The sequence below is a fragment of the Papio anubis genome, chromosome 13 (genome assembly GCF_008728515.1).
Source record: "Papio anubis isolate 15944 chromosome 13, Panubis1.0, whole genome shotgun sequence".
NCBI classification, from domain to species: domain Eukaryota; kingdom Metazoa; phylum Chordata; class Mammalia; order Primates; family Cercopithecidae; genus Papio; species Papio anubis.
Genome location: NC_044988.1, coordinates 103,860,422 through 103,930,114, shown reverse-complemented (window position 1 = coordinate 103,930,114; position 69,693 = coordinate 103,860,422). Strand labels below are relative to the sequence as shown.

Here is a 69,693-nt window from a genome sequence, read left to right as displayed (position 1 = left end):
TGCACCAGTCATGCTGACACCAACCCCCAACCTTTCCCCAAAGCCACCTACTCTCACCCTCAGACCTCTGCATGGGATACTCTTCCCCACTTCATGGGCCATCTTCCCCAAAATCCTCCCCGAGTGACTCTGGGCCCAGCATCCTATTCATTAGGCTCACACTACTCAATGATGGCCGACATTTACCAAATTCTTCTATCTGCTTGCTTGTTTGTTTTCTGTCTGTCCCTGCAGTTGGCTGAGTAACAGCCCTCCAAGATCTCCATGTTCTCATCTGTGGAGCTGGACATGAAGCTTGATGGGCCTTTATTCAGAAGAAGTGGGCTGCAGATGTGGCCAAGTCCAGAGTCTTCCGATCCTCCTGGCTCCTCCCTGTGGGTACTAAATTCAAGTGTCCTTATAAGAGGCAGAAGAAGACACATGTGGTCAGAGGGAGACACATGCAGGGGGGAGACACATGCAGTTGGGGGGACACATGCGGGAGGAGAGGCACATGTTTGGGGAGACACAGTGGGGAGAGACACATGTGGCAGGGAGACACATGCTGGAGGGAGAAGACACATGTAGGAGGGGAGACAACATGCAGTGGGGGGAGACACATGCAGGACACATGCAGTGGGGACACATGGTGGAGACATGTGAAGGGACACATGGGAGACACATGGAAAGGGGACATGGGACACATGGTGGGGGGAGACATGCAGGGGGGACATGGGGAGGACACAGGTGGGGAGACATGGGGGGAGACCCGCGGTGGATGACCACCAGCATCATCAATGCAATCAGTATTATCAAGTGGCCACGCATGATGTGACATCACCACGGCAAAGACTGACACGCAAGGGGGAAGCACCACGCAGAACACGGAGGACAATCAACACGAGTGGACACGCAGTGGACATGCAGTGGACAACTGGGAGGACAAATGGTGGACAATGGAGGACACAGGGGGACAACACGCAAATGGACACACGGACAGAATCGTGACATCACCGCGCGTATCATCACTGTGACATCACGCTATGCATTAATCACGCCACGGGGACATCACGCTAACCGTATTATCACGGCGCATATCACGCAGCCGTGACACGCGTAGACCACGCAGCGGACATATGTAGAATCACCTGCGTAGACAACGATGTGACATCACCACGCAGCGGGGACATCACGTGATGTGCATACCGCGACCAACACGCCGGTGACATCACCACGCGGGGACATCACGCGCGGGGATACCAATCAGTATTAATACTACGCAGCGGACACAACCGGGGACATCAAACGCAGCAAAAGACATCAACACGTTGTTCTGGGTGACATCACACTTGCTGGTGTATTATCAATAATGCAATGCAGTGACATCATCACTAACTGCATCATCACGCAGCGTGACACGCAGCTGTATATCAATACGCATGGGGGGAGACACACAGCCGGGGAGAATAATACGCAGTGGGAATACTACGCAGTGGGGAGACAATGCAGAAGGGAGACAATACGCAGTGGGGAGACACACGCGGAGGAGACACATGCAGTGGGGAGACACATGCAGTGGGGGGAGACACATGCAGGGGGGAGACATGCGGTGGGGACACATGCAGAGGGGGACACATGCAGGGTGGGGAGACACATGCGGAGGAGCAGGGGACATGGAGATGCAGCAGAGACAGCTTGAAGATGCTGGCCTAGAAGACTGGAGCAGCCACAGGCCAAGGAACCCCCGGAGCCTCCAGAAGCTGCAGGAGAAGGAAGGATCCTCCCCTAGAGCCTCTGGAGGGAGGACAGCCTTGCCAACACCTTCATCTTGGACTTCTCGCCTCCAGAACTTGGAGAGAATGAATCTCCGTTGCCTTAAGTTTCTCGAGTTGGGGTATCTTCTTATCATCAGCCCTGTTTGATGTAATAACACTTTCTTTCCCTCACTAGGGCTCCTTGTGCCTTCAGGGAGCTCTGGTGAGGGAGAGAGCCTTACTCCATTCGACAGTCAGAAGAGCTAAGAAAACAAAGCAGCATCCAGGGCCTGAATGAAGCCAGGATTCGCATGGTGTCAGGGACCACAGGCTCCTGGCAGGAACACAGGCATGTCCCCAAGCAGCCTCAGGGCAGGGCAGGGCACTGCAGCGGGACAGGACTGAGCAAGGGGAGGGAAAAGGGGCGGGATACGAGAGGTGGGGACCTCGTGACGGAGGACGGAGGGCTGTCCGGCCTGTGGGAAGCCTCTGCAGGGTTGGGACCTCAGGGAAGCTTCTGTAAATCCACTCTGGCCGCAGGGTTAGGGAAGCAGCAGGGAGACTGGAGGATGCAGTTGAGTGGTTGATGACTGTGTGGGGCGGTGCTGGATAATTCAGGAGGTGGCCCGAAAGACTTGCGGGTGAGTTGGATGTGACGTTTAAAAGAAAGCGGGTTGCCCAGCCTAGCTCCTGGAATTTGGGCCTGGGCAACAGTAAGGGCAGAACTACTGTTCCCTAGACTAGGAAGGTGGGGCAGGAACTGGCTGGGTCTGGGGTAGGCTGCAGAGAGCTATGCTGCAGACTTGCCAGGTGCACGAGTGTGTTAGATACCAAGGGATGCTGTCAGGCGGTGTGGTACGAGTTAGGAATTCAGAGAAGAGGCTATGCTGAGATGTAGGTGAGGGGAGCACAGCAATGGGAGTTCCTGTCCTACACTGGAGGAGGCACCTGGCGGGGGGCCATCGAGGACGGAGTCCTGCAACACCCAACCTTTAGAAGGTGGGAAGGTGCCAGGCTGGTCAACATGGTGAAACCCTGTCTCTACTAAAAATACAAAAATTATCCGGGCGTGGTGGCGGGCACCTGTAATCCCAGCTACTCGGGAGGCTGAGGCAGGAGAATCACTTGAATCTGGGAGGCGGAGGTTGCAGTGAGCCAAGATCGTGCCATTGCACTCCAGCCTGGTGACAGACTGAGACTCCATCTAAAAAAAAGTATATATATATATATATAGTGGAAAGGTGGTGAGGCCCCCACAGAGCCTGGGGAGGAGCAGCCAGGCAGGGATGAGGCTGTGCAAGGCAGGGGCATGCACTGTTCAGAGGAAGTGAGGCTTCCAAGGCAGAGGGAGGAGAGCCTGTGCCGGGTGCTGCTGGTTCCCTCAGGTCAGATGAAGGCTGGCATTCCCACCGTTGGGTGTGATGACGAGGAAGTCGCTGGTGAGCTTGCCCGGAGCTGCGTGGAGGAGCAGCCTGGAGAGATGGGATGTGGACATTCATCTCTGCAAAGGGGGACAGAGAGGTGGGGCATGGCTGCAGGGGATGAAAGGAAAGGCATTTCTTTGGTGAAGATGGGCAAAAATAGCAACATGTTTTCGAAGAGAGGACAGGTGTGGGGAGACAGAGCAGGGAGGGGGTGAGCTCCCGGGCCCATGGGACGGTGGTCCTGCATGGGGGCAGAGACGATTCACATCCTGCAAGGAGCCAGGCAGGCCAGGCAGGGGTCTGGGTGGTGGATCTTGTGATGGGAGCTGAGAGTTGGGCTGGGCCTTCCTCAGTGCAGTGAGAATCATGTCATCTGCGGGGGGAGAGGTGTGAGGAGGAGGGCCGAGGGGCAGGGGAGAAAGAGTTAGCGCTCCTCCAAGGGAGTTGGGGCTGTGGGCAGGGGGAGGCAGAGGCAGGATTTCAGGACTCCCTTGAACGGGAGGTCATGGATTCAAACAGGGACCAGTCCACAGGGCGGTGTGATTTCCCCAGCCCTGCTCAGCTGTCAGGGAGCAGGGAGGGGTGGACGGGGAGTCGGGTGTCGCCAGGAAGACGGGAGGATGGGCAACGCCAGGGAACTGAGAGCATAGGAGTGACTTCTGGGGGAATTCCAGCTGGACAAACAGGGAAGTGACAAGGGGGAGACCACGGAGCAGGGCTTGGTGCTGCCCGCCCTGGCTGAACATCTGCAAGCGCAGGAATGACTCCCGTGAACATCAAATGTGCTCCTAGGCTGCGAGGATTTAGTGAGAGAATGACATAAGCTCAGCATGTGCCCAACACACGGTCGGGCTGAGAACTCCAAACCACCCAGGTGGTCCCAGAGGCAGAGCTGGCCACCCTTTCCTCGCTTGACGGCTTCCAGACAGAAGCAGCTGGTTGCTGTGCACACGTCCAGGGAGCTGATAAGGAGGGGCAGCCTGGGTCCTCTGTGAACCTGTTCACCATCGCACCCCACCCAGGCTAGTGTCCCCAGGGGCCAGGGAGGCCATCTGGGTGCTCACTCGGCTCAGCTGGGTTTGGAGAGGGTGAAGCCAGCAGCCTGAAGGTTCAGGGCACAGGCAGCCGATGGCGTGGGTTTTGAGTCCCGTTTGCTAGGAAATTCGCAGAGAGGAGGGGAGAGTTAGTGCCGTTGCCTTGGCAACGCTCTGTCACATTCTAATGGGGCTCAGCAGTAGAAGGAGGCTTGTCTTAGAGGAGCACAAAGCAGATCGATTTCCTGGTGTCCTGAGGCAGCTCAGCGGGAAAGCGGCTGCTTCCCGGGTGCCTGCTGCCCGAGCTCCATCGGGAAGGCAGTGGGAGAGGGGCGGGTGGGGGTGTCCCGGGACCCACGGTACCCACCAAAGAGTGAGGCGGGGCTGATGCTGGGTACCCACCTGGCCTCATCCCAAGGCAGCTCGGGATCTCAGAGCTGGGGTGGAGGAGGTGGGCGGCTGCCCCAGACCGACTGGAGCTTTGGGACCCAGGCCCCACACCCACCTCTACATAAAACCTCTGCTCTAGGGACCTTCCTGATTTTGCAGACAGGAACGCCATGGGATGAGGAAAAAGACAAGACTCTAAATCTGTCAGCAGTGAGGTGTGTTGGTGTCACGGGCTGCGGCCACCCTGCACCTGAACTTCAGCCAACCCTGAAGGGGTGGACCCAACGAAGAACTTAGAGCAACCTCCTCGAGGGGCCCGAGTGGACGCCAGATCCCCCAAAATCCAGAACTAGAGCCAAAGACCTAGGAGCTTGGGTTGCAGGAGCAAATATAAATATTAAAAGCACAGACGAGATGCAAATAATACAAGCAATACGGATTGAGAGGAGGGACAGGGTGGTCAGAGAAAGAGCAGCTGAATGTTACCCAGCCTTTCAAAAGAGGAAGTGGGCGATACTGTCAAAAACGGAACCATGGGATAGAGAATGTCTAATTCCAAACAGTTAATGGTCTTCATAGACTTTTTCTTCTCAATCTTAGAAGGTTCTTCTAGGAAACAAGGCCTCACGTGGTGAAGATAAATGCGCTTGAAGTCAACAGCGTCTTCCGCTTGACTTTGTTCCCCTTCCTTCTTTACATTGCAGTCCAATCTAATATTTCTAGCCTGCAAAGCCTGGGAAGGATAATGTCATCTTTTACACCAGCATTTGCTCATCCTTCCTATTTCTTTCTAGCCATTGCCATGTGCCAGGCATGGTTCTAGGTATCTGGCATGGCTGTGGCTCCCTGACGCCCCTCAGCTGGATGCTGAGGTGCAGCTGCTACCATCAATCCACCCTCAAGGAGATAAATGGGGCCCAGAGAGGGTGACTGGCCCAGGGCCTCAACAGCTCCCAAGAGGCAGGCTCTGGCTTGGAATCCAGACCATTTGGTCTTAGAGGCCACCCTCTTACATTTGCACACTTTGCATTCTCTAACCACATGCACAGAGGAATGTCTGCAGAGCAGTCCCATTGTCTACACTGGCTATTCTGGGTAGGGGCCTTTTGTTACTTTTATGTTCTTCTTTGTATTTTATCTTTTTAAAGAAATGCAATAATAAGTCTGCATTTTAAAAAAAACAGCTTTATTAAGATATAGTTTACAGGATGGGTGCGGTGGCTCACACCTGTAATCCCAGCACTTTGAGAGGCCAAGGCATTCAGATCATGAGGTCAGGAGATCAAGACCATCCTGGCTAACATGGTGTAACCCCCTCTCTACTAAAAATACAAAAAAATTAGCCGGGCGTGGTGGCGGGGGCCTGTAGTCCCAGCTACTTGGGAGGCTGAGGCAGGAGAATGGCATGAACCCGGGAGGTGGAGGTTGCAGTGAGCTGAGATCATGCCACTGCACTCCAGCCTGGGTGACAGAGCGAGATTCCGTCTCAAAAAAAAAAAAAAAAGATACAGTTTACACACCATACAATTCACTCATTTGAGGTGTAGAATTCAATGGTTTTTGGTATATTATATTACTATATTTTTAAAACTGTGGTTACATATGCGTAACATAAAATTTACTGTTTTAACCGTTAAGTGAACAAGTTAGTGGCACTGATGACATTCACCATATTGTGCAACCATCAATACTGTCAACTTCCAAAACTTTGCCATCACTCCAGGCTTAAACTTGTACCCATTAACTAATCATGTCCCATCCTCCCTCCCCTTAGCCCCTGGTAACCACTAATCTACTTCCTGTCTCTGTGAATTTGACTACTCTAGGGACCTCATAAAAGCAGAATCCTGTGGTACTTGTCCGTCAGTGACCAGCTTATTTCGCTGAGGATAATGTCTTCAAGCTTCACCCGTGTTGTAGCATGTGTTGGAATTTCCCTTCTCTTCATGGCTGGTAACAGTTCATTGGATGCATGGAGCACATTTATCTGTTGATGCATCTATTGATGGACATGGGAGTGGTTCCCACTTTTTTGATTGTTTGCTTGTTTGTTTTATCAAGACGGAGTCTCATTCTGTCCCCCAGGCCGGAGTGCAATGGCACGATCTCAGCTCACTGCAAACTCCGCCTCCCAGGTTCAAGCGATTCTCCTGCTTCAGCCTCCTGACTAGGTGGGACTACAGGTGCCCATCACCATGCCTGGCTAATTTTCATATTTTTAGTAGAGACCGGGTTTCACCATGTTGGCCAGGCTGGTCTTGAACTACTGACTTCAGGTGATCCACCCACCTTGGCCTCCCAAAGTGCTGGGATTACAGGCGTGAGCCACCGTGCCCGGTCTGTTCCCACTTTTTAGCTCTTATGAATAATGCTGCCATGAACGTAGGCGTGCACATATCCGCTCCAGTCCCTGCTTTCTCTTCCTTTGGGTGTGTACTCAGAAGTGGAATTGCTGGGTCACATGTTGTGTAACTTTAAAAATAAAAACAATCCTTGCTAAAACTGGATCTGAGGTCTCAGTCCACCCAAGGAAATCAATGCAGCCTTCCTCCCCGACCCACAGGAACAAAACCCCAAAGACGGGGGTCACATTCCAGCTCTATGGCTATGTCACCTGTCTCCCCGAGCCCAGACATTTATTAGCGGCTACCCGGAGCATCAGTGTGAAGGCTGAAGGAGAAACTTGGGTTGAGGCCCGGTGTGCTGTGCGTGCCCCATGCACAGAGTTCTCATGCACATAAAGTGTGTTTATTCCCGCACTGGATCGCCTCAGTAGCCCCTGAGACCCACAGTATGCTCACCATTCATTCCCACTGGACAGATGTGCGGACTGAGGTTCAGACAGCCACTACCCAGAGAGTCCTTCAGCTCTAAATGCAGGGTCTTCTCTGGTCCCTGGCTGCTTCTCTCAATGATCCCCAAGGGGCTTACAAACAACTTCCCTCCATTCTAGGACAACAAAGACACTGAGAGTAGTAACGCAAGGGGGGCAGAGAGAAAAGAAGCCTCAACAGCTGCACCCCTGCTTTTTTCCCAGCACCACCTCCTCACAGAGTCTTGGGGGCCACCCTGCCTAAGGGGCTGTGGCATATCACCGGGAATGCCACTGCTTAAACTCCTCCGAGGCTGGGAAGCCCACCCAGACCAACAAGCTGGCCCACCCTGGCTTCCCTGGAGAGAGCTCTGTCCCCAGGGCTCAGAGGACAGAGTCCCTGCAGCAAAGGCCCTCAGAGTGCAAGGGCCAAGTGGGAGGGCCCCTTCTCATCTTCTCTTCTTCAGCACATGTGCCCAGCTCCCGCACCCAATGCCCAGGGGATGCCTCCTAGATGTCGGCAGCTCGGTGACAGGGGCAGGAGGTGGCATCGCCCTTGTTCGGAATATCACTGGGTGACCCCGGGACATTACTCCCCCGAACTCCAGTAACCTCATCTGTGACACAGGGGGCCAGGCCACATCATCCTGGGCAGTGCTGCTCTCTGCAATTATTGGGTCTGGCATCTCTTCTTGTCAGAGATTCTCTTTAGGGAATTTATTTTCCATAGATTAAAGACTAAACAACAGAGAACAGAGACAGGCTTCTAGATACCTGCTGCAACCTTAGCTTCTCAGAAAATACAGGTGCTTGGGACTCCTCTCACAAAATGGGGAATGTAAATGGAAAACGTGGCTGCAAGACAGTTTCTTTAGTCAAAGGGTCTGAGTACACATTAAAGGAGGGTGGAGGGAGAGGGGACATCAAAAGGGAGGAAAGGGGAGGAGGGCACCAGGACAGGCAGAGCCAAGAGAGTCCTGGGGGAGGATCCGCACCTACCTGTAAGGGGCCCTGTGGACCTGGCACGTGCCTATAAGGAGCCCTGTTGTTGTGTGTTAGGTTGTGACACAGCTCTGCCCACCCCAGGTGCCTTTTCGGAACCAGGAATCTGAGAGGGGCTCTCCCACCAGGGTCAGGGGCTTCCAGAACCCCTTTGGCTCTGCCTGTCCTGGTGCCCTCCGTCCCCAGCCCTGGTGGGGGAGCTCCTCTCTTAGGTTCCTAGTTCAGAAAAGGCACCTGGGGTGGGCAGAGCTGTGTCACAACCTAACACACAACGACAGGGCCCCTTACAGGCATGTGTGCATCCACCCCCAGGAGCACACAGACAGACCCTCCTCCACATGCCCTGTCTGGGGACAGGAGCCCAGCACCCAGTGCTTGCTCCCGCTTCCACCCCTTTGCTGACCTCCCCACGCATCAGGGCTGCATGCCAGGTGACCAGGGTTCTAAGCCTGGCTTCCTCCCTGAACTGTCCTCCTGGAAACATCCTTCCTGACCCAGCTTCACCTCATTGAAGAGTGACTTCTAAGGACCCATTCAGCTTTTATCTCCTGTCACTCCGTAGACATCAAGACTTAACATCCCATCCCTCCCACCCCCAGTTGTCACTCCCCCTCCCCAGTCTTCGGCCCACTCCCTGTCCAGGGGCCCAGGTCCCCAGCGCGGGCAACCCCTCTGTCCCCATTCCGGGACCTGGAGCCTGCGAGGGATCAGGCCGGCCAGGATGGAGTTCTCTATCCCAGTTCAATTTCCCCCGCCTTTTTGATGTCACATCCTGTCCCAGCCTGCTTCCCCGCCGGCCGCCGCCCTCCCTCCTTCCCGGGAGAGAGCAAGGCGCGCGGGTCCCTCTGCGCCACCCCCGCCCCCGCCCCTTCCGAGCAAACTTTTGGCACCCGCCGCAGCCCAGCGCGCGTTCGTGCTCCGCAGGGCGCGCCTCTCTCCGCCAATGCCAGGCGCGCGGGGGAGCCATTAGGAGGCGAGGAGAGAGGAGGGCGCAGCTCCCGCCCAGCCCAGCCCTGCCCAGCCCTGCCCGGAGGCAGACGCGCCGGAACCGGGACGCGATAAATATGCAGAGCGGAGGCTTCGCGCAGCAGAGCCCGCGCGCCGCCCGCTCCGGGTGCTGAATCCAGGCGCGGGGACACGAGCCAGGCGCCGCCGCCGGAGCCCGCGGAGCCGGGGCCAGAGCCGGAGCGCGTCCGCGTCCACGCAGCCGCCGGCCGGCCAGCACCCAGGGCCCTGCATGCCAGGTCGTTGGAGGTGGCAGCCAGACATGCACCCGGCCCGGAAGCTCCTCAGCCTCCTCTTCCTCATCCTGATGGGCACTGAACTCACTCAAGTACGTGCATCCAACGCCATTTTCCTCCCTGCCAGGCGACCGGCCCGGGCCCCCCAGGGAGCCCCACAAAGTCCGGGAACGGTTCCGGCTCCACGCCGCCCCGCGCCCCGGGCCTGGGCGCCCGAAGCGCCGGGGTTGGGGAGGGGCCAGGGTGCTGGGCCAGACCTGGGTGGGAGGGAGGGGTGCAGGCTGACCCGAGACGGTGCTCCTCCAGTCCCGGCCCAGCAGGGCTGACAGCTGCCCCCTTTTTCCTAGGACTCCGCTGCCCCCTGCTCCCTGCTGAGAAGTTCAAAGGGCAGCACGAGGGGGTGTTTGGCTGCTATTGTCATCTGGAGGGGGAAGAGTGAGAGCCGGATAGCCAAGTCCCCAGGCATTTTTGGAGGTGGCAGGACCTTAGTCCTACCCCCAACACACACCCCTGAGCGGCACATCCTCCCTTTGGGCATAACGCTGCCCTTGGGGGCTCCGGAAAGAGGCGGTGGGGATTGTGCCGCTGAGACCGGGAAGGGCAGCCAGCGTACCGGCCAGCTGGGTGCATTGTTGGCTTACTGTGTAGGGCTTGGGGGGCTGTGGCCACATGCCCGGCAGGAGGTGAGTGAAGAGCCCTGTGGTGTGCCGGTGTGGGGATCCTCGGCATTTCAAACGGGCTCGTTGTGCCCTGAACAATGTATCAATAGAGAAAGATCTCTGTTTGGTATTCTCCATTTTAAAGATGCATCTTGGAGCTCACAAGTCTTGGGGGAGGAGAAGGGCTGTCTGTGAGCGCCGAACTGGGAGGGCTGCTTTGGCACCATGGTGCTGGGAAGAGCCTGCCAGCCTCCGGAGCCGGGCTACTCGGGAGTGACATTAAAATGCCCTTTCAATGATACCACTGTGCCATGCTCTGAACTGGGAGACTCTGGCCCTTTGGAGTGGCAAGACCAGGAAGTGATGGGCAGCTAGCACCTTGGCCCCAAGCCCCAGCTGCCCCTGACCCTCCTTTCCTTCCTCCCTGCCTCCCTCTCCCTCAGAATAAAAGAGGAAACAAAGGAGAGAAGATGGGAGGGCCAGAGAGCGAGAGGAAGACCACAGGAGAGGAGATACTGAATGAGCTTCCCTTGTTTTGCCTGGAAGCCCTCACTGGCTCCCTGGCTCTGCCCAGAACGTGCAGTCCAAATCCCAATCCAGCAGTGGGGTTACGTCGTCCCGTTTACCCTCAGAGTCCCTCTCCTGGTGCTGCCCAGACGATCGGCCGGTCCCCCCTGGAGAGAGGTTCGGTGTGGCCTCTAGGAGAGAAGTTTTCTTGGCCACAGGAAGGCCTGGTGGAGGCGTGGTGGTTGTCCACTGTGGCCGGACAGATGCATTCATTCACGTGCACACACACACACACACACGCACACACAGGGGAGCAGATACCTGCAGAGAAAAGCAACCAGGTCCCGATAAGTGGCAAGCTGCCCTACAAAGAGCTGTGCTTGTGTCTTATCAAGACACCTTGGCAAAGAGATGGCTGGTTCTGGGTGGTCCTGGACAAGGCCGCACCCAAGGGCCCTCCAAGCCTTAATGGCACCCTTAAGCCTCCATGCCCAGGCCAAAAGATGCTTTTTCTCCGTAAGTTCTCCTCTTTGTGTCTTTGTAAAGATTCTCTGTTCTGGGGAGAAACTTTTGGTTCAACTTCAATTAGAAGCTTTATCTTAGTGGGGAAAGTATTTGTCCATCCACGCAAAGGGTCCTGGACATCGGAACCCCAGCCAGCCCCTGTGCACACCCCTGTATCCTCAGACCTTGGTGTCAGGGCCCAGTCAGCCACCTTCAGGACCCTGGTCAGCTCCGCCAGCAGGCAGCCTCCCGGGTCAGGAAGGGAAACACCGTTGTTTTCTTTGCTGGCCTGGCAGGTTCCTTTCTCTGAAGCTGAGCCACAGGCCGTCTCAGGGGAATGTGTCCCTCGACTCAGCCAGGAGGCACGTCCCACCCTCACGGTACAGCTCCACCTTCCCTGGGCTGGCTTCTGATAATTGTGCTTTCGGATAATTGGAGGCCAATTATCCCTAATGCGGTGGGATTTTGGAGAAAAGGCTCAGCAGGTGAAATCATTTTGAGTCTCTGAAGGGGGTGGACAGTGGCTGGCTCAGCACCAGCACCTGAGAGCCTGGCTACCCTGGTCCCCACCTGGGTAGGCCCCCCTGGGGTTATGCCAGGTGACTTTCATCTTTGACCTCTAAGGTGTCACCTGGGGTCGGGAGTGGGTATGGGTGCAGGACCAGCCAGCTCTGATTCCAAGAGCTACCTGGGGACATCCATCCCCAAGCATCTTACTTTTGATTCCAAAGTTATGCGTTGTGGGTTCCTTGAGCAATGCTGTTGACATTTGTGAGTGAGTGAAGAAACGAGTCTGGGCTTCAGGAAAGGGTGCTGGAGCTACCTGGTGTCTGCCTCCTGCTTCCACTGTAGGTAAATTGCTCCCCACAGCCACATCCTTGCTTTTAACTCAGCCCAAGGGATGGACATGCGATTCCAGGGCTACTGTGTTTCTAAATGAGCATACGTCGACATGAGAAGATGTCAGAAATGCCTGGATCCTACCTGCACTTAATACATGCTGCCTGGAGGATTCAGGCGGGCAGGCAGGGGGAGTGGAGCACATGGCTGGGCCATCTGTTCTCCCGACAGCTTGCTTACGATGAGACACTCCATCAAACGCCAACCGTTGATGGATGGCCTACGACATGCAAGGGCTGTGGGGCCAGGTGAACTTTGTCCTCAGACAGAAAGACATTTTACATGGTCTTGCTCTGTGGTTTTCAATAAAAGGCTGGTATTTCATGCTCTTAAAGAAGCAGGGTAAAGTGGCATCGTACTGAGCTTCCCGGGCAGGGTACTGAGGCGTTGATCTCTGGGCCTTGGGGAAGGTGGGGTAGGGCTGGGGCTCCCTGGGCTCCGACCTCCACACCCCACAAGCTTCCTTTCAGAGTGAAGCATGTTTTTTGTACGTAATAGGGTAAAAGGGGCCGGGAATCTTTGTAGCAACAACCTTGAACCCAGATGGCCTCACTCTCACCCCGATCCCACCAGACACTGGCTGCGTGACCTTGAGAAAGGCCCTTTAACCCCTCTGAGCCTGACCTTCCTTGTTTCACAAGGAAGATTAAACAAGATGATTCTTGAGTAAGATCCCTTCCTGCTACAGACCCCCAACCCCATTCTTTCATTGGCTCACTCATCCTCTCCTTAAACAAGCCTTTCCTGGATACCAGCTGGTTGGATTTAACTCGGTCAATTCCGGGCTTACAATGGTGAGTGAGCCAAACCCTTGCCGCTTGGCACCTGGGGCTGCATGCTTTGAGGGAAGACCCCAGGCTCTGCCATAATCACGTGTTTCAGTGGCACAAGAAGTGTCTGCCCCGAGTGCTCTGGATGGGAGTTGGGGAGTGAGTTCTGTTTTGGAAGCCAGAGGAATCTGGAGAAGGAGGATGTTTGATCTGGGTCCAAGGTTGCACCTGGGTCCACTAGTGAGCCTGGGGAAAAGAAGAAGAGGACAGAGGCCGGGTGTGGTGGCTCACACCTTTAATGCCAGCACTTTGATCACTTGAGGTCAGGAGTTCAAAACCAGCCTGGCCAACATGATGAAACCGCATCTCTACTAAAAATACAAAAAATTAGCTGGGTGTGGTGGCAGTCACCTATAATCCCAGCTACTTAGGAGACTGAGGGAGGAGACTCGATTGAACCCAGGAGGCGGAGGTTGCAGTGAGCCGAGACTGCACCATTGCACTCCAGCTTGGGCAACAGCACGAGACTCTGTATGAAGAAGAAGAAGATGACAAAGAAGGAGAAGGAGAAGAAGACAGAAACAGCTGCAGACAGAGGTTGTAGCAGGAAGAAGGGCCTGGAAACCCTGACTCTCGCATCCAATGCTCAATCCACGTGGGTTGAGGGTATTTGAAGTGTTTGAAGATGGAAGTGGAGCTCTCCCCATTAGCCATGCATCCCCAGGCTGGGCCTGGCCTTTCCTACAACATGACGGCCCTGGATGCCCCCGGTGGGGTTCAAGCTGTCAGTGAACACAGAACAGGCTTGAGTGGCGACCGTCACTGTGACTGTTTGTCTTCAGGCTTTATTGAGTGGCTACTGTATGCTGGGTCTCAGAGTTGGACCAGCTGTTTGCCGGTCTAGGTGCCTGCATTGAGAAGTGGGCGGACCCTGGACTGCACATGGGGAGTTGTGAGTTGGTGTGAACAGGGCAGATGAGAAGACCAGGGAGGTGATGCTGACTTAGCCTTTCAGAACCCCAGTGAGGCCCATCCCTCTGAATCTGTTCCTCATCCCCCGGTTTAGCTCATTCTAGAGCTGAAGACCTCACTTCACTGCCCTGAGCAAATCAAACAAGTAGAAACGGCTAACCGCTTTTTCTGCTGAAACCTAAGCTTGGACCAGGTGGTCCGGATGACCTGTCTTGTCCCCTCTGTCCTAGACATGCTGGGAGGATACAGTGTTTGTAGAAGGGGGTGGAGTGCAGGGGTAGAGGGAAGAGTTCAGGTGGAATTGGGTCTTTTCCTAAACCAGTTATTTCAGAATATGTGGAATTCATTCAGTCTTTGCATCGAAGTTGGCCGTGGCCTCTGGGGCTGGCGACGCTTCTGGACACACAGAGGGAGCGGGGCACGCTCCCCTTTCCCATTCCTGGGCTGCCCCCCTCCCCTGCCCCGGTGGATAGGCTCCTGACATCAGGGGCACTGAGCTGTCAATCCTGCCCATGAGGCAGCTGCTCCATCTCCTAAAGTAATTTGCTTCTCATTCCACTGACTTCAACCTTCCCCAATCAGAAGAAAGGTAATTTCCTGCCTTGGGTTGTATTTATTACTAACGTTATCAGGCCCTGTAATCAGTATTAACATCACTGTGTAAAGTAATACAAAACTAATTACTAGCTAAACTGAATTAGATACATGGCAACCACGAACCGGGCTGACGGGGCGAGCAGCCAATTTTCAGCTCTGAAAGATGCATCCTGGACACCCTGCACGCTCAGAAACCTCAGCACTGTCCCGACTGGCACCGCAGGGCGACTGAGGGGAGGGGAAGAGAGATCAGAAAGTAAAAATGCACACCTCTGAGGTTTGTAGATTATTAAAATAATAATCTAAATATTATAAATAATAACGATAATAAATAATATACTATATAAGATAAATAATACAAGAAACTGGAGCCCACCCAGAGTTAAAGCCCCAGGAATCCTACCAGTGGCAAGGACTGATACCGCGTGTCAGGAGTAAACGTTATCATGTTGGGACAGTCCCAGCAATCCTGGGCAGTTGTCCTCATTCTTGACCTGAGGACGCACAGGTGTGGGGAGGTAAAGCATCCTGCCCAGCCACCCAGCACATAAGTGATGACCCCAGATGGAGCTCTAGGTCTGTCTGATGCCTGAGAAACCTGAGTTCTGGTGTTTGTTAAGACAGAAAGAAAATGCAAAGTCGAAAAACAGCACAGTGTCACCGAGCACCAGTGTAAAGGAAGTGCCAGTGCTGCCGCCCGGTCGCCGACCTCTGCGGAATGCACCGCAGAGCCCATCAGCCGTGCCTTTCCGACTGTGTGGACACGTACGCTGCCGGCTGCTGACCTTGAAAATGGGCTTTTGAAGGAGAAAGCAGGGCAAGAAGGAGGGGATCCACTTGTGGTTTCCTTGCAACCCCTGAGGATCAAAGACCCCAGCAGGCCTGTCCACCCCAGCAGGCCTGTCCCCTCCTTGAAGACGAGGGTGCATCTAGGAGTGCCTGCTCGACCGCCTCAGTTCTCTGGGGCATAAGGTTAGGGGTTACATAGGCAGCCCTGTGCCGCTCAAATGTCCCAGCATGTGTATGACAACTTGAGATCCAAGAAGTAAGAATTAGGGGCCAGGCACAGTGGCTCATGCCTGTAATCCCAGCACTTCGGGAGGCCGAGGTGGGTGGATCACTTGAGGTCAGGAGTTCGAGACCAAGAAGTAAGAAATAGGACCTACAGGTCCTGAGATAAGGTGGCCTCTGGATGAGGCTGTAAACCGCCCGACATGCCCGGGGGTCTGGTGACACCCTTCGTTGCACTTGGCATGCTTTGCACAAGGTGGCTGGAGGGGCCGCCATGGAGAGAATCTGCCGCGTTTGCACTGACCCGTCCTCGTGTGTGGCTGCTCACCTGGAGAAGGTTTCCTGTCCCTGCTTCTTCTGTGCTCACATCAAAGCTCACGCCCCTGCCTGGGCTCCAGCTGGTGATGACAGCTGCAGTGTTTAGATGTGCCTTAGCCGACCTGCTTGCCCCGAGAAGACATGCCGGCAGCAGGGATCTGGCCCATATATTCCTTATGCACAGTTCAATGACAGTTAAACTCTGATTGGAGAGTGTGTAGCCAGGAAGAGTTGAGATGGAAGAGTGTAAGGGGGAGATGGGAATGAGCCCGGCTCCCCAGCCCTTGTCCACATTCAGATCAGCAGTTCACAGCATCGCTTTGGGCTGCCCTAAAATGGTTCCATCCCATCTAGTGGTTTTAGGTATATACAAGTTGTCCTTGGGGAGTTTAAATCCTGCCGCAGGGATTTCCCTACCATACAAAATGGCTCTCCTGAGTGGTGCTGAAAAGAGAGTCTCCCCTACTTGCTTCTGCTGATGCTTCGTGGGCCTGAGAGTCAAAGAAAGAACATCAGTGTATCGTAAATAACTTTACTCCATGCACTGAAGGGTGTGGTTTGTAGACAGCGCAGCGGGACTCAGAAATGGGGAGCCAGCCATTGGCCAACAATTTGGCTGTCAGCTTGAGTCCCTGAGCCCCTGCCCAGCCACCTTCCTAGCCCCCAATATGCACACACAGGTTTCCGTTCCCAGGCCACTCAGCCTCAGCCTCTTGTCCCCCAGAGGCACAGACTGAGGCAGCTGTGAGTGGCAGCAGGTGAGGGGCATTTGTATTGCTTCGTTCCAGCAATACAAAGGATGATGAAACAGGAGATTCCCCCAGGGGCTGCAGCAGTCTTGGGGAGAGGTGGCTAAGAAAGTTTCCGAGGCCAAATCCAGGCTCCGCAGTGTCCGACAGCAGTGCCCGGGAGCCTCCTGTGCAGAGGCCGAGTGTCATCTGGATGCAAAGAACTTTGTTTGGTATCTGGCAGCACCAAATCCTTGGCTGTAAGCAAATGGTGCCACCTGGGGCATTTTCCACATTCCCAGCTGGACCCTGGGGTTGACTCTTTGATGTTTCTCATCATGATGTCGCCTTTGAATTCATGTCAGGATCAATGACGGAGTCCACAGAAACCGGGCTGCCTGTCCCCATTAGTTACGGTGAGAGCTTCCTCACCTGCGAAGTAGGAAATGGTCATGTTTTTGGGATCCCTGAAAAATGTGCATTCAGCCCAGAGGGTGATGATAAATCTGCTGAATTATCTTGTCCCTGTTCTTCAAAGTACCACTCCCAGAATTGGCCTCTTTTCTATTCGGCAACTAAGGGAATACAGGGCTGTGACTTCCCTGGCTGTGGCCAGGCTGAGACGATATCCATGAAAGAGATGTGGAACCTGCCAGGGAGAGCGCAGAGGGTGCGTGAGGGGTCTAGGGGAACAGGGACCGTGGACAAGTCAGCTCTCTGGATGGACAAGGAACTAGGACTGAAAAGCTGGACACGAGGCCGACTGCTGAATGGAACAAACGTCCTCCAGTGACAGGCAAGGGTCTGTGGGATGCTCTCCCCGGGGGAAGTGGCTCCCCGGGGGACTTGAACGGCTGACACTGAGGGAAAGGGAGAAGGACGATGTCTCGGAGGAAGCTGAATCTCCTGGGTCAGCAGCTCAGGCCAGCGGTGCTCACAAACCCCAAGCACAGTGGCTACCGATGGTAACGGCGTGCATAGGGCACAGGCTGCCCGGGGGCACCTCTGGCTCACATGTCCTCTCATTCGAGGGCCCTGGGCGAGGGAGGGGCCCTCTCTGGGCCTGTTTCCCTCATGACAGAGGCAGAGAGCCAGGGTGTGGCTGAGACATTTGACTCTGAAAGCTGCTCAGTTGTGGCCCTTAGCCATTCTGCCTCCCCTGGCCAAAGCTGCAGGTTACACAGCCACGCCTGATGCGGGTGGCGTTTGGGAGACTGTTGGCTTATGGGAGGTGCTGCCAGGCACAGGGAGCCAGGCCAGGATGGAAATCCTCTCCAGGGAAGGGGGTGAGGAGCAGTTACACCTCCACCCATGTGTGAACCCAGAGGCCTAGGAGGAGGGGAGTGCGGGGGACACTTGGCTCAGAAGACCCATGCTAGTCTTCTGTGGCTGCCAAGAGGGAGTGCTCAGGGGACCCGTGGTTCCTCCCATGCTGCCTGGCTTGAGGCCAGGTCCTTTCCTTGCTCCAGGAATGTTCCAGTACAGAAAGGGAATGAAAAAGTTACATACAGCGTAGAAAAAGTAGAGGTGGCTCCATATAAGACCTCTCTGTGTGTCTTTCCTCTCTCTCTCTGTCTGTCTCTCTTCTCTCTCTCTCCTCTCTCTCTGCCTCTCATCTCTCTCTCTGTCTCTCTTCTCTCCCTCTGTCTCTTTTCTCTCTCTCTCCTCTCTGTCTCTATTATCTCTCCTCTCTCTTCTCTCTCCTCTCTCTCTCTCTCTCCATTTCTTTGTCTTCCTATCTGTCTCCTCTCTGTTTCTTTGTCTTTCTGTCTCTCTGTCTTTGTCTCTCTCTTCTTCTTCCCTTCTCCCTCCCTTTCTTCCTCCCCTCCCCTTGTTTCCCTTCAAGGTATTTGCCAATAGCCTGAGGACAGTATGCGTATTTTTAAACAGCAACTAGGCGTCCAAACTTTGTCCCTTGAGGGCGTCCTTTGCCAAGGAGCATCGGGAAGTGGCCCAGAGACCTGCTTCCCACCAAGCGGCCACTCCTGGCTCTGGGACCTGAGTAGGTTTGCATCCTGTGGACCTCACTATTCTGACTGTGGGTGTCGGTGGTTGTCTGACTGTGGGCGTCGGTGTCATCTTTACCCTCCCAGCTCACCATGTGGCTCTCCTAGGGCTTCCCGAGGTGATTCTCCAACAGCGCGTGTGTGTCCGCCTCTTGTAAGGTCTATAGCAAGCTGGGCAGGAGCACCCTCTCACATGTGCATCTTCTAAGCTGTGAAGCAGGGGGATGCAGAGGGGGCATGCTTGTTTTTAGGTGTATCGATGAATTTATACAGAGTCCACCAAGGTCAAGGCCTGGAAGGGGCTGGCATGAGGACAGAGACCTGGCTGGTCTAACCTGTCATGACAGGGAAGCTGGTGCAGGCTCCTGCCAGGACTCAGAAAAGGGCGGACAGCCTCCTGTCCTTCCCATGAGCGTGGAAGGCAAGGGCCCATGAAATGCCTTCTGGTGCCTCTGTGGCTCGTGGAACTGTGCAGATGGCCAGGGCTTCTGTGGCCATGCAGCTCATGCCATGCAACTCACGCCACTTCTGGGGCTCATGAGATTTAACTATGGCCATGACATTTACGAGACAAGGATGCTACCATGTGTATGGGCTTAGCCCTGGAAATAGGCTGTCTCCATATGACCTTGGATAGGTCTTGTCATCTTTCTAGGCCTGAGACTTCTCATCTATACGGTGGAGTCAATGCCACCACACCATGCACTTCAGTAAGGATTGGGTGCCAGGCATGGCAAAGCCCTAGTGCCATCTGGGGTGCAGCACCTGCCCCATCAGTATTCGTATGATTGTTCAGAGCTGCAGGTGTAATGAGCCCTTGCTTTAAGAGAAGTCGTGAAGAAATTGGGATTGAAAGTCCTCTTTAGGCCGGGCGCGGTGGCTCAAGCCTGTAATCCCAGCACTTTGGGAGGCCGAGGCGGGTGGATCACGAGGTCAGGAGATCGAGACCATCCTGGCTAACATGGTGAAACCCCGTCTCTACTAAAAATACAAAAAACTAGCCGGGCGTGGTGGCGAGCGCCTGTAGTCCCAGCTACTCGGAGGCTGAGGCGGGAGAATGGCGTGAACCCGGGAGGCGGAGCTTGCAGTGAGCCAAGATCGCGCCACTGCACTCCAGCCTGGGCGACACAGCGAGACTCCGTCTCAAAAAAAAAAAAAAAAAAAAAAGAAAGTCCTCTTTAGGAACACTTGATATTGGCTGGGGCCGTGGATCCTCTAATCCAAATGCCTTCATTCTTCAACAATCCATAGTTTCCTTCTGGAATGCTCCATGGCCTTCTAAATCAAATTACGCTTACTCAAACCTTATCTGACGACCCTTTCAAAACGATTGCGCCCACTGAATCACAGATTTTAGAAACTGGACAGGACAGTTTGGAGCAGGTGCAGGTTGGAGCCGCTCAGATGCAGGTTGGAGCCGCTCAGGTGCAGGTTGGAGCTGCTCAGGTGCGGGTTAGAGGCGCTCAGGTGCAGGTTAGAGGCGCTCAGGTGCAGGTTAGAGCCACTCAGGTGCAGGTTAGAGTGGCTCAGGTGCAGGTTAATCTTGTACTTTCGTTAAATAAATGTCTATGGCTTCTGAGATGGCCTGAGAGTTTTGTGGATGGGATCGGGTTGCATTTGAAGTTGTTCTCACAGAACAAGTGGTCCTTGTCCTTCCGCAGTGGGAAGCGGCGTGAGTGATCTGGACAGACACAGCTTGTGGCCTTGAATCGGTGTTAAACGTGCTTGGCCAGAGGAGCGGGGGCGGAGCCAGCCCAACCGGACTTGCGTCTCGGCCGGGGCCCAGTCTGTGAGCCGGACCTGCAGTCCCAGCTTACGCTGGGAGATGGCGCCCTTCCCCAACAGTTGGAATTTCCTGGCACCCGACCCAGCCCGGCTGCCTGGGATTACAGCATTACTCAGAAAAGCAGATCTGAAGGGCTCATGTAACTAGTGGGTCTCACACCCAGCACTCAGGCCAGGATCATCTCGGCTGCAGCTGAAGTCTCTGCAGCCGAGGACCGCGCGCACAGAGAGAAAAGCCCCAGGAAGGCGTTGTTCCTCTCAGCCGGGCGCCAGGGAGGCGCGCTCCTTCCGGTCCGCGTCCGTCTTTCAAATCCCATCCAGGAAGAGAGATTAATTTTCACCCAGGCAGAGAAGAGTGTAGCGAGTGAGCTGGGGGAGTCTTTCCTTCCCAAATGGCTGGGAAAGCTTAATGGAAGGCCCCGGAGGAAGCGGCTTTCATCTCCGATTAGAAAAGCCTTCTGCAAATGCAAAAACCCTATTAACTCGTTTGACCCAGTCAGGCCTGCTGCGCTTCGGGTGGGACTGACACGCGTGAGTCCTGCCGCCGTCGCTGCAGAGAGCCGGGAAGAGGGGCAGCGTGCGCCACTTGCCCTGCAGCTGGGCCTGGGCGCCAGGACTCAAGCGCCACCCCTGAGCCAATGAGGACACCCCCCAACCCACACCCCTCCACCACAGACCCCAGTCCCCGCCCCACACCCCCACCTCCCCAACACCATGCTCATGGGCGTGGCCCCTTCAGCTCCCGAGGCCCAAGTCTGAGCCCCAGACCGTATGCAGCTCCTGCCCAGTGTGCGCCCTCCCAGACCCCTCCCTGCGCACCGCAGGCCACAGCGGACCACCCCAGCCCCCGCCCTGCTGTGCCGGTGCCAGGGGTGCCGGTTGGCTCCCTTCCTCCCAAGCAAGGTCTTAGGGCACCGCGGCTGCCCAGGGTTCGCAGGGGCCCCTTTAACTCTGCACCAATACCCCGACGCCCTCCTGGCGCTGGAGGCCTTCGCGAGTCTGGCTGCTTTTCGGAACCGGCCCTGCCTGCTGGATTTCAGGCGAGGGCCCAGGCTGGCTGGGACCCTCGAATCACCGCGGAAAAGGGCCCCAGTAGGCAGGATGGCGCCGTCTCTCTGCGGGCAACCTTTGCCCCAAAGCGCTCCCTCTGCGGGGGTCGGAGAGGGGTGCCTAGGCGTGAGGATGGGAGAAGCCCCGGGACAGGAGGGTCGCGGGCCGTGCCCCAGCTGGGGTCCCCGCGCCGCCGCCGGGTATTTTATGATCTGGGGGGATGGTGGTGCGTCCGTCTCCTCATGTCACCCTGATCCCAACTCCTGGGCGGACTGGAGTTTGCAGATCTCGCTGCCGGCAGCCAGGGGGCGGCGGGGAGCCGAGCAAGGAAAAAATCCACCCATTTCCTGGAAGGGCGGATTGCGTCGGCCCCCACGCCAGCGAGCCCCGCCTCCCAGCCGCGGCCCCGCGCACGCAGCCCGCTTGCAGCCTCCCAGAGCCGGACGGCGCTTCCCGGTGGCGGCTGAGGAGCCGGGAGGACGCAGCCGGACAAGGCAGAAGACGCAGGGCGGGCAGCAGACGCAGGCCTGCCAGCCAGACAGAGGCCGCCAGCCACCTCCCTGGCGCCCAGGGAGAGGCGCGGCGCTGATGGCAGGGGCCGCGCGGGGTGGCGGCGGCTGGCGGGCGGGCGGCGGCGGGCCGAGGGGCGCGGGACAGCCGGGCGCCTGCCCGCCGCGGTGCCCGCCGCCTGAAGGCCGCCGGGCGCGGGAGCCGCCAGCGGGAGCGGAGCGCTGGAGGCAGCTCGAGGCGCGATGTCGGTGCCGCTGCTCAAGATCGGGGTCGTGCTGAGCACCATGGCCATGATCACCAACTGGATGTCCCAGACGCTGCCCTCGCTGGTGGGCCTCAACACCACCAAGCTCTCGGCGGCCGGCGGCGGGACGCTGGACCGCAGCACCGGCGTAAGTGCGCCCGCCGGCCGCCTTGGCGCGGCCCCTCCTTCTCCTCCTCCTCCCCCTCCTCGGTCCGGAGCTCGGGGCTGGGCGGGCGCCGCGCGGGACCCGAGTTGCCCAGGGAGGTGGCAGGGAACAGGGCGGGCAAGGGCAGGGGTCGCGAGCCGGTGCAGCAGTGGTGACCCTGCTCCCCACTCCCCCAGCCTGGGCCACACGATCTTCCCCGCGCACCCCCGGGGCGGCGTTTCCTTCACCTGGGCGCTTAGCCGCGGGGCCCGGGGAGCTTGGTGGGGGTTCGGAGGCTTGGAGTCCTGGGTCACTAATCATGAGCGCCTCATTGAAAAGGTTAGAAAACTAAGGCTGGGGGCTTGGGGACTTGTCCAAGGTCACACTCAGCGTGTGAGGGGTGGAGCCACCGCTAGACCCTAGTCTGGGCTCGGTCCAGCGGGGACTCTGAGCCCGCCCTAGTTTGTAAAAGCCAGACTGGCCCGACCGGACTGGGAGTGGGGCCCCGGCCGGTGGGCTCTGAAGCTCCTGTCCGCGCCTTCGTTCCCAAAGTCCCAAGACACCCTTTCCTCCCCAGTCCATAGGAGGGTTTGTTCCTTCCCCTGGGAGGACGGTGCCGAGGGGCTGGGGTGGGGCCCCTGGGAGCCTGCCCTTGGGTGCTCACTGCCTCACCTTTGCCTTCGTCTTCTGCGCGCACCCCTCCCTCCTGGCCTCTGAAACTGAAATCGAGTCTCCCTCTCGAGCCTAGCGGGAGGGGAACCGTGGCCAGGGCTGCTTCTGGGCAGAGCTGACTTAGATGGCTGAGCAAGGCTGAGCTGAAACCAGCCACCCGGAGGGCCGCGGGGGAAGGGGATGCTGCTGGGAAGGCGCGCCCCAGACCACTGCCCCTCTAGGCTGAAAGGAGAGGTGAAGGACATGAGCCTCCCTCCCTCTCCCTTTTTGCTGCCAGAGGTTCAGTGCTCTGCGAAGAGGGCTCCGTGGTGTGGCTCCCTCCTAAGACCCCTCTTGAGGCCACCCCCGCAGCTCCTTCAGGAATCTGAGGGCGATTCCTCCATGATGACTTTGTTCCGGCCTGCTGGTCCCGATCTTCTCGGGTTAGGAATGAATGAGATTAAAGATATGACTACTATAGATTCTCCCCGCCCAACTTCTCCTCCCCATCTTCATGCTAAAAATAGCGGAGAGATGACCTGATGCCACCGGAGGGGAGCGTGCTTAGAGACAGTGGGGCCGGCAGCAGGGTGGAGCGTGGAGGCTCATGAGTGCCTGCCCCGGTACCTGGCTGGGCTGGGCTGGGCTGTGAGGTTAGACCAAACATAGGCGGCTCCGGTTTCTTGGTGGTCTTTGGGCAAACCTCAGGACTGAGGTTGGGGGTGACCCCTGCACAGCATGTCACCGGCAATTTGGTGGCATTCACCAAATGGCTCGTGGGTGGAGCCCATGAGGAGTTGGAAACCTAGTGTTTTCTTGGGTCAGCCTTTGCCACGCTGCCGGCAGGGAGGTTGCCGCGGCTCGGGGTTCATCACAGCTCTGGGCGAATAGGCTGCTGGATCTGGGGCTGTTACAGTGGGTGCTTCTTCTGCAAGTGTCAGGGAATGGCAGGGCGAGGCTTGGTGGTGCCAGTCACCCGTGCTTGACTTACGGGAAGGATATCCTGTTTCTGACATACATGCCCATTTCGAGCCACCCAACCTTTGCTTTCCTGTCTTGCCCCTTGTCCAGTCTGTGGCTTCCAGTTGCCCCTTACATCCACCCAGCAGATCAGTTTGGCCAGATGACAAACTCCAGACATCCCTTGAGTTGAACTTGAATTTTAAGAATGTAAAGGTTCTTGCCTCTTTGACATCCTTCCAGCCCTGGGCCTCCTAACGGGAGACCTATGCTCCTTTGTTCCCAGGGACCCTTTCTTCCCTTTGGGTCAAACATGTCTTGGGACCGTTTCCTCATGCCTTTTCCTGGGGGTGGATGTGGACACTTTCCCCTGGTTGTTGGCTCTGATACACAACCTCATGGTCTCCCTTTCTCTCCTTCCCTCTCCCTCCCCGCCCCGCCCCTCTCCAGGTGCTGCCCACCAACCCTGAGGAGAGCTGGCAGGTGTACAGCTCTGCCCAGGACAGCGAGGGCAGGTGTATCTGCACAGTGGTCGCCCCACAGCAGACCATGTGTTCACGGGATGCCCGCACAAAACAGCTGAGGCAGCTACTGGAGAAGGTGAGTCTGCGCAGAGTGTGCGTGTGTGTGCGTGGGTACATGCCTGTGTGCTCACGCCAACACCAAGCCTTGGCTAGCTTGCAGGCCCCATTTCTGCTCTTTCCTGGCTTGTCTCCACTCCAAGAATGACATGGGCCGAATGGAGAGGGGTGGATGGACGGATGGATGGGTGGGGGTGGATGGGTGGGTGGATGGATGGATGGATGGATGGATGGATGGATGGATGGATGAATAGGTCGTCGATCGTCATCGTCGATCGTCGATCGATCGTCGTCGGTCGTCGATCGTCAATCCCGTACGTCGATCGATCAATCATCGATCGTCGGTCAAAGTCGTCGTCGTCCAGTAGTCGATCCGATCGATCGATCGATCGATCGATCGATCGATCGATCAATCAATCGATCGATCGATCGATCGGCTCCAGTAAATCGATCGATCGATCGTGTCCAGTCGATCGATCGATCGTCGATATCCGATCGATCGATCAATCGAATCATCAATCAGTCGATCGATCGATCGATAAATCAATCGATCGATCGATCGATCAATCGTCAGTAATCGATCGATCGATCGATCGATCGAATAAACCAATCGTCGATCGATTTCAATCGTCCGACTTCCATGGGTGAAAAGCCCAGGGAAGAAGGGATTCATTTCACCCCTCCTGTCACTGCAGGCTCCACTGTAGAGAGATCATGTGGGCCTCAATTGAGATGGGACTGAAACAAGGCCTCTGAGTGATGTCATAATCTGCGTGCATAGGGCTGGGGCTGTCACGCAGCAGCTACATGGAGGCCTGTGGGGCCGGGGACCATGGCCATTTGGATTTTATGAGATAAGATCTTTTTTCTGCCCTTGAATGGTTGTACCTGGCCAGTGGCTGGACAGGTGCTCCTCACCATGAACGCCTTCCTGGGGCTAAAGCAGGCCACATTGTCACCGTCAGAACCCACCTGGGGACAGCAGGGTGTAGTTTGCATAACATTTTGCATCTGTTATTTCACTTAATCTTCATGAGAAGAACCACTTGAAGTTGTTGGGATTTTTCCCTCCATTTCAAGAAGGGGAAATTTGGCTTCCAAGAGGTGGACTTATTTGTCCCAAGCCAAGCAGCCGTTAGTAGGAAAGTGGGCGCTAGACCCACATGGCTGACCTCATCACCTGGTTCAGTCTCCTCCACTCCCCACTTTAGTCAGGGGGCCTTCTCCTGGGTGGGCACCGCCCACCGGCCTTTTGGCACATTCCGCCCAAGGACCCCGTATTCTGTGGTTAATGTAGGTTCTGGGGGCCCCCTAGGAAAGTTACCAAGAGAACAAGGAGGAATGGTGGGCCCTTCTGTTCCACCTATTGATTCCCCAGAAGAAAGGGGCATTTGCATGTAGCGCCTGTGGGCAAGGAACTTTCCCACCCTGAGGGAGTGGGGTCACACCACACACACACACACACACACACGCTCACACAGTCACACATACACACTAACACTCACACATAGTCACACTCACAGACACACACACACACAGTCACACAGTCACATACACACTGACACATAGTCACACTCAGACACACAGTCCCTTGATCCTTACACACCTGCGCTCACACAGTCACACAGTCACATACACACTAACGGTCCACCTGAGATCCATTTCCACCCTCCACTGGTCCACCTGATCCCTTCCACCTTCCTTCCACTGGGAGATCCATGAGATCCCTCCAGTCCACCTTCCTGATCCACTTCAGTCCACCCTGATCCTTCATCTTTCTTTCCTGAACCTGATCCACTCCTGATCCACCACACTCTTACACACTCACACAGTCGCACACTCACACACACTCATACGGCGGTAAAGCCATGATTCTTCCTGCAGATTGGCCTTGGACTTTCTGGAATGGGCGTCAGCTCAGGAGTATGACAGGAGGCCTGTGAGGGGTGGGGGGCCTCTGTGACTCGGGGCTGGCTCCATGCTGGGGGGACAGATGGTGCTGTCTCTGCCCACCTCGTTGGGGAAGGTGGGAGCAGCCTGGTGAGAGGAGAGCATTGCCCCGACTCGGGTTAACATTCCCGCCGCTGAACCACAAGCCCTCAGGAAACTCTGGACAAAGCACGTCCCCTTTCTTGGAGAGGGAGAGGGTGGGCTAGAGATTTCGAGCGCCCACCCAGCTCTGACGGGCCCTGAAAGCTCCGAGTCACTGCCTGTTCCTGTGTCCCAGTCCCTGTCAGGAATGGCCACAGGACCCTTGTTTCTTGGGCAGGAAGGTTGCCTCGTGGTACCCAGGGCAATGGGCCTAGTTCGTAAGGCACGCTCCCCTTGAAGAAATAGAATTTTTTTTTTCTTTAGCCACCTGAGTAAATCATTTTACAAGAATTAAAGTAAGATGCATTTAACAGATTCCACCAACATTTATTAACACCAAACTAGACCAAAGCCTAATTGAGCCTTTAATTATTCAGAAGCTTAGAGTGGGGAGGTGGCACTTGGAGGGGCCTCTGGGCTGTGGGGGCTGGGGAGAGTCAGGAGGGGAGGACAGAGCCCTGAGCCCAGGGAGGAGGCTGTTGCCGGGAGAGCAGAGAGTTGGGAAATGGATTCCAGAATGCTCCATGAACCCCTGGGACTGCAGGCCCTGGAACATTCCTTCCCGCCTGTGCGTGCCACAGCATTACTGCTTAAAAATTTAAAACCCCATTTGATGCCATAGCGGGCACTCTATTTTCAGAGGGCATGAGCCATTTGCTGTGAAAGAGGGCCCTCGCTCCTTAATGCACTGTGCATTTTAGCAGGAGGCAGGGCTGCTCCGTCCTCAGCTCCCCCGCACACCCTGGCCTGTGTGTGCTATTTTCTTTCTTTCCTCTTTCTCTTTTCTTCTCTTGCCTTCTCTTCATGGGCAGAAGCAGGGTAGGATGCTCCAGAAACCTCAGCCCATGTGCCCTGTGGATGGGGCTAGGTCACAGCTGAGCATATTCGAGCCAGGTCTGTCAGTGTTCCTGTGGCCTGGCTTCACCTTTAACCCATCTGGTGAGGCCCTCCCCCCGCCCAGAGTCTCTGATTTCTGTTGCCCTGGGGTCCCTGTGGGGAGCCCAGACATGTATAGCCCTGGAAGCCTCACCAGGTAATTCCATGCAGCTGGGGTCGAGCACTGTAGGGACACGGATAGTGGCAGGCGTGGGGCACGGGCTCCGTTCTCTTTGAAGATGCACTTGGCTCCGGGTTTGAGAGTGTAGGCTTTGGAGCCAGTCCAGCTTGAACTGGCAGGCCTCCTGGCTGTGTGACAGTAAGCAAGTTGCTTAACTTCTCTGAGCCTTGGTCTCCCTATGTGTAAAATGGGACTCAAAATAGTATTCATCTCCCGGGGTTTTTGTAAAGATCAAATGAGATCAATGACACAGCAGACTCAGTGCAGTGCCTGGAACACGGGAAAGGATGGGTAATTATTAGCCGTTGGTTATCTTGAGGCCAGGTGTGTCTTTGTGTGTTGCTGGCTCCCCTCCCGCTTCTTTTTTTTTTTTTTTTGAGATGGAGTCTTGCTCTGTCGCCCAGGCTGGAGTGCAGTGGTGCAATCTTGGCTCACTGCAAGCTCCACCTCCCGGGTTCACGCCATTTTCCTGCCTCAGCCTCCTGTGTAGCTGGGACTACAGGTGCCCGCCACCTCGCCCGGCTAGTTTTTTGTATTTTTAGTAGAGACGGGGTTTCACCGTGTTAGCCAGGATGGTCTCGATCTCCTGACCTCGTGATCCGCCTGTCTCGGCCTCCCAAAGTGCTGGGATTATAGGCTTGAGCCACCGCGCCCGGCCTCCCCTCCCGCTTCTTAATGCCTGCTGCCACGTTGGGTGAAGTGTAGGATAGACTGTCATCCTGTAGCTCTGTGACCCTGAGCCTGCCAGTTGGCTTCTCAGAGGCACATCCTGCAGGCAAGAAAATGAAGGAAGGGCTGTGCTTAGAGGAACGCCCTCCCTGAGGGTGGGGAGATGGGTCCGTGATTGCAGTCCTGGACTGACTGTCCGCTGGAGGCGAACCTTGCCTGTGCCTTGTCCATGGCCAGAAAGCAAAGTGCCTTCAGGGTTGGGAGAACTGTAGGAGAGGAATTGTTTGGTTTTAAGGTAGCTGAATAGCTTGGTGTCTTTAAAATCTGTTTTTTTAAATCTCAAGTCTAATCTTTGCAATCTTTTAAAAGCGTTCGTTCTCTGGGGAGCAAAAAACCTGCAGCACTGTGTGCAGTCTCCTGACTGAGGTCAGCAGGAGCTCAGCAGCTTCTCCTCGGCACTTGTGGGCCTTTGCTCCTGAGGATTTTGCCAGGAGGGGAATGGAGAGAGGGGTCTGGACTGGCGCTACTGTTTGTATTGTTGCTTCCTCCGGCCATGTGGCTGCAGGGGCCACCCCTGTGCACTAGATTTACTGGACTTTGTGCAGGGGTTACAGGTGTGGATGAGACCCAGTGTCACTCCCTCCATGAGCATCCTGTCCAGAAGGCTGTGGGGGGGACAGCTGTGTGGCTCACTCCTAGGCAGACATTGCGCCAACAAAGTGACGTTGTTGTTTCCGAATAGTTTGCAGCCAGTTTTAACTCAGTTCATCAGGGAAGCCTCCCTGGAGGAGGTGGCATTTGGGCTGGGCCTTGAAGGACGAATAAAACCAAACTTCACATCTTTTCTTGGAAAAGGTGCTATAGTTATTCAAAGTGACAGAGGAAGGCAAGCAAGGGAATCAGGCAGGGCGGTGTAAGAAGTATGCTTTCATTTCGCAGGGAAGAGAAGGGGTGACGGGGAGCTAAAGCCACCCCATCGTGTGTTTTACAAACTTAAAATTTCAAGATGAGTTGGTGTGTGTTCCTTTCTAATAACAAGATAGGAAATTCCTTGCATTTTGGGGTGCTGAGATTGGCCGTAGTGGTTTTCCTCCTACTGAGGAGGCTAGGCTCGCTCTCTCGTATGTTACTTTACTTTGTTTGGCGGGGTGGAGGATGTGTAGTAAGAAGTGGAAACCACACTGTTCTCTTTTCACACTGACCAGGCAAAGCTAAGCCTCATCCCCAAATGGATTTGTTCCTAGAAAGGAGAGTATTTTCAAATTCAGCAAAAAAGTCAGAAGTGAAGATTTGCTGTCATGGAGGTAACTTCCTCCCTAGTAATTGGATTAGATTCTGAGAAAATGACCCAAACGCCACTGCGGCAATCCTCAGCTTCCTCCCGCCTCCCTGCAGCCCCAGATGCATTTGCACAGAAGCACACGCCAGTTTCCTGCAAATAAAATGCACTGGCAGGTGGCTGCACTAAAACTGTTTTTCTTTTAAGCTCCCTGGAATCCTGTTGAATATTAAAGTTCCATCTTGAGGCTAGACTCAATTCAGATCTGCCCGTAAAGATGGAAAACAGCGATTCTTCATTTGCTGGGTGATTGATTCCTGACTCTATGCTCAGAATGTACATGTTTGCAGAGCAGTCATCTACCTATGATACTGTGGGGTGTGATGGATGGCACAGGAGATAGGGAAAAAAGCTTGATGCAGAGTCAGGAAGAGCAGCTCCCTTGTTCCTTCACTCTGCACTTAAGTAATCAACCTTATCAGCAAGGCACTCAATGAGATTTAGGAGGAAGAATTTATACCTGGGGGCGGGGCAGCCTCAGAGTGCCATTTCTCTCTGCTGGTATTTATGCTTGCCTTACTGATTTTGTCCTGCAACATGAAGACTAGGAACAATCCCCACCCACCACCACTGAAAAAAAAAAAAAAAGAGAGAGAGATCAAGAGAAATCACCCAGTCTGTGCCTGGAGCTACAACCAATAAAGGAACTTGAGTCTCCCACACCCCTGATTTGCATCCCTGATGATAAGAACACGTTGGCAGAGGAAATGTTTACCCAACCTATTTGCTGTGTTTGGGGAGCTATCAGTCCGATGCTGGCGATTACCTTGTAAATAATGCATGGGCCACTTCTGGTTCCCAGTGTGCTGGCTGTGTGGGAAAGGGCAGTGTGGGCACGAGCAGGCAGAGAAGATTGCCTGGCACCGACGGCGGCTCTTTCGCTGAACTTGTTGCCCTTTTGACAGGTGCAGAACATGTCTCAATCCATAGAGGTCTTGGACAGGCGGACCCAGAGAGACTTGCAGTACGTGGAGAAGATGGAGAACCAAATGAAAGGACTGGAGTCCAAGTTCAAACAGGTGGAGGAGAGTCATAAGCAACACCTGGCCAGGCAGTTTAAGGTATGTATGTTCCTCCCCGTCTCTGTCCCCTTCTCCTCCTCCCCTCTTCTTCCTCCTTCCCCCCCCCTCTCTTCTTCCTCCTCCTCCTTCTTCCTTCTCTCCTCCCCTCTTCCTCCACCTTCCCTCCCTCCCTCTCCTCCCTCTCTTCCTTCCCCCTCCCTCTTCCTCCCTCCTCCTCCCTTCCTCCCTCCCTCCCTCCACCCCTCCTCCTCCCCCTCCCCCCTCCTCCCTCCTCCTTCCTCCTTCCCTCCTCTCCTTCTCCCTCCCTTCTTCCCCTTCCTCCTCTCTTCCTCCTCCTCCTTCCCTCCCTCTTCTCCTACTCTTCCTCCTCCTTCCCTCCTCCTCCCCCTCACTCTTCCTCCTCTTCTTCCTCCTTCCTCCTCCTCTCCTCTTCCTCCTCCTCCTTTCTTCCCTCTCCTCCTCCTCCTCCTCCTTTCCTCCATCATCATCTTCCTCCTCCTCCTCATCCTTCATATATTTATTTCATCGTTGCATCATCATCATCATCATCAATATCATCATCATCATGTTGCATGTTTCATCATCATCATCATTCATCATCATCATGTTTCATGTTTCATCATTTCATTTCACATCATTCATGTTTCATTTAATATTTTATCGTCATCATTATCGTTATCACATCATCATTGTTAATGCATATGTACATTCATCATCATCCTCATCATCTTCATTTCACATTTTGTTATCATCACATTTCATCATTTCTCTTCCATTATCATCATCATCGTGGCGCATCATGTCATTTTAATGTTTCGTACGTATGTCATCATCGGTCACATCATCATCGACAATGTTTTAATATGCGTGCCATTTCATCATCATCATTGTCATCATTTCATCATCACATCATCTTGTATCATCACATCATCATCGTTCATCACATCATCGTTCATGCATCGCATCGTGGCAAATGCGACAAATGTCGTCATCATCGTGCATCATCGTCAACCGTCATCGTGTTCGTTTAAATAATGTCATCGACCGTTTACCTTTCTCCTCCTCCCCCCCCTCCTCCTCCCCCTCCTCCTCCCCCTCTTCATCCTCCTCCTCCTCCTCTTCCCTCTCCTCCTTCTCCTCCTCTGAGGCTGGGTGTGCTTTCCCTTCATGCTTTGCCTTTCCCTACAGAAATGGTCATTTGGGGCAGGGAGAAGCACAGCAAAGGTTGCTCTGTGCCTTGAAAGGACTGTTGCCCTTGGCAGTAGGGAGGCCACCACTGGCCCTGGTTTGGCAGAAGCCATCTTGGCAGGGGTGGCCTGAGTGGCAGCAGCAGCATCACACACTCGCCCCCAAGCCCCCGTCAGTGTGGTTTGGAAGCCCGAGGTCTGAGTCCTGTGCTGCCCAAGCCAAGTCGAATATTAGCTGGGAAGGGACATGGTTACTGGCCCTTGTCATTGTGTAGCTGCTGCAGGTAAATCACATTAGCCAAGGATTAGCTGAATGGATGAGAGCCATTCCGGAGCAGGAATCTCTCAGGGCAGTTTTTCACATCTGACCTAATCTAGCCATGACAAGGCATGCCATAGACGTGCAGGGAAAGAAGAGAGAGACGCCAGCCTCCTTTCCGTGTCGTGGGAAGCATTCTGCTTCTCCGGGTCACTCTGGACGTTAAAACTGCTGTTTGTTTGACCTAAAATCATAGATGCATATGTGCAGCCAGGTAGAGCTATGCCCACAGTTGACTCCATCTCAGGATAATTCGACTGAAACGTTATCTGCCACCTTAATTAAGGTATACATGCATTTTAATTAGAGATCCAGCCCAGATGTAAATGAACAGGTCCAGTGACACACCCTCGCCCGACTGGAAACTGCTGATGTGCTCTGTCTCTGTCTTCCCGTCCTTTTTATGCTCATGTTTTTCTTTGATGTGCTCCCTGCATGAGGCAAGAACTAATTCTGTTTTTAAAACGATACATGAAATAGATGAAATGGCAAGCTAATGAAGTTATAAATCTATATGATAAATACAATAATAGCAGGCCCAATCCTGTTGAGGTGAAACGAGCTGATTGCGCTCAGCAGAGGCAGGTGGACATTTTGTCCTTGCATCTGGCTGGTCATCATGAATTACTGTGGAAAGAGAGTTGTTGACCTGTCTGACCAGAAAGCATTTCCGTCTCTGAGCCAGCACTCCCTTCTCTGCTTCCGGCAGACTCCTCTAACGATGGGGGTGTCGTCAGCAACTGGGAGGTAGCCCGTCTTGGCAAACGTGGTTGACACAGGCATCTCTGCAAGTTTCCAATTTTGGGGTGCTGTGGCTTTGGGGGAAGAAAAGCAAGCGCTTGCCTTGACTGTGCTAAACTGCATTAAAAGAAATTCCGGCAGACATGGTGATGAGGGGATCTCAATAACTCTTCAAGCAGTTGGTTTTGACTAACTCGAGCATTACAGCGGGCTTTTTCTAAACGACCATGTCAATATGTGTTTCCTGATGGCTGTCTGTTTCAGGCAGGCTAGTGAGCTAGTTCTTCAACGGTATTTCGTTTTCTTACTTGCAGGGCTAACTTAAAAGAGTTTTTTCAATGCTGCAGTGACTGAAGAAGCAGTCCACTCCCATGTAACCATGAAAGAGAGCCAGAGAGCTTTTTGCACCATGCATTTTTACTATTATTTTCCAATACTTAGCACCATTTCACTAAGGAACCTTGAATACAACCAGGATCCTCCTTTGCATGCGACTGTAGCTGCATTTCATGAATAGTTTGAACCCTTGTCAATGCATTTTTTGAAAAAGAAAGAAAGAAACAAAAACTTCGTGTATGTGACTCAAAAGCATGTAACCTTAAGATGTTGCACTCTAAACTGACAATAAAGACCTTTCCCAAATATGTTGGTGTTCTGAGGACTGTTTAATATGCTCTTCTAACTCATTTGGACCAGAATAAATAAGCCTGTAAATAAAGCGGGAATAGACACACGTTCCCTCACCTAGAGAGAAGCCAGGCCAAGGCAGGGGGCGAGAGTTCTTGCATGCATCGCACTGAACTAGCTTATTTTAACCTTACAGGCGATAAAAGCGAAAATGGATGAACTTAGGCCTTTGATACCTGTGTTGGAAGAGTACAAGGCCGATGCCAAATTGGTATTGCAGTTTAAAGAGGAGGTCCAGAATCTGACGTCAGTCCTTAACGAGCTGCAAGAGGAAATTGGCGCCTATGACTACGATGAACTTCAGAGCAGAGTGTCCAATCTTGAAGAAAGGCTCCGTGCATGCATGCAAAAACTAGGTAGGCTCAGAACCCTGCGGGACGTGGCGCTGCACTGCCCACCTCCGGCACACGCACAGGCTTAGGGAGTGGTGCTGAGGTTCGCGAGGTGATGGCTGGATTAGGGCTCCTGGGCAGGGCTATCTTGAGAGACAGCAAAGGAGGAGCGTAGGCCGCACCCGTCCTAGGGCATTGTTCAGAGCTGGGTCTTGTGCAGAGGCCACAGACCCCGCTGAGTCACACATCTGGAAAAAAATAGCATACCATCTGGCGGACTGTGTGTGCGTGTGCGTACTGTATGTGTGTGTGCATTGAAGACACCAGTTTCATAGGGCTGGAAATACACATCTCAGATTCCTCTGGATTGAGAACGGGGGCTGATGGAGCTCCTGAAATATTGAATCATGCATAGTTGGAATAAAAAAGGGAGCAAAATTCAATCACATCACAGGAGAGCTGCCATTCACAGCACGGGAGGGAGCCCCTGCTCACAGCCTGGAAGGGGAGGAGCCTCTGAGCAAATGAGCCCCTTCCTCGGTATGTTTCCAAAGAAAAACTCCCAGTGTGGGGTGACCCATTTGGATTCTTATTTCTGATTGATTACCCATTCACCTTACCAACTCTCCAGTTAATCACTAGGAGAAATCTTAACACATTAGTGTCTGAGTCTGCTTTTAAATAGCACATTTCAAATCCCAATTCCACCTCTAGTTTTTCTTAAGAAATATTAACCATCTGTCCTCACCAAGCTGTTTTTTTTTTTTTTTAATAACACAAAGGTTGTTGTTTTCATACTACCTACTTTTTAGGGTAACGTAGGGTAATTTTAGGGTGATTTTGCCTTAGGAAGTTTATCTCAGGCTTTCTCTGATGTTCTCACTTGGTTACCTTTTTATTTCTACTCTCCTTTCCACACACACACACTCCAAGTGCCTTATGATAAACCTAAAACATCCACAAAGCACCCTTGAAAGAAAAATCTAGTGTTGTTAGTCAGGTGAAGAGAGAGAATATTCAACGGGAAAGAAAAGAGTCAGCCAAACCCTTGTTTCCCCAGGTTCCCACTTTAGGTGATTTTTAAACGCTGTTCTGGGTGTTCTCAGTGAACACACAGAGCCTCAAGTTCCCCAGTCTGGAAACAGAGACAATGAGAAATGCTGGGGGTTGGAGAACTAATCCATTTTGATGAGTGCACGCTGGCTGTGTCCCATGGGGGCTGCTAACTGCATTCTTTCGGCTCCGGGCTCCATGGTGCCCAGCCCTGGTGTGACAGTGGCTGGGTGACCTCAGACAGTCCCAGGAGGGGCGTCTGGGCCAGATGGCCTCTACCATGGCTTCCCAATTTGATTTTCTAGGAGTTGTGGGAATGTTGATGATGATAGAGCTGTATGAACGATCATGAGGCTGTATGACTGTTTCCATTGGGTACTATCTTTGGCTTTCTCCCCATCATGACCTTGAGTGACCTCACCATTGCCCCTTTCTCCGGGACCTCCAAACACTCCCACGGATGGGGTCTCCCTTGGCCTCCGAAGTATCCAGTGGCAGGATCTTTTTGTTGTTGTTGTGTATTTCCCCATAAGCAGTGTCTTTTCCTTCCTGGAATAGACAGGGCACATCACAGAGAAACCCAGAAAAAACCTCCACATTTTCCAAATCAAGGAATCCAGGGAGCAACGTAGGGATTTGGAGTAAAAAGTTGCAAATAGTGAGAAGCCAAGGGCCTTTCCGAGGGGGCACCACCCCTCCCGGATGAGCTGGCCTTCCCATCTGTGCTTGGCCTATTTTTAGTAGCTGGGTGAGTTTACCTTGTAGCTTCAAATCCTGGGTCTTGTGAAGGAGATCACATGGCTGTCCTTGGGCTGCTAACACCATTGATTTGGGAGTAAAGAGAGAGGGTGCATAGGCCTCCAGAGGCCCTCGTTTTCCCACCTTTGGAGTGCAGCTGCCTGGTTTCACCTCTGCGTTGAATTCTTTCTTTGGAAGGGCTGCGACACGTAGGCAGAGCTGCTGAGTCAGAACTTCTGCGGGTGGGGCCCTGGCATCTGCCTGTAGCCAGCACCTGACTCATCTTGACACACAGCAAACTGAGCTCCCCCCGCAGAGGAGGCAGCTCTGTAAGGTAGTAAGCGCCACTCCATAGCTGTGCGACTCCCCCAAGGCATCTACCCTCTCGAATTTCAGCTGCCTCCTCATCTGTAAAAGGGTGCAGGGAGTCCCTGAGCTCCGGGGTAATTCATAGAATGGTAATTCATGGAAATCCTTCAGATTCTGAGCTCAGCACTGTGCCCAGCAGAGGAGGTGCTGGTAGGCAGGTAGGTCGATGGATAGAGAGGTGATGATAGCTGACTGATGACTGGGTAGGTAGTTAGATAGAAAAATCATTGATTGATTGATTGACAGATGATTGATAGACACAGATAGACAGATTTAGCAGCTGCTGATCTTCCTCCTCCCTCTTCCCAGGTTTCATTCAAGCTCAGTAACTTAAGCGCCAAATTAATATCCTGCAGCTGCTTAATTTAGCTTCATTTTAGCCTTGCAAATAGGCACCCGCCTCAGGACCACCCTGGCAGCCTGTTTCCTTGCTGGGAGGTTGCCGAGGAGACCCGCCTTCTGCAAGGTGGAGCCAGCGCAAGCTGCCGGCCATCCTGGGTGGGCAGAGCTTCTGTGAGACGTGGCATCCAGTAGTGGGCAGTTTCCTCCCCCGTCCCGGACCCTGCAGTTTCTTGGTGTGCCTGCTGCACCTGCTGGTGTGAAGTCTGACTGCAGGTTCCATGGTCTAGTGAACAGGGTCCCGGTTCCCTTCCTGCGGTAAGCCTGGAGGAGAGGCTCTCCCAAAGTCTTCCTGATAGCTCTCTCCTTGCTGCTGCCTTCTTCAAGTCACTGTTGCTGACAATTCCTGACCCCAGAACATACTCAGAAACAGAGAAAACAAGGACCAGGGCTCCATCAGCTTTCCGTTTCCAATTCTGAAGATCCCTCTTTTGATGGCATTATATAATTTTCCTAATGGCCCAGCCGGAAACTGGAATCTGAACCTCTCCTCTGAGGCATCCTCTGGAAGGGAGGCAGTTGGTCGGTTCTCCTGGAGCAAGTCTTGTTGCAGGGCAAGGGGAGAGGCAGTGCTGCCACGTACCCCTGGCCTCGTCCCCTAAGCTGGGCTTGGGGCCCTCTCTCCAGGGGAGCCTGCAGAGTCAGATGCCCCAGCAGTGAAGCTAAGCGAAGCCAAAAGAGAGGGTCAGTGCACGACACAGCTCTACCCATGGAGCTCCCGGGCTGTGTCGGCTTCAGGCCTCGTGGTCCTCTCTATAAATGAGGGGACCAGCTGATTGGAAGGGCTCCTCCCAGATATACCATCCTGGCACTCTGGTGCTAAAGGCTTCCTTCGTTTCTTTTTTCCCCAAAGGGTGAGGAGGAAGCCCCCAGACACCCATAAGCACAGACAGAGCCCGGGCTTCAGGGTCAATCGGGTCTTTTTGTTTCACTGGAACGCATCTTAACAAAGCCCACTGGCTCCAGCATCAGAGTCCCCTGCCAGCCGCTGGGAGCCAGGCCTGCCTGGGTATCTAGGTTGATGCAAGTCCAGTTGCAGGCCCCCATCCCAGCTTGGGCTGTCAGGGCCTGGGGCTTGGCTCTGGCACCATGTTCTACACTCTGTCCTGGGGGAGAGGAATCTGAAGCCTCCCTCTTGTTCCCTGACCCCAAGATGTGAGAAAGGGTCAGCCAGGCAGAGGGAGCGTCTGTCTCCTCCTGCCCCCAGTCCTGAGTGGAGCTAGACAGTGAGCCACTGTCACCGGCACACATGGTGCGTTCAAGGATAGAGAGTTAAGCCCTTGCCAGTGGATTCTGAAAGAAAACCCACTAGAATGACGGGGGAGGAAATAAACCGAAATCTAAAAAGCCGCTCAGAAGCACTGACTGAGTGGGGCCCCGGGTGGCCGGGGCTCTTCCCAGGAAGTTCTCCAGATGACAGGCGGTGAGAGTCTCCTGGAGGCCCGCCCTTCCCTGCCGTGCGAGGGGAAGGGTCTGCCGTGACTCTTTTCTCAGTGGCCACCCCAGCCCAGGCCCTGGGTCTGATCTCGAGGCCTGGCCGGGATGCTGCATGGTTCTCAGCTTCTTTCATCTGTATCTTGGACATTGGTTTGTCCAGGTTCCCAGCTTTGCAGACTTCTTCCAGCTTAAGTCTTCCCGGATTGCGGGGGATAAAAGCTGGGACCAAGGAGGATAGACTCAGAGGACAGGCAGCAGGCCAGGAACCCCGTCTGCCTGCTTCAGGGCACTCAGCCCTCCTGGCCTGTCTCCGGGGTTACCCAGAGACCCCTCTGTCTCTGGCCTGAGGTCCTCGGCGGGCATCTCCCCGGGCCTGTTCTATGAGATCATCCAGGCTGCTGCTCACAAGTAGTCTCCTCCTGGGAATAGCAAGAGGCAGATTGTCTCATCCACAGGGGCATCGGCTTGTCCAGGCTCCCGGCCTTGCACAGCGCCCTGCCTTCTGAGCCCGTCTGGGGACCCTCGGGCGGCCTGCCCCTCCAGCTGAGCATGCTGCCCCTCCCAGCCTAGGCCTTCCTAGGAGACAGAGCCCGTTTGGGCCATTTCCTGAGCCTCCAGCAGTGCAGGAAGCCCAGCCAGCCCTCTCCTGCCTCTCCCCTCCTCTTCCCTCCTTGTGCGTGCATCCTGAGTGCTCGTGACTGGCGAGGGACGCTTTCCTGAACTGGATGTGCCAAGATGCCGCTGAGGCTCTGCCATGGGCTTTTTTAGATCCTGTCAGTTCCTGAGGTCTTGGCAGAAGCGGTCTGGTTGGAGAACCAAAAATAACTCCCTGACTCAAGGAGGGCAGGTGGCCTCCAGCCCCGAGGGCCCTGGGAGCTGTGCATGCAGCCAGCAGTTGGAAGAGCAGAGTGCAGAGCCAGCCTCACCCTTCCCCGCCCTCGCTAAGCCAGGATTTTAAGGCTCATTTCAAGGGGTCACTTTTGCATTTAAAAGAGGGTGCTGGAGAGGGTGATGCTCAGCTCTGAGCCAGTGGGGCCCATGCGGGAGGGAGGAGGGAGCCCTTGACCCGGGCAGGGTGGGCCTGGGGCAGAGCCATCTTCTGGAGAGCAGACCTGCCAGGTGCAGGGTTTGCGGGATGAAGTGGGAGGGGTGAAGACCACATTGACCTGGGCTCACCTTCTCCGCACATCCTCAGTCTGAATCCCCAGTGATGCCTCCTGACCTCTGTGGAGCTCTGACTCTGTGGCAGGTGCTGTCCCAAAAGCTCTCTGGTGGTCCCTGCCCTAATTCTCACAGCAGCCTTCCGAGGAGGCGCTGTTGTTATCACCCCATCTATAGATAAGGAGAAGAGGGGGTTACAGAGCATCCTCCAGGGAAGAGGGCCACCCTCCCTCCCCACTGTCTCCTCCACTGAGATGGAGAGTGAAGCCTTCAACTCAGGAGGCTTTTCTGAGCAATGAGCCACTCATTCATTCATTCATTCATTCATTCCATACAAATCCCCAGGCTGCGTTTTGGAGGAAACAGGGTGAGTGCCGGAACTTTCTTCCCTGGGGCGGCAAGACCCAGACATTCCTCGGCAGCCCCAGGAGATGTACGGTGGGAAGCTGGCTCCGGCTCCCGTGAGGACAGGCAGGCCAGGCAGAGTGGAGGAGGGGCACGTCGTTAGCGCAGAGGTGTCCGTTTGGGGCAAGCCAGTGAAGGTGGGTGGGAAGGCGGGGCTGGGGCCGGCCCGCCAGGTGGAGGGACAGCTGGAACAAAGCTGCGTGAACCAGCAGGGAGGGGCTCGGGCCAGGCGGCGAAGCAGAGCCCGGCACTGACTTGCTGCCTCTGGCCTCTGCTGGCTGCCTGCGAGGTGGAGGGCAGACACCTGGCACTGACTTGCTGCCTCTGGCCTCTGCTGGCTGCCTGCGAGGTGGAGGGCAGACACCTGGTCTCCTTCTGGGAGGTCATGCGACCGGGACGAGCCTACTGCAGGTGTGGTTCCGGGCGTTCGTGTGGGCCAGCGTCACGGAAGGCCCGGCGTGTTGACTGAGGAGGCTGAAGTGGCCAGAGCCCATGTGCACTGCTGGATGGAAAACCCAGCGTGGGGCCACCACTTCTCTAGGCTTCTCCTTCCGGACCACTAGCAGAACCACGGTGTGGAGAGCCCTCACGGGACGTTCCCAGGGCCACAGCGCTGTCTTAGGGGACACCGGCCTCTGGATGGCAGGGAGGACTGGAGAGGGGCTGTGAAGGGCTTCTCCCAGCACCCACCCAGTGCAGAGGGAGCTGCTGTCTCCCCCGAAGCCCAGGGCCCCTCAGCAGCCGGAGGGTGAGGGGTGAGCCCAGCCATGGCTCCTGCCTCCCACCTCCTGCCTCACACTCCTCCAGGGCCTTAGTGAAGCCACCCTGTGCCCCTCTTCTCCGCCCATGAGTTGCACTGGGGTGAAAAGCTGGGCTGGACTCTCCTGGAAGAGGAGCCTCTAGTGACACTTCTCAGACCCCCCACATCTTCTTACTTCTTGTCCCCATAGACGTCGGTCAGCTTTGGCCATCTCCTCTCCGTCCCTTTCTTCTTCTGCTTCTCCTCCCACAGATGGGAGGCACGGCCCTGGCCCGGAGCCCACGTGGACTACGGCCGAGCAGACCCTGGCAGCCTCTCACCAGGCCCCACTGCCGGAAAGCCTCCAGCCATGAGGGGACAATATTTACTTGGGAAAGCACATAATACCTTCTGAAAGTGGAAACAGGGGAATAAGCACGGAGGAGGAGGGGAAAGAAGGGCTGTGACATTTCTTCTTCCAATCGGGGCAGAGGTGGCGGGCCGGGAGCCAGGTTGCCAGGGCCTCGGAGCAGTGCAGCCCGACTCGATGGGAATCTGGGGACAAACCCAGTCTTTTTCTGCAGGCGGTGGGCTCCTTGTCCCTCTGAAAGCCCCTGTTGCCTGGATGCGCGCTCTCCCGCCAACCCACAGTATCGGAGACACCTCCACACCGGCGGGGCCGGGAGCGTTCCTCTTTCTGGTCTTGTGTGATGCCAATAACAGGCACGCTCGCCACTTCCAGTTGAGAGAGAGTGGGAGGCACCCCAAGACCTGCGCTGAGCATGGGAGTGGCCGGGCTGTGCCCTCCTGGGTACCAGCCTGGAGCCTGCCCCACCCTGCTTGCCTGCGGGATTATCCTGGCTGAGCCGAGGTCCAGACGCACTCGCCCGCAGTCTTCCCCCGCACATGGATGGCCTCTGGACTCATGTGCTCGAGCAAGCCCACCGAGGGTGCCACGCAGACCTAGGAGGTCACAGGCGGGCTTGGCCGGGAGGGTCAGGGCAGGGTGCGGGGGCTTGCGGCCGAGGGGCCCTTCCTCTACCCTCTGCAGGGAAACCAACCACTTCCCATCCAGGGTCCCTGCTAGAATCAGGAGCATTTGGGCCTTCAGAGGGCGGCTGAGGCTCGTGCGTTGTGGAAGAGCTGCATGGCTGTGCAGACACGCCGGCCTGCGGGCAGGAGGAATTGTGTTCCTGTGCAGTGGGTGTGGAAGCCGCCCTGAGCCCTCAGGGGTGTGGGGGGCTCCAGCCTCAACCCGAATCACCGGGTGGCCCGGGTGTGTCCCTCCTCACCTCCACGGTCCTCTGTGAGACGGAGGGCTGCTGAGGTCACATCCAGGATCCCATCCACCCTGGTGCTCAACATCCCAGCGCTCCAGCCTGGGCTCCTCCCACAGGCAGAAGCAGCTGGCTCAGGCCCGTGGGAGAAGCGCGCAGGCTCCTTCTGCGCGAAGGCCGCTATGGCCTTTGTCCCGGTCAGTTCCGGGGGGGGCCGCTGGTGGTGTTGCTGCTCTGTGGTGGGATAGGGCCTGCCTGGATGCAGCGTCTCGCACTGCGCCTAACTGTGCCCCACGCGGGCTGGGCTGTCAGGGCATGACGTCTAATGCCCTTGGGGGTGGAGCTGCTGCTGTTCCCATTTCCAAGAGAAAAAAATGGAGTCTTGGAAAGAGCTGACCCCTCTCCTAGAGGTGCTGCTCTGGCACCCCCATCCCCAGGCCATGGGTGCAGCAGGCTGAGGAGGGGTGAAGCGCAGGAGGGCGGCTGTCTGCTCACGGCTTTTCCCTGCTATCCTGGCCACAGCTGCTCTGTTTTGGGGAGGAGTAGCCTTTCCGAGACGGGGGAAATTGTCTGTGAAAACAAGGGTGTGAGCATCTTTCCACAGCACCCCAGACCCCGAGGGCAAGAGGAGAAGCCGCCGCATGGCACGTGTGCTCTGGGCAGTCGGGGTCAGGGTGACCACCGCGGGCCGGGGCCCCTGCCCTCCCTCTCCTGACCTGTGTGCTCTTTTCCAGCTTGTGGGAAGTTGACGGGCATCAGTGACCCCGTGACTGTCAAGACCTCCGGCTCGAGGTTTGGATCCTGGATGACAGACCCTCTCGCCCCCGAAGGCGATAACCGGGTGAGTGTCCCCTTATGCCACAGGGGGTCATTTGGGCAAGAGTACTTTCAGACACCTGGTGGGCCTCAGACATGGGTACAAGCCACGCCCACCCTCCAGGGCCTGTGGACTGGGCAGCCTGGTGCCTGGGGGCGTTTGTTCCTGGAAGATTTTCAGGAGGGACCCAGGCCTCTGTGCTAATCCACAGTCGTAGATCGTGGGCCGAGGAGTGACAGGAGGATGACGGTATCCCATTACACGGCTGCAGACTCCTTCAAGGCTCCCTCCCCAGCCCCAGTGGGCTGGACTGGGCTGGGCTGGTGCCCCAAGTCCGTTTCTCTGGAGCCAAAACGCAGCCCTGTCTTTTCCGGTCCTTGCCTCCGCTTCAGGAAGAGAATTCATTAGGCCTTTCTTGTTTTAATGACATCTCATTTGTATTTCATTTGCCATTCCTTTCATGGCTGATGGAGACTCATGTTTCTTTTGATTTAGGAAAGAGGCCATGTTCTTTTTTCCCAGGCTTTTCCCCACTGGGTGAAACCTCAGGAGAGGAAACAGGCACCATATTTCCCTTTATCTGGGGAGCTGGGTTTTACGCTAGAGCCCCTTTGAAAAATGGGGAGGTGAGGGCGGCTGCCCGACCGATGGTGAGGCCCGGCCCCGCTCGGCCCCTGGGGCCCAGACCTCTGGACACAGACAGCATGGGCTTGTAGCCTCCCTCCAAAGCCAGTTCCCTCTGAAGGCTATGGCTGGAGGAGGGAAGCTGTCCTTTGATTTGCAAACTGAGCTCTTGCTGCCAGAGTGGGCGTTGCTCACCCAGCCCCCCTTTCCTTCAGGGGTTTGCAGGACACTTAGAAAATAAACATTTAAAAACAAACAACCCAGCTCTGCCCTGGGCCGACTGAGAAAGGCCCTTTGAAATGTGAGATAGCCTCTAAGCTTTATCTGGAGCGGGTTTGATGGAAGGGATGGACCCAGCTCTCTCCCCTCCGATTCCTGATCTCTTTACCTCCCTCCTTCACCATTGCTACCATTTCCACGAAATCTCTTCTATTTAAAACATGGGCGGCACTGCCTCCGGCATACTCCTTCCTTCCAGGAAGATGGCTGGGGAGAGGAGAGGGACTGGCAGGCTTGCTAGAGCCTGTTGCATGTGTCTTGATCCCCCGGCCTCCCATGGGAGTGGTCCCTGTCCCCATCTGGAGGGGCTGGCCAGACTGCAGAGCTGGGATACAATTGGTGTTCAGTGTTTGTCAGGGAGAAGGTTTTTCTGTCCTATTTTCTAAATCGTGACAGCTGATGCTTGGAAGTTTTCTAACAATTTAATTAGCTGTGAAGACTCTGACCACTCTTTTAGTCCACATCCCCACTGGAAAAACCCCACTTATGTGCAGAATCAGGAACGTGCTCTTGCCACAGATGTTGGTGATAATGATCATAATATGGAAATGAAAACAAGGTGATGCTGACCGGCACTTAGAAAGCAGGGCCAGGCCACACCCGTAATCCCAGCACTTTGGGAGGCCAAGGCAGGTGGATCACCTGAAGTCAGGAGTTTGAGACCTTCGTGGCCAACATGGTGAAACCCCATCTCTCTAAAAATGCAAAAATTAGCCAGGTGTGGTGGCATGCACCTGTAATCCCAGCTACTTGGGAGGCTGAGGCACGAGAATCGCTTGAACCCGGGAGGCAGAGGTTGCAGTGAGCCAAGATCGCGCCACTGCACTCCAGCCTGGGTGACAGAGCGAGGCTCTGTCTCAAAAAAAAAAGCAAGTGGGTCCTGTGTGCAGGTTCTGTCCAAAGCACTTCTCTTCATGCATTAGCTCCCTTAATAGCAGGGGGAAGGACAGGGCCTTAATGCAGCGGTCTGTGTGCCCTTCCTGGTTTGTCCTCCCTAGAACCTTCCAGCATCAGGGTCGTCGGCATCTCAGTGTGGATGACAAGACCACGTTCTCACTCCCAGAGGCAGAAGGGTCTTGGGAGTGCGGAGCGCCTGTCTGTCGTATGCACTGACACTCCAAGCTGAGTCCCCTTACACCACCCTCCCTTATAAGTGCCCTTCCCACCTCCCTGCAATCTGGCCCATCCCACTATGCAGAGCAGGAAAACCACCCCACAGACCCACGCTGGTGGCGTGAGATCTGTGAGCAGGAAGCAGTCACCTCGCTGCTGCAGAGGGCAACCCCAGGACCGCACTGCTCTGTCTGGACCTAACGCCCCCAAGGACCAAACTGCTCTGTATGGACCTAATGCACCTCAGGACCAAACTGCTCTGTCTGGACCTAACGCCCCCCAGGACCGGACTGCTCTGTCTGGATGCACTCCCCAGGACCGACTGCTCTTGCCTGGACCTAACGCCCCAGGACCGACTGCCTTGCCCTGGACGCACTCTGCAGGGATCAGCACTGCCTGTTCCGGGACTCCAACGCCCCAGGACCGACTGCTCTGTTCGACTTTAACGCCCCAGGACCGGCATCACCTTGCCCTGACCCACCAGACCAACTGCCTGCATGGACCTAACACCCCCAGGACTGCACCGCCTGTCGGACCCAAATTTCAGACCCACTGCTCTGTCTCACCCAACCACTCTGGTGACCTAGACTGCTCTGCCTGGCTCCCACTCTGGTGACCGGACTGCTCTGGGTTCGGACCCACGCCCCCAGACCAAACTGCCCCGTTCGGACTCCACCCCCAGGACCGACTGCTCTTGGTCTGGACCCCAACACCCCAGGACCGACTGCTCTGTCTGACCTAACACCCCCAGGACCGACTGCTCTGTTCGGACTCCAACGCCCCAGGACCGACTGCCTGCTCCGGACCTCCACCACCCCCAGGACCGACTGCTCTGTTCGTACCCAAGGCCCCCCTGTGACCCACTGCCTGTCTCGAATTCCCAAGGCCCCTGGTGACCCACTGCCTGGCCCGACCCAAGGCCCCCAGGACTGCAGTGCTCTGTCTAGACCTGGGCTCCCAGACCGACCGCCTGTCTGGACCTAACACCCCCAGGACCAGACTGCTCTGTCTGACCCACGCCCTGGTGACCGACCGCCCAGCCTGGACTCCAAGGCCCCCAGGACCAAACTGCTCTGTTTGGACCTAAGGCCCCCCAGGACTGCACTGCTCTGTTCAGACCTAACTTCCAGGACCAAACTGCTCTGTTTGGACCTGGGCCCCCAGGACCACACTGCTCTGGCCTGTACTCCACGCCCCCAGACTGGACTGCTCTGTCTATATGTACTCGACTGGACTGCCCTGTCGACCACCGCCCCCCAGGACCGGACTGCTGTGTACCTAACGCCTCACCCCCCCAGGACCAGACTGCTCTGTCTGGACCTAACGCTCCCCAGGACTGCACTGCTCTGTCTCTATCTAATGCCCCCCAGGACTGGACTGCTCTGTCTGTATCTAACGCTCCCCCAGGACTGGACTGCTCTGTCTGTATCTGTGCCTCATGTGCAATTCCTGACTTCTGTTTTATATCCCTCTTGCTGTAGGGGAGCTTAGTCAGGTTATCGTTTTTCTAGGTGCCTAGGATCTGGGGCTCCTGGAAGCCCCAGCTGTTTGCTTTGCACAGCGTAGCCAGGGTGTGGGTTTGCAAAGCTGTCGCGGTGCTGATGGATGCTTTTGATCATTAGGCATCTATTTTCTGCTTGATGACTGGATCGCCCTCCAGGAAAAGAGGCTCTGGTGGCAAGTAGAGTGTGGGGAGAAAGTCCGCAGGAGGAGGGGATCCCTGGCAGGGGAGTGGGGGAGATGGGTGCTGGGGCTGGCAGAGGAGCCACTGGGGGCCTGCTCAGAGCACGGTCAACCGCAGTCACTCCAAGCCATATGCTCAGTGCAGCCTCCAACTCCCGGCGTGCTAAGTGACATGTCCCCAGGTCCTGCCATTGATCTAGGCCAGCCGTGGTTTGTTTATTTTGATCTTTTCCAATCTCCCATTCAGTTTTGATCACACACACAGGAGACCAATAACTCCCTCCAAAAGAAAGGAAACAAAATCGATGTTGGCTTCAGTGCAGGCTCCCATGGAGGGCATTGTAAGACAGGTGTGGCCAAGGGCAGAGGGGAGAAGTGCAACGGGACTGCCTAGTAGAGAACCCGGCTCAGGGGGACCTGCAGAATCTCCGCGTTCATGTGACCACGGGAGGGACGGTCCTGAGCCAGCTTGCAGGGTCTTGCTAAGCTGTCAGAACAAAGTTAGCTTGGGACGCCTTTGCATCAGGCCTTCTCGGTTCATTTATTAAGCGCCGTCTGTGTGCCCAGCCTGTGCTGAGCACTGAGAACCCCTCAGTGCTTCTCAGCAGGGAGCCACCCCTGCACTTCCCAGGGCACCGGGCCCCACAGCGCCCCCTTTCCTTCCCACCTGTCCCATTGCCTCAGTGTTGGAGGAGGGAAGGGCTGTGTGGAGGGTGACCAGCTCTCAACCTGATGCATGAATGCCCTGCCAGGCTGTGTTCCCGCCCACAGGGAGACCACATGAGTTCTGGGACCCCTTCCCCACCTCCGAGGCTCCTGGCCTGCTCTGACCACGGGCTGCCTTCCAGAGCCTGATATCTGCCTCCTCCTTTCTGACCCGCTACCTATAAGAGTCTCAGGTCAGCTCACATCATCAGCAGACACCAGACACCAAAAAGAGGGCCAGTGCTACTCCCAACACCCCAGGAAATTCATGTTCAAAGGGGTGATATCGTTAGGAAAACACTGTCATTTTACAAACAGTAGCAAGCTTAGCTTAGTGTGTCAAAGTGCTTTCCCATCATCTAAACGGCGTCAAGGCCATCTAGATATTTTATAAGGATCCTACGGGATCTTTTTTTCCAGAAGGTGGAAATACCCGAAATGCATAAAACCGTGTGGGTGCAGGCAGTGGTCAGCCCACCGCCAGTGGTGCCGTAAACATCAGCGTCCCTTCAAACCACTTCTCAGTGTGAGAATGGACATTCCCAGAACCGAGAATCATTGTTCCCCTTCAGCCTTCACTCCCCCAGTGGAGCCTCCGGCAGAAACTGCCAGAATCCTCACCTCTTTCCCACCACCCATTCAGCGACGGACCCCTCGAGAGCGTCTTTTCCAGCAGTCCAGGCTCCTTGACGTTAGCAATTCTGTCGGGAGGACACGTGACAGAGGCTCGCCACACCAAAGGGAAGTGCCGCGCGGGCCCAAGTCCCTACGCCAAAGGCCTCTAGATAGCACCCTCTTCCCACCTCCCCGGGGTTGCATCAGAGGCGTTTGGGGCGGCGGTGCCAGGTCCGTGCCCATCGTCCAGCTCTACCCTGAACCGAGAGGCCCTCTTCGCTGGGAAGCTGATGAAAGTAATTGGCACAATTAGGAGAATCCCGCGTTCTCAGTAAACTGCACCACACGCAGCCGAAATGCGGTCCAGAGGTTCAGACATCCAGTTTTTCTTACACGGGAAGCTGTGCTGGGCCTTGGTTTCGGGGAAGCCTGGTCCCCTGAAAGCACGGTATTTACAAATGCATTGTGTGTTGGAGAAGGAGGTACCGACCCCTTGCTTTATTTTGTCTTTCCCCCCCCCCCGCAAAGAAACCCTCAGGGTTTGGGGAGGGGATTTGGGCAGGAACTTGGGGCCTTTCAGCCTGTGTGGTGGAATTAGAGGGAGGCTGTGCTCCAGCGGTGGCCTTGCTCAGCGTCTGGCCACAGGTTCTCGGGGACTGTAGCATGTGGTCCGTTGAACTAGAGAAGGATGATCAGTGTGCAGAGACCCCCACGATCCTCAGGAGGCCTGAGTCCCGCCCTGATCCCCTGCTCTTCCTACATCTTGGGGCTGGGAATCTGACGTTTCCTGCCTGTGCTGAGGGCGGGTGTGTTGCAGAGCCGTTGGGGACATCAGATGTCACCAGTGAGCTCCTGTGTGGGGTCCCTGTGGATGGCGGGGTTCACAGCTGGGCACAGAGGTTCAGGGCGGCTCCACACTGGAGTCTGCATCTGTGATCTTTGGGACGTTCTTTTTTTTTTTTTTTTTTTTTGAGATGGAGTCTTGCTCTGTCATCAGACTGGAGTGCAATGGTGCAATCTCAGCTCACTGCAACCTCCGCCTCCCGAGTTCAAGCAATTCCCCTGCCTCAGCCTCCCGAGTAGCTGGGATTACAGGTGTGCGCCACCATGCCCGGCTAATTTGTGTGTGTGTGTGTGTGTGTGTGTTTTAGTAGAGACAGGGTTTCACCATGTTGGCCAGGATGATCTCCATCTCCTGACCTCGTGATCCATCTACCTCGGCCTCCCAAAGTGCTGGGATTACAGGTGTGAGCCACCGTGCCTGGCCAGGACATTCTGAACCTTCTGTTCCTCGGCGTCATGATCAGAAAGGGCAGACCTGCACAGGGGCTCTCAGCACACGCGGTGGCGGCAGCACCAGTGGCTCTAATATACCTGGTTTTAGCCCATAGCACACAGCAGCCCATCCAGCTATGAACGAAGAGCAGTTAGGTCAGGGAGGGACACGCGCCGGCCGCTGATTCACCAAGAGGGCTCCATGGACAGACAGCACCGGGGACCACCCGCCCTGCGGGGCTGTCAGTTGGGAGAGGCACCTGCAGAGGAGTGTCTGGTCTCTGCTGTCTAAGGTCCCTGTTCCCTCCAGGCTGCACTGGCTTTCTGCTCCCAGAATGTTCTCTCTGGTCTCCCCTTCCTATGCCTGGGAAACCCCAAGATTCTTCCAGCAGGAGGACTTCTACATGCAGCCGTGGCCCCTCATCAGGTCAGAAGCTTTGGGAGGACAGGGCTTGTGTCTCCAGCACCTGGAAAATAGGAGATGAATGGTGCCCCTGGGTTGAGCTTGGGGCCCAGCCTTGGGGCTCTGTGTAGCCAAGACCCGGGGCAGGATGACCAGCCAGCCCTGCACACCTGCTCTCAGGCATTTCTCTCCCAGCCAGAGGGTGACCCGTCCACCCCGTCTGTGCAGGGCCGCTCTTGGACAGGTGTCTCCTGGGCCACTGTGGATGCCTTGACACCGGGAGACCTCAGCAGCAAGGGCTCGTGTGGACGCCGTGCTGTTCCTGGGAGGACGGCGGCAGGAGGGCTTGGCTTCTGCAGGGCACAGACAGGGGCCACCACGTGGAGCTGCCAGATGAGATTGGGACAAGGCCCCTGAGGGGGAGAAGGAAGAGGGATGAGGAGAGGCCCACCTGCAGAGGCCGTGCCGGAGGGAAAAGGACATTGCTGGGGACGTCCAGGGATGAGCAGGACGTCCAGGGAGCCGCTGTCTCCTTCATAGATGGAAGCCGCTTTGTGGGGTGGGGGAGGGCAGCCTTGGGAACATAGGTGGAAGCAAGCCGTGTGGAGGTCAGGGCAGGCTTTGGATGTGCTGTGTGCAAGATGCAGACCAGCGTGCACGCTTCCTAATGCACAGAGCAGGTGGCAGCCGGCACAGCTGGCCATGTGACCCTGAGAGAGGCCTTCCTTCCCTCTGGGCCTCTCTGAATTGGGGATTTGGGAACGGGGTCTCTAAGCCTCTGTGATTCTGTGGAGGGATGGGTGTCACGGCCTGTCTTGCTGCATCCTGGGCTAGTCCAGAGGCCAAGCCTCCTGTGGTTTCGGTTTTCAGATGGGCTGGCCCTACCGCCACGTCCCCACAGGTGTTCCTCCAACCTTCTTCCTTTGGGTGGTGCCTGGGCCTGGTGAGCTCTAGCAGGCTCTGAGGGCCGTGTCTAGCCTACCCAGAACCACCAAGGACACTCGAGTCCTAGGCTAAGGACCCAGAAATGATGATCGCTGGCATTTACTGAACCACTGCAGGTGGCAGGTCCTCACAGGACCTGTTTTACAGCACAGGGAACTGAGGCACAGAGAGGGGTGGAAACTCCCCGGGTCTCACTGGAGACTGGCGGTGGCTGGTGGTGGAGGCGATTCTTGGTGCTGCATTAACAGGAGTCCAGCCACGTGCACACCCCTCACTCTGTGGGATCCACAAAGCAGTGCCTGGGAGGTCAGAAAGCTCTGGCGGACCCACGTTGTGCCCTGAGCTGGGTGGGGGTGCTGGGTCACAGTGAGGCGGCGAGACCTCCCCTCCGGGCTCACAGTCAGGTGGGGGACACATGCCCGATGCCCCAGCACACGGGTGTAGAAGCCCAAGAGGTGTCCTGTGGCTACTGCAGGAGCTCCCACAGCCTGGGGGGCACCACAGGGGTTCACTGCCACCCAGTGCCGGAGGCTGGAAGCCCCAGACCAGGGCGCCTGCAGGGCTGTGCTCTAAAGACGACAGGGGAGGACGCTCCTGCCTCTTCTGGTGACTCCAAGTGTTCTTGGCTATGGCTGCATCACTCCAGTCTCTGCCTCCATCTTCACGTGGCCTCGTCCCTGCATCTGTGTCTGTGTCCCCTCCTCTGTCTCTTATAAGGACACTTGTCACTGGATTTAGGGCCCAGCTTCATCCAGGTTGAGCTCATCTTGAGATTTTCTTTTTTTGAGACAGTCTAGCTCTGTTGCCCAGGCTGGAGTGCAGTGGTGCGATCTCGGCTCGCCGCAACCTCCGCATCCCGGGATCAAGCGATTCTCCTGCCTTAGCCTCCCGAGTAGCTGGGATTATAGGCACATGCCACCATGTCTGGCTAATTTTTGTATTTTTAGTAGAGACAAGGTTTCACTGTGTTGGCCAGGTCTTGAACTCCTAACCTTGTGATCTGCCCGCCTCAGCCTCCCAAAATGCTGGGATTACACATGTGAGCTCCCATGCCCAGACGAGATTCTTAATCCTATCTGCAAAGACCTTTTTCCTAAATAAAGTCCCATTTGCAGGTCCCAGGATGTGGACCTATCTTCTGGGGGCCACTATTCAGTCCGCTACAAGAGTGGACACTTGCCTGCCTGGGGGTACAGGGGTTGAGGAAATACCTCCTGAGGAAATACCTCCTGAGGGGATGAGTGTGGGCTGGGGCAGGGATGGGGACGGGGCGGAAGGGTGGCTCCTGCAGGCACAGAGGCAAGAGATGGAAGCTCTGGGACTCAAGGACGTGACCGGGCAACCTGGGGAGGAAGGAAGGGGCTGGCTGGGCAGCAGAGTTTGGAGTCTGGGATCAGACTCCAATATAGGGGATTGGGTAAGGGACAGGCTGGACTGGCATTCTAGAAGGTTCACACAGGCCACACCAGAGCTACAGCGGCCAGGAGAGAGCTGCCAGCCCCACTGATGAATGAGGCGGCGGGAAGCAGGCCCCGGACACGGATTATTCCCGTGTGCATGGGGAACAGCCCTCTTTGCACATAGCACAGTATCGTCCCCAGGGCTGATGTCATCCAAGCCCCTCACCCACCCCCGCTCTATGGCAGGAAGGATGAGGCCAGGCAGGAACAGCTTCTCCCTGCAAGTGTGTCCACCCTATTTGGGACAATTTTCCTGCTGGAGCTGGACACACACAGAACCTTTCCTCAAGACCGCCAGGGCCACGAAAGGTCAAGGGTGAATGTACTTCTTTGTAATTCAGCCCTGCTAGAAAAGAAATACCCTGTATTGTGGGAGCCACTGAAATCTTCAGCCGGGGTGCCATCTTCACCTCCCTACACATTCACCACTCAGGTCTGCAGCTTCAGGCCTGTGTCAAACCCATGTCCACATCCAGGTTGCATCCACAGGAAGAGGGAGGAGGCCGGCCGAACCCTCTCCTGGCCAGGCCCCACTTCCCCAGCACAGGGACGGATTGCTTGCCTGAGGTCAGGCCTGGTGGGTGATGTGGGGACAGAGGGTTTGCCCTCCAGGTTCCCCTGGGGGCAGAAAGGATAAGTGGACAGAGGGAAATGGGCCGTTTACCTGGCAGGTTCATGGCGTGGACAGCAGCGCGTCACAGCTGGGGCTTTTCAGCCTCACCCCCTGACATCTGGGACCGGATCATGCCTCGTTGCGGGGGGCAGCACCCCTGGCCTCTGCCCCTAGATGCCAGCAACACTCTCCCCCCTTCCCAGTCAAGACAATCCAAACTGTTTCTGGGCATGGCCAGTGCCCCCAGGGCAGATCACCCCTGGCCAGACTGGTGGTTTCAAGCTCAGGGTTTGGAGTCCCCTCCAGGCCCTGACCACTGGAAAGTCACCAAACCTCCCTGGCCTCCACTTTCTAGTCTAAAAATGGGGCGATCACGGCACCATGGGTGCACGAGCTCATGTGATCATTGAAGGCAAGAGATGACGCCAGCATCCGGCGCAGTGAGCGCCCTGAGTAAGGGCACACAAGTGACCAGGCATCCAGGCAGCCTGGTTCCGCTCTTGGCCTTTTGCTGGGTGCCCTTGGGTCTTTTTGGAGAGAATGATAGGTCCTGCCCGGAGGCGTAAGTGCTCAATCTCCCTAAAAGTCGGCACCGTAGTTGGGGCCGCCTCCCCAGAGAGGAAGCTCCCAGGCTTGATGGGATTTGATCTGAGCCTTGGGACTTGGAGAAAGGGGAAGAAAAAGGCCTTTCAGATGAGAAGGTCGAGGGAAGGAACTCGGAGGAGAGGGCCTACTGTGAAGCACGGGTCTCCTTATCCCAAGGCCTTTGGGGGTCCGTGTGCCTCCCTTTGCATGGGAGCCTTCCCATTGGTAACTGGATCTCAGCCTCGGAGGAGTTTTTACCCCACAGAAACTGGCAAACGCTCGGAGCAGCCTCCCCTGAACCCCACCCAGGGCCCGAGCACCATGTGCCGGTTCTCCCTCCCGCCCCCAATTACATCTTCAGAGTGCTGTGTCCTGTGTCCGATTTGCCGGTGTCCTGAAAGAGAAGGTGATTTCAAAATCCTTAGCAACTTAATGCTGTTGTCTCCCCGTTCTGCCCATGGGAAGGAGGCTCTGGACCCGGGGTACAGGGGTGAGTCACCCTGCATCCCTGCGATCTAGGGCTCGTTTGTGGGGGCGATGTGTGAACACAGTCAAAGGTGTTCTGTGCCGTGATGGCAGGGGTGGTTCCCCTCCAGGCAGATCAGGAGAGGGCTGGGGGAGGAATGGTATTAGATGTGCGTTTAAGAAGCAGTGAGCTCCGTGTCTGAGGAGATAGCCAAGCAAAAAGGGGGCAAGAGGGCAGAATTTTGGCAGTGTCATTAAGGAGGTTTCAGTGCACGGCCCCGTTCCCTCCAGTACCCCTCCCGGTTCTAATCTGTGACCCACATCATTGGGGTTTGGTCTGTGGGAGGGCTAAGGATAATAGCCTCAAATGAGGCCCAGCTGAAAAAAAAAAAAAATCTCATTAAAAACAAAAAGCGCATCTGCCTGTAAGTATCTGAATGGATGTCTTGAGAAGAAGGTTATAATTTTTTTTTAATTTCTAGCGCATGTGTGATGCCAAGTCTGAAAGCTCCCTCATCCTTAGTCTCCTGCAGCTCCAGAGCCCTCGATGGATAAAGCAGCTGTCTCATTGCCAGACAGATGCATGCAGAGCGGCACCAGCCTGCCAGGCTCCCTCTGCCTGGCTGCGTTGCTTTCTAATTTGCTCCCACATTGGTTGAAAATGACTAAAGCATTTTGCACAAAGTCCAGACAATTCTCAAGTCAACTTGCATTTAAGCGATCGTCAGAAATCTCCTCCTCTGTGACCCCAGACTTGGGCCATTACTAGGTTTGCTATCTTGGTTGATTTTGACAACCAGAGCCTTCTTCAAAGCCCATATTCTTCTCAGAGAGGCACTTTCCCTGGATTAGGGGTGACAATGAGTGATTACACTCACAGCATCCCAAATGCCAAATTAATGACGTTCTGCCCTGCAGACGGGATGACTCAATCCGTGCTGCAGTGATGACCTGGTGGGAGGAGAGGCCTCAAGCGTGGTGTCTCATTGGGATATGGGAGCTGGTCCTTCCTGGTGACCTTGAGAGCCGGTCCTCACTGCAGACAGGGGCTGTGAGCATTTGACCTCAGCTAGGCCAGGCAGCTATGCCCCTTCGAAGGCCCCCTTCAGCTCTGGGTTCTGCATTGAAGGAGCTCCTTTCTTGCACACGTGTGTATGACCCCCACTATGGACCAGGCCCCTGGCTGGGGGTATGGCAGTGAATAGATAGGTGCAGCTGCTGTCCCACAACCTGGTGTCATCCCAAGCAAGCAGAGGGCAGGATTAGGGGCAAATGGCTGCATGTATACGCCTGTGTGCTCCCACCCTTCCTTCCCGCTAGATTCTTTCTTCAGACTGGGCCTGTGTGTTCCCATCCCACCTTCCTGCTAGAACCTTTCTTCAAACTGGGCCATCCTTTCTCTCATAGCACAATAGCCATGTCTCCTTTTGAGGAGTGTGCTGGGTTTGGAGGTAGGATGTGGCACCCTTTGGTTGTGACTACTCTTTCCTGGCTCTCTGGGTTTGGAGGGAGGCCACGACACCCTTTGGTTGTGACTACTGTTTCCTGGCTCTTTCAGCTCCTTCTCCTGAGGACCAGGAAATTCCAAGTTGGGGAACAGCTTCCCGCCCAAGGAGCCTGCTCCGCCCCACTTTGGAAGTACTCGCTGGGTCTTTAGAGGGCTCACTGGGTCTTTGGATTACTCACTGGGTCTTTGGAGTACTCGCTGGGTCTTTGGAGTACTCACTGGGTCTTTGGAAGTACTCGCTGGGTCTTTGGAAGTGCTCGCTGGGTCTTTGGAAGTACTCGCTGGGTCTTTGGAGTACTCACTGGGTCTTTGGAAGTACTCGCTGGGTCTTTGGAAATACTCGCTGGGTCTTTGGAAGTGCTGGCTGGGTCTTTGGAAGTGCTCGCTGGGTCTTTGGAGTACTCGCCGGGTCTTTGGAAGTGCTCGCCGGGTCTTTGGAAGTCCTCGCTGGGTCTTTGGAGTACTCGCTGAGTCTTTGGAAGTACTCGCTGAGTCTTTGGAAGTACTCGCTGGGTCTTTGGAAGTACTCGCTGGGTCTTTGGAAGTACTCGCTGGGTCTTTGGAGTACTCACTGGGTCTTTGGAAGTACTCGCTGGGTCTTTGGAAGTACTCGCTGGGTCTTTGGAAGTGCTGGCTGGGTCTTTGGAAGTGCTGGCTGGGTCTTTGGAAGTGCTCGCTGGGTCTTTGGAAGTGCTCGCTGGGTCTTTGGAAGTGCTCACTGGGTCTTTGAAACTGCTCACCACTGGGTCTGCTCTCTCCACAGGTGTGGTACATGGACGGCTATCACAACAACCGCTTCGTACGCGAGTACAAGTCCATGGTTGACTTCATGAACACGGACAATTTCACCTCCCACCGTCTCCCTCACCCCTGGTCGGGCACGGGGCAGGTGGTCTACAACGGGTCCATCTACTTCAACAAGTTCCAGAGCCACATCATCATCAGGTTCGACCTGAAGACAGAGACCATCCTCAAGACCCGCAGCCTGGACTATGCCGGTTACAACAACATGTACCACTATGCCTGGGGCGGCCACTCGGACATCGACCTCATGGTGGACGAGAGCGGGCTGTGGGCTGTGTACGCCACCAACCAGAACGCCGGCAACATCGTGGTCAGCAGGCTGGACCCCGTGTCCCTGCAGACCCTGCAGACCTGGAACACGAGCTACCCCAAGCGCAGCGCCGGGGAGGCCTTCATCATCTGCGGCACGCTGTACGTCACCAACGGCTACTCGGGGGGCACCAAGGTCCACTACGCCTACCAGACCAACGCCTCGACCTACGAGTACATCGACATCCCCTTCCAGAACAAATACTCCCACATCTCCATGCTGGACTACAACCCCAAGGACCGGGCCCTGTACGCCTGGAACAATGGCCACCAGATCCTCTACAACGTGACCCTCTTCCACGTCATCCGCTCCGACGAGTTGTAGCTCCCTCCGCCTGGAAGCCAAGGGCCCACGTCCTCACCAGAGGAAACTCCTGTGAAACCGCTGCCAAAAAGATACCAATGATACTAACAATACCAATTTTGAAAAATCATCAGCAGTGCGGATTCTGACGTCGAGGGATGGCATTACCTCCGTGTTTGTCCCTTTCCAGCCGGCGGGCCACAGACATCGGAAGAAACTCCCGTATTTGCAGCTGGAACTGCAGCCCACGGCGCCCCGGTTTTCCTCCCCGCCTCGTCCCTCTCTGGTCACACAACATACTAAAGAGGCAAGGCAATGACTGTTGGCCAATTCTCACCGGGGAACAACCCACTGTTAGGATGGCATGAACATTTCCTTAGATCGTGGTCAGCTCTGAGGGATGTGGCATCTGGGCTCTTGGGGAGCCCCGGGCCACACCCGGCCGTAGGCTAGTGTAACTCGCATCCCATCGCAGTGCCGTTTCTTGACTGTGTTGCTGTCTCTTAGATTAACTGTGCTGAGACTCCACGTAGCTCCTGGACCCGTGTCTAGTACATACTGAAGCGATGGTCAGAGTGTGTAGAGTGAAGTTGCTGTGCCCACGTTGTTTGAACTCGCGTACCCCGTAGATATTGTGCAGCGTTCTTCTGTTATTCCCTTGAGGTGGTAACTTTGTATGTTCAGTTTATGCAATGATTGTTGTAGATGCAATGCCGTAGTTTGGATTAATAAGTGGATGGTTTTTGTTTCTAAAAAGAAAAAAAAAATCAGTGTTCACCCTTATAGAGACATAGTCAAGTTCATGTTGATAATAATCAAAGGAATTACTCTCTCTTCTTGTTAAATTAGCTCAATCATGTAACCGCAGATAGGAAGGGCTCACCTAGGGAAACTCTGGTTTCCGATGGGACGGTAAAGTCATACGGGCAACAGTGTGCGGGAAGTACATTTTTTAAGTAAAAAACAAAGGAAAACTTTGTACTATCCAGTTATCTAAGGAACAATAAAAACATTAGGAGATCTTTTTGCTTCACGTGTCATTTCTGAGAGTTTTAAAAACTGACCGAGACTTCCAGGTCCTTGCAGACGGATTCCCGGGTTTGAGTGGCTCTTTGAGAAAGGGAAAGGGAAATAAATCTTTTCTTTCGGAAGAGGGTACAGCAGGTCCCTGTTGGATCTCCAACCTCCCATCTCCCCATCGTGGAGGAGCAGCTTAGAATCTATCCCCCACCCCTTAGGTGACTCTGGGGCACTACTCCAACTTGGGACTGTGCACCAGGGACCCCAGCCACACCCCATCTCCACCCTGCTTTCCCTCCACAGACACCGCTGGAGGGGGCCTGGGGCGGCACCCACTTTAGACAGCCCTGGCGTGATGGGTAGAGACCCTGCTGAGGGAAAGTTCACTCATCTAGGGCTGCAGCAGGCCCTGGAGGTGAGTGACATTCCTCCCTGGGACCTGTAGACCTGTATCTCCCCAGGCCTTGGAGACTGTGGCCAGGTGCATGCAGCCCTTGGCAACCCTGAGGGGCCCAGGGCTTCACATGGGCTAAATCCTGGGAGCCTCGTGGGGCCCCACTCAGCAGGCCCTGAGGTCTCTGCAGGACAGGCCACAACTCAATGTCTGGAGGCTTTCTAGAATGTACTGGCACTTCCTGCGAGAAAAGGAAGAATGTCAGAGTAACCCCCTCACAACGTTCCTGGCACTAACTTGGCAGAAGAGGGCTGCTCATCTGGGTCCCCAGTTACAGTGTGAGGTTGGGAGCCACCCTGCTCTCACCTGCCCTCTGCTCGGGGGCAGCTGGCACCCCCAGCAGCGTGGATGGCAGGGCAGTGATACGGGGCATTGGAAAAGCCGGGCAACCCTGTGGGCCTGGCCCAGTGGCACCTGCTCAAACCGGTGAGTGGATGAGCCTCCAGCACTTCCATCATTCGTCCTGGAAAGACAGCCAGCTGGGTGGTTCCCAGGTGGAATCGTGGATGGCACTTAGAGGAAGCTGATGTCTGTAGTGCTTGGTACCTGGCGGAACCGAATCCGAGGATGTCTGAGAAGGTGAAACCGCACAGAAGCTGGGGCGGCTGAAACAGCCGGTCAGAGAAGGAGGCAGCTGGGGACATCTGGGGACCATGTCTAGCTCTCTTGTTACCTGGTCGTGGACCACAGTTTGGAAAATACGGGATGACAAATAGGGCACAGGCAAGCCCTAACCCACTGGGTGGGAAGGGAAGGAGATGCTAGCGTCTGCGGAGAGGTGCAGAGCCCGGCTCCCAGTCCCCATGGCCATGAGTCGCTCGTGGGGTCGAAGTCTGCCCCAGGTCCCTTCCTCCCAGCCGCCAGGGCCACGTTTCTACAGTGGGTTGGGTGGGCCAGTGATGCCCCAGTCCCAAGCTGCCTAGAACCCCCCAGCAGGGGTTCAGTGCCTGTTTCTGCCCTGCACACACCTCTCCTGGTCAGGCTGGCCACTTCCCATCTGCTCCCCCAGGCCCCACCTGCCTCCAAGCCTCTCACCTGCCCTGCCCGCCCTGTGCGCCCGGCTGTCCCTGCTCTCTGCCTCCACCAGGGGCCAGCTCAGGGGCCATCATTTTGGGAATGACTCCTTCTCGCCTCTGGGGAGCATTCCTCCTTGGCCCTGCATTCCTCCGGGCCTCCGTGCTCCCATTCCCCGGCTCTCACCAGCCCCTGCGTCCAGCATCTATGAGTCTCTTGCACCTGACATGGTATGTTCTTTGAGGGGGATTTGGGGATATCCAAAATAGGTGAATTTCCACACCCAAGACAAAAAAAGCCTGACATTTGGGAGGGAGTGGGGCAGAACTGCGTAATCCATAACGACAGGCTCCCTGGCAGGAAGGCAGCGCTCACACACCACCGTGTAATGCACTTGCATTGAGAACTTTCAGGGCTGGAGGCACGTTCATACTTTCCTGTTTACAAATTGTCTCAGAGCGCGGTGGCACCCAAAATGCCCCCCTGCAAGACACAGGAGTGGATATTCAGAGAAAAGCCCTGAATTTCCATCAAGCCATAATTCAGTCTAGCAGGCCAATGACTTTACCCCTGACGAGACAGAAACCTGTCCAAGCACAATCAGGTGGGAACTATTCTGTAATCACAGGCTGTGATTACGGGCTGATTTCTTTGTAATCTCCCCTTAATGACATAGTAAAAAACAAGCGTTCAAATACCTGTTCTATGAGTCACCAGAAGACAAAATAATGACCTGACAGGTCCAGAATGGATTTGCTGTCTCCGGGTGAGTATTTGCTAGGGAAAATATTCCTCCAGGATGTTATATACCCAAGAAAAACGGTTCTACCCAGAGAGCAAATAAAATAACCAGGCTGCCATTAAATCTCCCGGATTCCAATAACCGAATGTATTGGCTGATGGTGGAACATCTGTGGATGAATTTTCTTTATTAAAAGTTTGGCGCAGAGTCAAAATCCGGCAGTTATTCGCAGTACTCAGAGGCTGGAGCAAGAGACTTCAGTTCTGTTTGCAGCTGGGTCTGAAATTCTCCTAGTTTCCAGAGGGTTTCTTTTCCTGAGGGAAGCCTGTGACTGGTGGTCCCACAGGGACCCACTGAATCCTCCCCTGGCTCCGTTAGAGCTGCAGGTGCTGAGGTAGCACTTGGTGGGGGGAACATAAGGTGTGGGCGGCTCTGCTCTCTGAACCAGTGAGTAGGAGGGGTTGGCTCTGGGTGGGGCGCTCTGTCTCCACGATGCTTGGGAAGTGCTGGGTGGACAGCCGGTGCCTGGCTTTGTCCTTGGAAGGGATCCCAAAATGAAAGGCACTGTTATTTCCAATAGCTGAACACTCTGGAACAGCCAACAGTCAGCAAGCCAGGTGACATCGGGGCAGGTACTGAGCACAAACGGGCCCATTGTCTCAGCCCGAGGGACTCTTCAACCCAGAAACCCTCAGGTCATCTAGTCATAGTCCATAAAACTGTGGAGTGTGAAAATGTTTTTTATTGGAGCGTTTCACCTAATTCCCTTTGAAAGCAGCAAGTGGGCCGGGCACGATGACTTATGCCTGTAATCCCAGCACTTCGGGAGGCTGAGGTGGGCAGATCACGAGGTCAGGAGTTCAAGACCAGCCTGACCAATATGGTGAAACCCGGTCTCTACTAAAAATACAAAAATTAGCCAGGTGTGGTGGCGTGTGCCTATAATCCCAGTCACTCAGGAGGCTGAGGCAGGAGAATTGCTTGAACCCGGGAGGTGAAGGTTGCAGTGAGCTGAGATTGTACCACTACACTCCAGCCTGGGCAAGAGAGCAAGACTCCAAAAAAAAAAAAAGAGAAAGAAAGAAAAAGGAAAGGAAGGAAGGAAGGAAGGAAGGAAGGAAGGAAGGAAGGAAGGAGAGCAAGTGATGGCTTGGAGCAGATAATACCTGAATGCCACACCCCCGGCAACCCTTGGACCTCACTGCCCCGTTGAAGAGGCGTCAGGCCCCGTGCTAGATGGAAAAAGGTCAGGATCTGAGACACCAGCAATTTCCCTGGGCCACTGGGCTTCCGACCCAGAATCCACAAGATGAGCACAGCCCAACATGGAGAAGGGTCTAGAACAGCAGTTGAAGCTTAGAGATTTGGGACAGCAGACAGTTCCTGGTGCTCAAGGGGGACCCTGGTGCTCAAGGGGGACCAGGAGGCAGAGGAATTGGGTCAGGTCCTGGTCCAGCCTCCTATAATGTCTGGCCAGTGAGTAACTTTGTGTCTGTTTCCACCCTCAGGGGTGTGGGGTGGGAGGGAGCCATCGTTCAGGGCAGCGGGGAGGACTGACTGTTTTCTGCGAACTTTCAGTTCTATCTTCTGCCCACTGTTTTCTATTCAGTTGCTGGTCTTTACTTTCTCAAATTTTAGGAGTTCTTTCTACGTGCGGAAAGTCAGCCTTTGTGATTCTGTGGTCTGAGGTACACGTATTGTCTGGTCTGTCATTTGTCTCCTGATGTTGGTTATGTGTTGTGTGTGTGTGTTGTGTGTGTCTCTGTGTGTGTATTTTTTAGTGTAGTTATTCATCATCCTTGTCATGCTCATGGCTTCGGGGTTGGAGTTAGGGCCATCTTCCCCAAGGTGATCCCTACTCCTCTTGGTTCTTGCAAAGTCTTGCCTGTTTACCCTGGGGCTGTCCATGTCCTGGCTTTGATAGTGTGAAGTGTGGAGCCAGTTCCATCTTCTTCCAAAGGCTGCTCCTTGGCCCCAATGCTATTTGTTAAATGGCCCAACGTTCTCCCCTGGACCCTTTGTCCTGGGGGAGGTCCATCCCTGGGCCCTCCTCTCCCTGGGTCTGTGCTGGCCTCTGTGTCCAGAAGGCAAAAGGACCCATTGACTCACCTGGGCAGCGGCTTTTTCACGGGCAACCACTTTGAGAACTTCCTATATGGTTTTTTAATTGTTAATTTTTTAAATTATTTTTTATTTTTATTATTATTTTTTGAGATAGGGTCTTGCTCTGTCGCCCAGACTGGAGTGCAGTGGTGCGATCCCAGCTCACTGCAACCTCCACCTCTTGGGTTCAAGAAATTCTCCTGCTCCAGCCTCCTGAGTAGCTGGGATTACAGGCAAGCACCACCATGCCTGGTTAATTTTGTGTTTTTTTGTTTTTGTTTTTGTTTTTTTTCAGTACAGACGGGGTTTCACCATGTTGGCCAGGCTGGTCTTAAACTCCTGACCTCAAGTGATCCACCTGCTTCAGCCTCCCAAAGTGCTGGGATTACAGGTGTGAGCCACTGCACCCTGTCCCTGCATTGTTTTATAAAGTGATCTCTGAGTAGCTTATAAACCATGATGGCTGACCCCTGAGATTGTCAGGCCCTACTCCAGGAAGCATCCGGAAACCTGAGCACCATCGTTCGCCTTCACCAGTGTTGTTGGGTCAGTGAAGGCTGCAGTGACTTCGGGGTGCTGTGTCTCTCAGACACATTTCTTGGTTGCTCTGAACCAAGTGCCTAACTCCAGAGACTTTCCCAGGATTCTAAGACAAGGTGAGGTCTTGTCTTCGGAAGGATCTTTCAGGGAAACCCTCACCCCACGGGGTGCTGTGTGACCTCCATCTTACAGAAATAGACGCGGGGAGATTACGCGGCAGCCCAGTCCTACTGATGAGCCTCAGCTCCGGGGGCAAACCTGGGGCTGCCGAGCCTAGGCCCTGCTCTTTCCCGCCTTCAACTGGCCTGCTGGCACCTACGGCGCGTCCTCCAGCTGGTGAGTCACCGGCCACTTATTCATCACGCAGCAGGCAGCAGAAGGTGCCAGAATGGCGTGCCCTGCCAGGCTCTCTGCTGGTGAGTCACTGCTGCCAGCATGGAGTAGGGCAGCGGAGGGAGGTGAGGCTCTGGCCAGGGAAGGCCGAGCCAGCAGGCGGCACCACTTCTGCCTCTGCCCTCTCAGGAGAGGATGGCTGATGGGGGAGCTGGGCCTTTCCTTTCCTCTGTGCGCTCTCTATCCCTGTGCCCCACCACACACACACACGTGCACACCCACATGCATGCACGCATACACACACACATACATGCACACAGCACGCACGCCAGCTAATACCGAGCACCCTACCAGAGGCGGAGCAGCTGCGGGTTAACAAGCGGGCCTTGCAGACTCGCTTTGCTTCCTCTGGTTTAATCTCCTCCCTGGAAAACGGGAGTGGTAAGCCCGCCCTCCTGCTTCCCGGCAGACTTTGGCTCCCGTGTCCCACTGCTCCAGTCTGCCAGCCTGGCAGGAGGAGTAAAGCTGGGACATGAAGTCACTCAGACCTGGGCTGGAGCCTCCCATGCACGCCTGCTCTGGGCCGCGGTTTCCCCGCCCGACACCCGATGATACCAGTGCTCTTGTCACAGTGAGGGAGCTGTGCTGGGGAAGCAGGAGTCCGGTGCCTGCAGACGCCGCTCCCCATTCATGGAAGTGGCAGCCACGGCTCTTGCGACGGCTCTCCCAGGCCGGTGGGGACACCGGGCATCACATCAGATGACTTCAGGGGTCTCTTTGCTCCCTTTACCTGGAAAAGGCTTCAAAGTTGGACTCTTCCTGGCCTCGAGACAAAGCACCCTCTGGCCGGGTGCAAACCTCCGTCTCCTGTGCTCATGCAGTTGCACCCTCCAGGGACTCCCACAGCCCTTTGCTCTGCCTCTAAGGCGTTGTCATCCCTACTCAGCAAGTAGAGACATCGCGGCCCGGAAAGACTAGTTAACACCTGCCCAAGTTAGCACGGTAAAGGAGAGATGGGCCTGAGATGGAACCCAAGTCCCCTGACACCCAGCCTCCGGCTGTTGCCCAAGAGCCATGTTTGGAGAAATTGGTGTGATATCAAGGAACTGCCTTCGAATGGGACACAGTTTTCAGAATTGCTGGGGGACAGGAGCCCACTCCTCCAGAAGTCACTCTCTTCCTTCCCGAGTCAGACCCAGGAGGTTGGGCTGTAGCAACACCGGAGGTTCCAGCAGCTGACTCTGTGAAAAGAAACAGCAGTTTCCTTGTTGATCTCTTCCTTCCCACTATGGGCTGGAAAATAAGGTCACCAAGAATGATGTTGTTGCTGCGCGTTTCTCGTTGTTTCAGTTTTGCTTATTGAATTGTTATTCCTGGAGGACCCCAGCCTCACGGCCATCACTCCACCCCTAAACAGTTTCTTGTTTCAAGGACATCAGTGGCTCATCCAGATTCCATGAAAAGTGCCTTCTCTGACTAGTGCCTCCTGCACTGACCCTTCCGCTGTCCCCAGTGCGGCAGAGCCTGAAAGGTGGTCAGCTGTCCGTCCACCAGCATCAGTGGCTCATCCAGATTCCAGCCTCCCCATTTCTGTAATTAGCGGGATGGGCTCTCCTATCAGCCCCCAGGCTGTTTGTCTCGCTTAGGATGGCTCTTGTTGTCCCTGTTAAATTGGCTGTGGCAGGCCATAATAAAGAAGGAAAACAGTGGCTGCATCAGGTCATTCCAAGAAGCTGACATTAGCTCCAGAAGCGCTGGGAAAGCAGAGATTTAATTAAACTTTTACTGCGGCCCGTCGGCTCCCGGCCCGTGAATTCTGGAGCTGGGCTGAGGTTTGGAGAAGACTGACAGCCAGATGAGCTTCCCTGGGGTCCCTCCCACCAGGAGGCTGTCAGTCTGCACTGGTCCCAGGCAGGCCAGGGGAGCGTGGCCCTGCGGGGTTACCCTGAAGCCCAGCTCTGCAGAAGCTTAATGATCGCACAGCTCCATGCTGAAGGCTCAAACCAGACACCCCAGCCTCAAGGGGCTCTGAGTCTAGCACAGAAGACAGAGACAGGGACAGACAATTCCAGAAGGTGTTCTCGAGTCTCCAGTTCTTGGATATGAAACCAACAGCTAATTTAGCCCATTCAAGTGCAATAAAATCACAGACAAATGTAGGCGGCCTCTTTGGGCCCTTACCAATTCTTTATATACAGGCTGAGATTAATCTAAAAGGTGATTTTCTGGATAAAACCGTGCGATTCTTAGACCCCTTCACCTTCCCTTGCTCCTCTCACTAGCACAGGCTTTTGGGGAAGCCATTTTCCTCAAAGGAAGCAAAAAGAAACGCACAAGTTTAACGCCAAGAGAGTTTCTGTAGACACTGAGGTGGGGTGAGGGCTGGGGATACTGGGGATCCCGTCAGAGTCCCTGCTCCAGCACTGGCTGCTGTGTGTCCCTTAATGGGCCTTAGGTTTCAAATTTGTAAAACGGGATTCACATAGGACCCACCTCTGGGGACCATTGAGAGCAGGCCCTGAGCCAACCCTGAAAAAGCAAAACGGCTGGGGGTGACACAGGATCCCGGGACTGGGACAGTGAGGTGGGGACAATACGGTACCGGGGCTGGGGCAGTGGGATGGGGATAGCAGGGGTGTAACACAAAGTCCCTGGGCTGGGACAGTGGGGTGGGGATGGTGGGAGGTGACATGGGGTGCTTGGGCTGGGGCAGTGGGCATGGAGGACAGGGGCCTTGACTGGTGGGCACCAAGGTTCCGTGGGGATGGTGGCGGGAATGCAGGGGCAGTGAGGTGCGGGCCTGGGGGCTGCTGACCACTCGCGGCTCCTCGTTACCTCCACTTGCTGAGCGTGGGGTGCTGCGCTGCAAGCTGAGCCCCTGTGTTCATGACCTCCTCTCATCACTACAGCAAGCGCCATTTCTCATATTGGAAAACTAAGGCTGGGAGTAGTCAGGTGACTTCCACTGGGCCTCAGAAGGCCAGGCAGGTTGTGCCTAACCACCTCGCTATGCCCTTGGTCAAGGCTCTGTCCACATCCCAGCCAGGCAGCTCAGGTGCTGGCTCCATTGTGAGGTCTCAAGGCCACACGTAGGGGAGGGACTGCCGCTGTCCGACGGGCTGCACTTGCTGTCCCTGGCTGGGCCTGCTCTGGGACACTGATGGGCTGGCAGCTGTTCCATCTGCAGGTGAGCTCAGGTCCCTCCCAAGCACTGTCTACAGGTGTTACCTGTGGAGAGTCTTGACTATGAGTTGTCCAGGTTCTTGGCGTTTTGAACAAAGAATTGGACACAATACACAAACAAAGCAACAAAGAATGAAGCAGGGAAAGCACAGATGTATTGAAATGAAAGTACATGAGTGGGAGTGGGCTGGAGCAAGTGGCTCAAACGGGACAGGTTACAGAGTTTTCTGGGTGTAAATATCATCTAGAGGTTTCCCATTGGTTACTTGGTTACACCCTATGTAAATGAAGTAGTGGCCTGAGACCAGTCTGATTGGTTACAGGAGGCAACCAATCAGAGGCTGAAGGGAACTTACCAGGTTACACCCTTATGCAAATGAAGACTTGGCTGGCGGCCAGTCTGATTGGTTGTGGGAGGGGATCAATCAGAGGTACTTTCCATTTTCCCTCTGCCAGGCAGTGCAAAGTTGGGAGTTGCAAAGGAAGTGGCCTCTGATGGTTTTGTTACTTGGGCATGGAGGTGTGGGGTTTTCCTTTTAATTTAGTTCTAGGAAGTCAGTGTGACTCAGTCTTAGGTTCCCTGCCCCCTGCCTCACAGGAGCTCACTCCTGAGTGTCTGTTGCGCCCTGTAGAAGACTCCAGGCTAGATGGGAGTCCCTATGGTCCTGCTGGCCTCTGCTGGTCCCGGGGACCGCCCCGTGCCTGCACACGTTAAGGTTCTCAGTCTGTGTGTGTTGAATACACGAAGGACGGTGCACACCTCCCACCGTGAAGCATTGTGAAGGCATGCGAGGCAGGGATGGACCTTCAGAAGCAAACTGAGGTCTGGAGACAGCCAGTGCCCGGCTTCTGGCACCTTCCGGTCATCGTTCCAATTCAACAACCATTTCCAGAGCTCCTTGGAGGTTCGCAGCAAGCTGAGCTGGTGAGACTGTGAAGAGGTGGCTCGCTCGCCCTCCCTCGAGGCAGAGCCTGGCCTGGTTCTGGCTCTTGTCCTCACCTGGATGCTCTGTTTTTGGAATGAGAGCTGCTCCATGTGCCCTGGACATTCGGCTGCAATTCTCGGAGGCACAGAATGGATTCTCCTTTCTGCTTCTCGGAACTGAGACTTGGGCCATGATGTGAAAGGAGGAGAAGTGCCCGGGAAGCCCCGAATTCCTGACATGGGAAACCTTTGGGGGACATGGAGGCTGGCCCTGAAACCCTCTTGTCTTTTGAAATCGTCCACAGCCCCTCATCAGGGACAAGGAGGAGGAAGCCAGCACCTCCTGTCTGCTCGCTGACCCCCAGCCTGGCCCTGCAGACTCTCCCTCCCATGTCTAGGCAGTTGGAGAAGAAGCAATTTGGTGCATGTGAATGATTCAGAGCAGTCAAAGTGAAAGGAAGGACTGAGGCAACCCGTCTAGAAACAGCCAGTAAAGAGATCCCAGCTCGAAACCACTCGTAAGGTTGATCTTGAAAACAAATTAGCGGTGAGTTAAGGAAAACATTATTTGATTACATGCAACCAGTTGTTTCAAGAACAATACTCATCCATCGTTTTTCTCCAGACAGGTTTCTGGAGAATCCTATGCTCTTCTGCAGGCTTTTCGATTACTGGCCTGCTGATGTTCACCTCTGGCAACCCCGCTTCATCACTGACTCCAGGGACCAAAGGACCTTGGGACTCCCTCATGGTCCTGTCCCAGCCACACGTCCGGCCGACTCAGCACGAGTGCACAGTAACTCCCTGTGGAGGTCAGGAAGTTGCATCTCTAATGATCTCACAGGAGCACCTCCTACATGCCCCGACACTAACCACAGCCCGTGCTCCAGACCCCAAGCCATGGGAATGCCCGAGCCAGGGCTCTCCACCACCCTGCTCAGGCCCTGCCGCGAGGCGCATCGCATGCCTGGTTGGGACTGTGCACATCCCTTTATTGGAAAATTATCCCAAATATGGTGCTGCTGGTTTGGGGCCATCTCCAAAGACATCGCACGCTTAGCCTTAGCTGTGAAGGTTCATGTTCACCCCTAGACAGGGCACTTCCTGCGGAAAAAGTGGGGGCAGAGCAATTGTGCAGATAACAGGCAAACCAGGCAAAGACTTTGGGAGTCTAGAATTTTCCCCTGCAGGCAAGGCGGGGTGTGGGCACGGGGCCTGGGGCCGGGCAGCACCGGACATCGAGGCGTCTCAGAGAACAAGATGCACCATCATGATGAGGAGAATCTTTCCTGGCTTCTTGTCATCACACAAGCGTGAGAGGTGAGAGACGGGACGGCACGCGAGGAGGTGGAGTGTAGGTTGGAGCGGCCTGCCTGGGACTGGACTGCCGAGGCCCATGGTTGTCTCCACATGGCTTCCCCTTCTGGGTGGCTGGGTCACTGTTGAAAGGTCTAAGGCCCTTCCCTTCCGCCACTCTGTGTCCTGTTCATGGGACTCCTGCCGTGTAGAAGGTCCTGGGCAGGAGCTGTCTGCCCAGCACAGGGAAGAAGGAGCTCCTGCCCTTGTAAATGGCCAGGGGGCCCCATGGTTCTGTGGCTGCTGGGCTGGGCTGACGGCTGGTGGATCGGGGCCATAGGTATCCGCTCATCCACTCTTCAGCTCCGTTAACCAAATAACCACGCGTCACCCTTTGTTGCTGATGCCGTTTTGGACCTGGGAACATGGTGGTGACCAAGACAGCAAGGCCTGGGCCTCACGTGCGGGAGGGGGAGTGGAACGGGCAGGTCAGTGGATGACAATGTCAGGGGTGATGAGTGACAGGAAAGCAGTGGCAGGGAGAGGTTGATGGTGCTGGAGAGAGGAGGCAGCTGCAGGAGAAGCATCCTCGGGACGTCACCAGGGAGTGAGTCCAAGAAGAGTCGGTCCCTGCAAGACGTCGCCCAAGCGAGACTAGCAGGACAGAGCAGAGGTGATAATGGGCGTTCAGGGCCTGAGGGGCGTGCCTTTCCATCTGCTCTGACTTCACAGTGAAGCATGTGTCGAGGTCAGGGTCAGGTGAAGGGGAGGGGCCGGGCATGTAGGAGGGCTTGCGGGGAGCAGGTGTAAGCCCGTTGGTTTGAAGGGTTTCCCACCTAGGGCTGCACAGGGTGGGCAGTTCCTGCCAGTCAACAGAGGAAGGGAGCGAGGGGGTCAGGGAGAGGGTGCTGTGCGAGTGGGAGTGAGGGGCACTATCTCGGGGGCCATGGAAATCCAGTGGGGCAGGCAGAGGTGGGCAAAGGCAAGGGGCAGGCAGGAGTTAAGAATGAGAATGTGGCTGCAGTCAGGAAGTGAGGTCTCTGTGCAGCCAGGGACTGGAGCACTCCATCAGGCGAGCTAGAGAGAAGGGGGCTTGGAATGAGGATTCGGGAGGAGGAGCTGCTGCCAGGGCTGACAGGGTCAAGGGCATGGCCCACCAGGAGGGTGGCTTGGGTGGGGGACAAGCTGGTAGGTAGGGCCAAGGAGCTGAGAGGTCACACTGGGATCAGGGCCGGATGAGGCTACACGGGAGGGAGCTGACCCACAGGACCAGGACAGAAGGCTTGGAGGAGGTGAGCAGAGGAGCTGGGGCTTTGCAGGGGATGAGGAGAGAGGGCTCGACCATATGGACAAGGGAGGAACCACTCATGGGGGTGGAAAACAGCCTTCCCTGGGGAGAGTGCGGGAGCAAGGCCTCACCTCTCCACACAGCCAGGTGCCGGAGGGCCCTCGAAAGGGGGGTGTTCGTGGGTGCAGATTTGCACAGAAGGGCCTCACAGCAAGGTACGGGGAGGGCGAGTGGGTTCAGGTGGGAGCAGTGTGCATGGGGCAGGGGTCTCATGGAGACCCCAGGGAAGCGAGGGTCAGAGCCACGCCCTCTTGCCCATGTGGGCTCCATGCAGAGCCTGCAGGAAGCCGTGCTGATGCCAAGCCTGAATGCCTTCCCTCCTCGCCACTCTGCCCGTGCTGCCCCTCAAGGGCTGGACTTAGTTCAGGAGACTCAGAGTCTACATCAGAGCTGTGTGTTCAACTCAGTCCGCATCTGTCCGTCCCTCCCTCACCCATCCGGCATGGACTCAGAACCTAGCAGGTGCCAGGCCTCATACCCACTATCAGCATGCCAGGGGTGCAGGGAATCTGCAACTGAGAATAACCTTCTGCCAAGCCAGGTATACCCGGGATGGCCCATGCTGGCCACCTCTGTTTGGTATCGCTTGCAGCCTTTGCTTCTAAAGGAGACAGGATGAACCTTCAGCCTTAAGACTTGGAGCCACTAGGGTGGCAGGTGCAGAGAGGAGGGC

At 55.4% G+C, this 69,693-nt stretch overlaps 2 protein-coding genes and 1 long non-coding RNA gene across 6 annotated transcripts in view; all 3 read left to right on the top strand.

The window, feature by feature from the left end:
- The first annotated feature begins 9,170 nt into the window (after positions 1-9,170).
- On the top strand, positions 9,171-13,309 carry LOC103878074. Its single transcript, XM_031654692.1, is given in 4 exon segments — positions 9,171-9,728; positions 10,739-10,972; positions 10,975-11,037; positions 11,039-13,309. Coding segments are annotated over 4 exon segments (1,074 nt in total). The 5' UTR covers positions 9,171-9,632; the 3' UTR covers positions 11,720-13,309.
- An 8,569-nt stretch (positions 13,310-21,878) lies between these two features.
- Positions 21,879-57,084, top strand: OLFM1 (olfactomedin 1). Its single transcript, XM_003911115.4, has 6 exons — positions 21,879-22,345; positions 24,404-24,553; positions 30,596-30,751; positions 33,783-34,002; positions 42,291-42,397; positions 55,409-57,084. The coding sequence occupies exons 1-6, from the start codon at positions 22,196-22,198 to the stop codon at positions 56,081-56,083; spliced, it is 1,458 nt and encodes a 485-aa protein (XP_003911164.3). The 5' UTR covers positions 21,879-22,195; the 3' UTR covers positions 56,084-57,084.
- A 9,282-nt stretch (positions 57,085-66,366) lies between these two features.
- Positions 66,367-69,693, top strand: part of LOC103878073 — a 7,130-nt gene continuing 3,803 nt past the window's right edge. Inside the window, exons 1-2 of one of the 4 annotated variants that reach the window (XR_002517406.2) lie at positions 66,367-66,923; positions 67,006-69,693. The exon at positions 67,006-69,693 is cut by the window's right edge and continues 442 nt beyond it. This is a non-coding gene — a long non-coding RNA (uncharacterized LOC103878073). The other 3 variants (XR_002517404.2, XR_002517407.2, XR_002517405.2) reach the window with 3 other exon arrangements.

Excerpts from the sequence above, each read along its gene's own strand:
- OLFM1 (XM_003911115.4), top strand. The coding sequence starts at position 22,196 with ATGTCGGTGCCGCTGCTCAAGATCGGGGTCGTGCTGAGCACCATGGCC. Across the intron at positions 22,346-24,403 it reads CGCTGGACCGCAGCACCGGC|GTGCTGCCCACCAACCCTGA; the intron begins GTAAGTGCGCCC and ends GCCCCTCTCCAG. Across the intron at positions 42,398-55,408 it reads CCCCCGAAGGCGATAACCGG|GTGTGGTACATGGACGGCTA; the intron begins GTGAGTGTCCCC and ends CTCTCTCCACAG.